Source organism: Nuphar pumila, chromosome 4 (assembly GCF_984573655.1).
Source record: "Nuphar pumila chromosome 4, dmNupPumi1.hap1.1, whole genome shotgun sequence".
Taxonomy (NCBI): Eukaryota; Viridiplantae; Streptophyta; class Magnoliopsida; order Nymphaeales; family Nymphaeaceae; genus Nuphar; species Nuphar pumila.
In genome coordinates, this window is record NC_143252.1 from 21,249,719 (window position 1) to 21,321,807 (window position 72,089).

Below are 72,089 nucleotides of genomic sequence, written 5' to 3' on the forward strand. Positions count from 1 at the left end.
TGTATACCTTGTGAATATCACCATTTACTTGGTTTTTCTCGATGATGCAAGACCTTATCCATGAGAATGCAACGATCAAACTAAGCACTAGAGAGCCCATTTAAGTGTAAGTGTGAGTGTATATTAGCACACTAGGACATAATTCGCAAAGAGAACAAGCCATAACAAGAGTTTGACATTAAAAATGAGTGCAACGAAGATATACACCCTAAGTATATGCGCACAAACAAACATTCTAATATGCATGTTATAAATGCATACATATCGATTCACACCACACACATTCAATGTGTATGCCTAGTAATTAAATGTTGGTTTTTATCTTTTATTGTTCAAGGTATAGCCTACAAAACAATGCACTTCTAACGTCAATTCTACAATTCTACAACCCGTCCACTAAACCCAACTCCAGTTAGTTCAATAAAATATTCAAAAAATTATACGAAGTCAAAAATGACCTTTTTTGGGTTTTAAAAGCATCGACATATATCGATTTGTGCACCTATTATATAATTAGGAACCCGGTAAGTGTAAGGGAATCATACCTCGATCCCTGACAAAGATTTGAGAATTATATCTCTATTGATGTATCCTTTGTTAGGAGATTTTTCAAACTTCCTAAATATGAACCGAACTCCGATGGTGAATCGATAATGCGAGGGGTCATGCAATAGTGAGGGCAACTATAGCATTGGCCCAATAAGGTGGTGTTGGTGCGGTTCTTGAGGCAGTGTGCATGGATTTTGAGGTAGCGTGCATGGGTCACGAGGCAACTGCACAACTGTGTCGGTGGTGGTGATAGTACAATTGCGGCAATGGGTCTGTTGTCTGGCGTTAGTGGGGCCCATGCAACCTGTTGGTGGCGGCGAAGGTGGCACACCCAAAAGCAAAAAGAGAGAGAGGGTATGCCTCATGGCTCCCCTGTTCCTCTTTCTTCTTCTTCTCTTTCTTCTTTTTTTTTTCTTTTCTTTTTTTCTTCTTCTCCCTCTTTCTTCCTCTCTTTTTTCTCCTTTTTTTCATTTTCTTCCTTATTCCTTTCTTTCCTCTTTCACCTTCACAATAGAAACATAGGAGAGGGGGGAAGAAAACAAGAGAGAGAGAGTTGTAAGTGAGTGAGAGAAGACCGAAGGGAGGGGGCTGAAGGTGGAGGTTCAACAGCATTGGGTGCTCTCTAGCAATGGTCAGTCAACATCGTGGGCCACGATGGCAGTCCCGATAGTAGTTCAGTTAGAACGAGAGGAAGAGAGCAAGATTGAGAGAGAGAGAGAGAGGAGATGGTAGCTTGTGACTACAAGCTCCTCGACAATAGCCGGAGGTGGTGATGGCATCGGGTGGGGTGGCCGACGGTGGGGTGAGACTCGGGTGAACAAGAGAGAGAGGGAGGGAGATTCCGGCAGAAATAAGAGAGACAAGGGAGAGACGTTTGGTAAGAGAAGGGAGTGATTTGTGGAAAAGGGGAGGGGAAGCAATATATATATATATATATATATATATATATATATATATATATATATATATATATATATATATATATATAGAGAGAGAGAGAGAGAGAGAGAGAGAGAGCTGCCACATGGCAGCTCCTCATTGGTTTTGCCCTTCCTCTTTTTTGCAAATTCTCTCCTAAAAACTTTTTTTTATGAAATGTCCCTTCTCCTTCACTTTCTTTCCTAAATACTTTTTTTGGGCTCAGATCATTTGGATCAAGGTCCAAACCATGCATACGTACCCAACCCACTTTCATTTAAACGGGTTTTCTTGATTCGTAGTTGAGTCGAATCCCATAGAGATCGATCCTTTGGAGACTGTGTCGCTCCATCTTCCGTTCAGACCGGATATCTCGAGTCTGGTTCGTTCCAACCCATGTCTAACTTGAGCTTGACGATTTTGAGGTATTACAAGGCAACCGACGGAGTATGTTCCCTCCTTTTTTTTCTTTTCTTCTTGTTGTCGTCATACTTTCGGCTATTTTGTCAGGCTCAGTCGCTCCTCTGTGATTGTCCCTCTCCGGCAATCGGTCATCGGAGGGCTCCTCACAACAGCAGTTCCTGGATTTTTTGACAGGCTACTGCTGGCAGTGGGTATTCTGTGCCGGGTTCAGGTTGTCATCGATCACCCGATGATGGTAGTAGTCGGCAAGGGAAGCAGTGTGGAGCCGATGGTGGAGGGCTTGGGTCGATCCGAGGGTCCTTTGCTCATAGCAACCGACAAGGAAAGCAGTGGGGGTCGGTGATGGAGGGCTTGGGCCGATCGGGGGGTCCTCTGCTTGTAGCAGTCGAAAAGGAATGTAGTGGGGATGGCGATGGAGGGCTTAGGTCAATCGGGGAGTCCTCTGCTCGTAGCAGTAGGTAAGGATTGCAGTGGTGGACGACGATGGAGGCTTAGGTCGATAGGGGGTCCTCTGTTCGTAGCAATTGGCAAGGAAGGCAGTTGGGTCGATGAGTGTTACAGATGGCCTAACGAAGGTTGTGGTTGATCGGCCATTGGCGATTTCAGCTTGCTAGGAGGTACAGCGGGAAAAGGCCATGGCATATGGTTCAGCACAAGACTCGTCGGCGTTCTGGCCGTGCGGTAAGCACGGTAGGCACAACAAAGTTTTCCTTCTCTTTGTTTTTTTTTTCTTGAAAAAAAAGGGCTTTTTTCTGAGTGGGGGTTTCTTGGAGAAGGGCTTTCCCCCAGTGAGAGGGTTCAATTTACCCTCCCCAAATATGTTGGATTTCAATGAGGCACCTCCATCCTCTATTTGTTCCTTCTTCTTTTTGTAGTCGACTCCCTCAAGTGTATCGTTGTCCTCTTTGTCCCTGTGCCGATTTTTTTCCCTTGTGGAGGAGTGGTTGGACAGTAGAGGATTCTTGCCAAATCTCACTGACCATAGGGCATCGATAGGGTCCTCCCTCGGGTCATTCTGCGACTGAGTTTGTGTTTTTGTCGATGATCCTTTTACCACTGGCGTGCAGGCACGAACTTTCTTTGTCTGTTTATTGCATTCAACGAGATCATTCAACTGAGCACTGTTAGATGTCGAATCTTCACATCATTCAACAAGATCCTTTTTACCGCTCTGATACCAATGTTAGAACCAGTGGTTCTGAATTTCGGTATGGATGGGATAACGAATTTGATGGGACATATGCTAGAAGAAATATTTCATCTATGTGAAAAAAACACATGCTCTATCTATTTCAGCTGGCTCTCCACAGTCCTCTAATTGAGAGGCAAGAATGCTTTACATTGTGAGTTACTATGGCCATGGTCTTCATTTGTAAGCATCCTTAAATATTGTATTCAATCCACCACTAATTAGATAATAGTGCCCCATAAAATTCAATAACCCCCTCCATAACCATTCTTTAAGTTACATGCAGCCAATAAAAAACATATAATTATATTTCATAATTTTGACTTAATGAGCCCACCGTTCTTGTAGATCTTGAGACGCTCAAAAAAAAAATGCATGCTGCATAAAACACTCTCAAAACGAATACGTTATTAATTATTACTTGATCCCAGTACGGAATGCGCTTTCTAAACTAAATGGGGCAAATTTTTTTGTTACATTTTACTCTACAAGTGCATAATCAGGTCAGAGCGTGCTAAGACGGGTAATCAGTTCATTTTTTTTTTTTGAAAGGCAGATAATCTGTTCATTTTGCTACTGTTAGAAGCCATTCATTTAAGGCATCAACGGTTCTGTAAAAAAAACGTGGAACCCATCTGGAAGACAAAGAGTCGATATGGCATTTGGGTGCCGTTCATGGTGTTGATGAATGGCACAAGAGCAAGCTCTGACCTGATCTGCTCTCTTACTGTACCATGTGCATATTAATTACCACTGATGAGACAGCCAACAGGTGCAGTCAACCACTACATGTTGGTGACTCTTGTTGCAACCAAGGTTTTTAAAGGCACATGGCACAACGAGAAGTTTTTCAAAAATATGAATTAGGTGCAAGCTTCAATATAATAAGAACAAGAAAAAAATTACAAGTACTTAATTAATTATAAAGTATAAATAAATATCAATTAGAATTTGATCAAACGCAATGAAAGATATATACAAGCACACACAACATTAGAATTTTATCTAACAAATATATAAAAACAGGCAATGAAAGATATAAGAACAGATATATACAAGCACACACAACATTAGAATTTGATCAAACAAATATATAAAAACAGAAACAACTCGAATAAATCAAACAAAGAAAATATTCCACAAAATATATAAAAATAAAAATAAAAAAGCATTGCTTTCAGTTAATTTCTTATGCAAAGTATTCTTTTTTATCTTGCTTCTTTTGGCAATATGAAGTTCGGAATTGTAGAGTTATTTTTAATTAATGGCTTAAATTTAACAAATTAATCATTTTATAATTTTCAGTTTTTAGCAAAATCAGTTGGTTGAAATTTTTAAATATCTGGGGGTTGAGATGTAAAGTTGATTTAAACAATAGCCAAAAAAACAATTGGCAACCACAAAAGTAACTTACCTTACTTACAGGGTTAAGTAGGTTTCTTGAAAAGGAGGCGTGGGCCTCTCTTAAAACTCCATGTTTTAAAAATAGTGGTCAAGGATTATACAACAACAACTACAACTAAGCTTTCATCCCAAAACAATTGGGGTGGGCGATATGAACCAACAAAGAAAATCATTCTGGGTCTTCCACATGAATCCTTCTCCTCCATTCATTTCTATCCCATGCCATGTCCTCGGTGAGGTTCAAAGCATTCATATCCTTTCTTATCACCTCCATCCATGGTCAAGGATTGTGATTGTTTTATTTAATTAATTTTTAGGAAAAATTAAGTCATATTGCAACTGACCTTCACCACATCTTGAAGAAGTGCAGAAGCTCACTTATTGAAAAGAATGACCGAGTCAAGGTACCAGTTGTTACCTGCTCTAGGGACAAGCGTTTTTGGTGGTCTCCGTCCCCACAGCTTGGGAACTTTCAAAGGGTTTCCTATGAACGTCATCCGGTCCAAATTAATTTCTTGATTACTACGAGATCAGGAAAGAATGGGAGGAGGAGGAGGAGGAGGTTCAATGGTTTCCTCACGCTCGCTGGAACAAACGCCAACGTGGGCGGTTGCTCTCATATGTTTCTCATTCATTGCTGTTTCAGTTCTCCTTGAACATTTCATCAGTAGCGTTGGCAAGGTGAGATTGAAGCAACAAAATTAAGTAGAAGCTGTTTTTTTTAGTTTGGTTCTTCTACTATATGTTGTGAGCGCTTGGATGGCTCTTTTTATTTTTATTTTTCCAAACTTTCTGAACTAAAAAGTGCTAGATGGTTAAAATTTGCAGAGGTTAAGGAAGAACAGGAAGAAACCACTAAATGAGGCATTGGAGAAGATAAAATCAGGTTCTTATTCACGCTTTCATACGTGAATTTGTTCATAATCATAGACGAAAATAAACTATAACGTAAATGGACGGTTTTCGGTATATATGAAAAACTTTCTTGGAAATATTTATGTTAAACCGCGTTTGCTTCTAGTTCAATAACAAACGCCTGCAACTGTGGGAGCAGTTGGAAGTTATTATAGTCTCACTTGACTTCCCGTTCTCCGTTTCCTTTTCCTGTATCTGATTTCACCTTTGAATTTGCAGAGCTAATGCTGATGGGCTTTCTCTCCCTTCTTCTTACCGTAGCTCCAAGGGCCACGTCTTATATCTGTGTTCCGGCCAGCGTTGCTGATAAAATGCTTCCATGCTCTGACCATGCAATGAAAAAAACATCCCAAAATGCTAACTACAGGAAATTGTTATTGAGAAGCAGCCATTCTTCTGGAAATGATACAGGGGAATCCAATTTTGCTTTCCATGAACAAAAATCGCCGAACAGCACGAATGTGCTTGATCGCTGTAGTGCAAGAGTAAGGCAGATCTTCCCATCTGAGAATCTGAGAACCATGAATTGTATGCAGCTTTTAAGTGGAATCAGAGACTTTAAACTTTTTTGTTTTATCAGGGAATGGTGCCTTTGATCACTCAAGATGCAATTCACCAGCTCCATATTTTCATATTCATGTTGGCAGTAACTCATGTCGTCTACACCATTCTAACAATGGGACTAGGAAGAGAAAAGGCATGATAAATGGTGTCTCTTGAAAAAATGAAATTCATATTTTTTTACTGTCAACAGATCTTTTCTAAAACGTGTGGTTTGCATTTGGTGTACAGATGCGAAGATGGAAAGCTTGGGAGAACGAAACTCAGACTATTGATTACCAAGTTTCAAATGGTAATCAAAACCCGCAAGTAGTGATTAGAATAGCCACTATCCTCCACTGGTCCAAGTTTGCTCTTGAAAGATAAAACAAGGGTGTTGTTTGAATTTGCAAACTGCTTACTAAAGCAAATGTATTTGCTAGATCCTCGGCGGATTCGATTTTTAAGAGAAACCACATTTGGGAGAAGGCACATGAGTTCTTGTGCAAGAACAACACTACTTCTCTGGATTGTGAGTTCCCTTTTCATCTTTTTTATTTTTCTGATATCTGAAACAATTCCTGTAAATTGGACTTCAACCCTTTACCATGTTCTGAATGTGCAGAAATGTTTCTTTAGACAATTCTACAGCTCTGTGCAAAAAGTTGATTATCTTACACTAAGGCATGGATTTATATCGGTAAGACTGCATGATTAACCCGCAGCCACATTTTTTTCTAATCAAATGGAGGCTTGTTTTAGTGGTTGAATTACACATGTATCTAATTTTACAGACCCACTTGCCGACCAATTCTTTCTTCAATTTTCACGAATACATCAAGCGGTCGTTGGACAACGATTTCAAGGTTGTCGTTGGAATCAGGTTATAAATCTATCTTTCAATACATCTAACTAGTTTGAGAAGTAAACTTGAAGAAACGTAGGAAATGACAAACGACGACAAATGGTTACTAAAAAATGAGCAACTGTAATGCAACAGTCATCATATAAAAAAAACACAGTTTCACAAGAAAAAGTAGTTAGTCGCTTTGGGAAGAATTTTAATTAAATGATGACATGTTTCCGCATTATGAACAATTCGATGGATGCTCTGATGGAAGCTTAGGTGGTAAACTGTGCTCGGTCAAGCTCGTGTCATCAAAGATGCAGAGCAGCAAGCTTTAACCAAAGGTGACCGACCATCTAATGTCATGCATGCAAGTCTAAAGATAGAAAGAAAGGTTGGAACCAAGTGGCTGGATGCTTGCCAATTTCTGCACAAGGCAAGGACCACATCTTGGGTTTGCATAACCAAGCCAAGAAATAGGATTAGTAGATTTACTTGTTTTTAGGATTAGATTTGCCTCTTACCGACCCAAAAAATCCGTTGCTTCTCCCTGGCTTCAAGAAGAAAGAGCACGCACTCATTATACATTGTAAATTAATTTGTAGCGGCCAGCCAGCCTAACAGCTAATTTGTTTTGCCTTGTTTACAGCCCGGCCCTCTGGTTTCTTCTTGTACTGTTCCTTCTTCTCAATATACACGGTGTGTACATTGGTCATCTCGTTACTGGGAATTGCATCCCTTTAAATTTGGAGTTGTATGTAGAAATCCAAACTCTCTAGTATTTTACAAAATGGGTTTTGTTCTAATTGCAGGGTTTCACCTATATGACTGGCTTCCGTTTGTTCCCCTCGTTGTAAGCATGAGAATTCTCATTTCCTTTGTCTCTCAAATTTGATTTGCTTGTTTAATATATTTGAGCTTTTTGGATGAGATTGCAGAGTGTGTTGGCAGTAGGAGCAAAGCTACAGATCATAATGACACGAATGGCTCTTCGACTAAAAAAAGAAAGCTCCGTAGTAATAGGGACACCATTGGTTCAGCCCACCAATGAGCTCTTCTGGTTTGGGCGCCCAGAACTGGTTCTCGTTCTCATTCATTTAATTCTTTTCCAGGTTAGCGACTCTCTCTCTCTCTCTCTCTCTCTCTCTCTCTCTCTCTCTCTCTCTCTCTCTCTCTCTTCTGTGTGTGTGTGTGTGTGACCATATCTACTATGGCTCTTTTGGGCTTTGTTTGAGGTTGGGATTCTTGGGCCAAGTCTTCATGGGTTGCCCCATGAAAGGTTGGGTCCCAACTGCAACCAAGACTGAGACTTGGTCCCAGCAATCACTGTACAAATGAGGTCCCCATTGGGGACTGAGCAAGGCTTATCTACTGTCCGTGCCAAGTCAACCTGCATTTAAAGGGGTGGATGAGACTTAACTCTTCTTGGATGATGAGGTGATGGGATTTTGGTAAGTTGGTCATTCGCCCAAGTCATCAATTGTGAGTGGTTCACGTTGCCCATAGTCCCAAGTCCCAACTGCTAAGTCAACCTCACTCTTGATTTCACACGTACACTACATTCTTATCTAATGGCCAAGATGGGAAACTTGTAATAATAAGATGACGACTATGATGATAGCACGTAAAGGTTAATTGATACACTTTCTATCTCATTGACTCATTCTTTTTTTCTTCTATTTTTCAACAGAATGCTTTTGAATTGACGTTTTTCATTTGGGTAACAGTAAGTATTACTTACCATGCATATATGTGATTCATTAATTGCTTCGGGGTGTTGCTCTTGTGCAGTGAGCCGCTGTGGCCGGCTAACCGTTGCCTATCTTTGGCATGTTCACCTTTTGTAGCTAATGATGCAAACGGTTTGGATCGAGAAGAGGGAAATACATTAGGAAGTCGGATCCTGTCGAATCCGAGACAAGGAAAATTTGCAAAACCTCCATCCTGAATCCGACCCATTTGCATCCCTACTTGTAGCTCTGCAATAATGTCAAATGAAGGTGGCCGTTGGGTTGTCGCTTTACAACAGGGTCACAACTCACAACATGGAAGCATTATTTTCACTTTGTAAGCAGCTTTTTCTTTCTTTTAGTTTAGCTTTAACTTGATTTCATTTGATTTTTTCACAGATTGAATTTGGTTTACAGTCTTGCTACCACGAGAACTTTGAGATTATCATTGCAAGAGTGGTGCTGGCGTAAGTTTGTCTCCCTTCTAATGGAAACCCCTTTTTTTATCTTTTTCCATTTTTAGTTTGATGGTCCATTGTGAAGGATGCTGCTGCACATGAGATGTCAATTTTTTCTATTTTATTGTTTATTTGGTTTATTTCTTTTTATATAAACTAGGGTGGTCGTGCAGTTCGTCTGCAGCTACGTCACTCTTCCTCTATATGCTCTGGTCACCCAGGTACGAGACAAAAAAAAAAGTAAAAAATAACTCCATGAAATTATATGGCATTCGTGCCAGTAAGCAAGTCGTCATGCATACCCCACATTTCACCTAATCAAAGAATCCAAAAAATTACAAAAAGCAAACTGGAGTTTATTATTTTGCTTGGCGGTATTCGGCACTTGAATTGGGCTAACTTTTGATCTCTCTACCAATTTGTTTAATCCTTTAGATGGGTTCTCACTTCAAAGAGTCCATATTCACAGAGCAGACGGTGAGTGCACTAAGAAGGTGGCACATGGACGTGAGGGAGAAGAGGAAGGAGCAGCCTCCTTCAGTATGAGCCAACTCTCCACTCACCCAACAGAAGAACTAGAAATGCAAAGATTACCATCGTAGAAGGTGCAGCTACACAAAGGGAATCCACCAACAACCACGGTGGAGATTGGCACTTTCCCAGGAAGCGAAAAATTAAATATTTTATAATAGGCGCCACTTCTGTAAACAAGAAAATATCTGCAAATGCTAGGGAAGCTCATTGTGTGAGGTTTTTTTTTTCTTTTACAATAAGGTTAAACTTTAATGACTGCAAAATGTTACAACAATCTCATGATCATGACTGCCAAGCAAACAGACAGAGGGAAGTTAAAATGATTTTTTTACTACGTGATCCCCGTATATCCTAGGCCGAAACACAGTAACAACAGCCAAAGCTCAATGCACAACATCAGTGCAGAAATAGAGGACCTCTTGCAGAAAAAGAAAACCGACCGGTTGCTAAGAGAAACACCGGAACGGTAGGTGAGGAAAAGAAACATGAAAACAGTCAAACAAATAGACACGGGCATGCTCTCAAGCGTTTAGCAGGTTAAATAAATTAAATCATTGACTGCTTAAACAATCTTTTTATAAAATTGATTTACATCAATGATAACTGCTAAATGGTGATGCATTATGCAATGGCATTGGAAAACACGGCCAACGTCATTCTTTCAGCAACAACATTGAATTAGAAGGGGAAATGGAAAGGATATATAGAGACAAAACTCGATTTTTTTTCTTTTTTTTCCTGTCTCATGGTCATGACCAACTCCAAACAAAATATGCTTTCCCCAGAAAGAAACTAAAACCGGGGAAAAATGGACCAGCATTCATTGATTAAATTCTTTCTCGACTTCCCTTTATTGGCAATTTGCACCAATTATCAGAAGTGGAAAGAAATATAGCTGCTATTGTAGACCAACCGATGAAATTGCTCAGGTTATTTCTATTTCATCAATCAAAAATACAACAAATACACAAGATACAGGCCCTAAAAAGGACGACAGTCATCCTCCAATCTTTCATCTTTTTTTTCATTTCGTTTCAGGTTACACAAGTATTATACAAGGTGGCAAAGACACCACCACAGCCAGAACCTGCACTAGGTAGCCTACACCGCTCCCTATCTGTTTATGTCCCCTCTCCACGAGTCATCTTCTCTAACTCCGCTCTGCATGCAGAAGTTTTCTGCATACTGCATTTTCAAGGCCACCACCGGATCTGAAACGCAATTTACCATGTTTATCCCATCCACACCCCGGGCTTGATGCTGCAACCCCAACAAAGGTTGCTGCATCTTCTCTAACATGATACTCCGCTTCTGTAGATCAGATACCACACTGAGAGGCTTACTCACCTCTACCGCGAAAGGTTGAACTGTCCCACTGCTGTAGATGTGGTAATTGGTAAGACCGCTTGGACCAATGGTTTCTCTGGATCCATAGAACACTCGGTCATCACCCTTACTGGCCAATATTCTATGCTGCTCAACGCTGTGACAGGAGGCTGCTCTACAATCATTTACTATGGAATCGCTAGAGATCAATAAACTAGAATCTGGAAAAGCAGATAAGCCTGTCTGTATTCTGGTCCCATCCCAGAACCCATAAGTACTCCTTGGGATGTCATCAGAGACTTCATGTTCTGTCAAGCTTAGTCCTGCTGTGTTACCATTTCTTTCTTGCAAAGGATACAGTTTTTGAATAGCAGGCACCCTTGTATCAGTTTGACTAGCAACCGGCTTGCTGTTTGTTGATGGATGAACAACAAGTTTCTGCCCAAACAATTTCACTTCACCTGGCTTCGGAGATTCGCCTTCACTTTCAGGCAACAGACTACGTTTCTTGGGAACTTGCTGCTTCAAACCACATGATGTTTCAAACAGATTGGCAGCCTCTGAAGACGCCTGTTCAGTGGCACCATCGGGGCCATCCAGCTTCTTAGGCATAAACAATGAATAATCCAGGTGATTATTGTGCAGTCCAACGCCATTCTCCTGTATGAAAAAATGATTCTGCAGTGTCAAGTTGTTTCTGAGTGGATCTTGCAACCTTTTCACACTTGCCAAGCTATGAAGCAATACTTGTTTCTCACCAACAGAACTAGCACTTGCACTACCCATATTGTCTTCCTTATTGAAAGCCTGATGTGAGTAACCTCTGAAATTCACGGGTAGATCAACCTTGTTGGAAGATTGGCAACCTGCACTACACTGTTGATAAAAATCTGAGATTGCAAAGCTACGCATCACCATCTCTGGGTCCTGAACCCGCCTGTTGTGCCTGACCTCTTGAGAATTACGAGATACCTGTGCAACTTGAAGAATGTTACCATCATAATGGCTGGTGGGAGACGTATCTGTCAAATTTCCCCTCCCCATGGCTTGGCTACTATTCAAAACAGTAGCCGGACAATTTTGCTTCTGTTGCCATGAAATGATCTGAGGTTTTTTACCACAAGCAAGCACCTCGGGTGATGTTAACAGAGGCCCATCAGACATATGAGAGTTATAACTGGATACTGAACAGATACCTGTTGGTGAACTTTCCTCACCCTGCGAATGGACGGAGTTTTTACTTACATCCAACATGCAGTTGACAGTGCCGTTGCTTTGGTGGTCAATATCAATCCTCCCAAAAAGAGCAACACCATGATCGCTATCTTTTGCACTTGGAACAACCATATCAGCAGCAGAATCACGTTGATCAGAGGAAATGCCTCCAGGTAGCTGCTTGGACAAACAACCCCACGTGACTGATTCTGATTTGGACTGCTCATTGGAAATATCCGAAAGACCAGCAAGATGCGCATCAGAAACTACTCCATTTTGTTTTGGCTCTGCAGCGAAATCATTCTTATGACTATTGTCACCTTCAGAATTTCCACAGCTACCACCTAGTTGACTAACCAGGATCTGTGTATCAAGACCTGCTTCTTCAACCTCAATACCAGGACCTGTACCATCATGGTTCTGACCTGCAACATCAACAGTCAAACCCCCGACGTCCTGTTCAACCTTGGGATCAATTCCCTCCAACTTTTCTCTACACAATACATCACAATGATCAACTGCAGATTCTTGAACAAGTGAACACGCTGGATGATCATCTTCATCATGTTTTATTTCAGTCTCCAGGCTCGACTTTGCAATTCTTTCCTCAGTGTAAACCACGATGCTCTCCTTCACCTGCAAGGAGTTGCTTCCAGAGTATCCATAACCCTCATTGCTACTACTGAACATAGAACTCCCAAAACCTACAGGGGACCCATCCATTTCCAACTTGGGAGAGCCACGAGTGGTGCAAAATGCTGAATCCATCTCCCCAGCGCAAGCATCCTCACTGTCACTGCGACCTCCATGGGCATCACTAAGGGGGGTTCCTTCATTGCCCAATCCAATATGGATGGCATCCAGACCAAGGCATTTGCGAGCCTTACTGAAAAAGATTTTACATTGGTCCCTCGACCTTGAGCCAATACAGCGGGAGATGGTTGCAAAATCTTTCCCATAGCTTCTCAAAGCGGTGATGAAGATGGCCTTCTCAGCATCTGTCCAATCTGAAAAAGCTACCTCCCCATAGCTCTCATCAGAACAAGTGTCTTCATCTATATTCTGCATCACCTCAGGTGTCAAAGGTGTGTCCATCCCACTGTCCATCTTCTGGTATTTCCAATCATTAGAACCATCACCTGGATCGATGGAGCTGGTAACACAAGAGCTCACAGCCTCAGAAGATAGGGCCCCACAAATCCCAGCCATCAGATCTGCTGCACCGGATCTAGCATCCCTCTCGCTTCCCATCATTTCTAGATCCACTGTCCTTTCTGAAACTCCATCATCCATTTCAGACATTTTGCAATCATAGTAGACATCAAAGGGCAGTCCCTCCATGTACTTCAACCCAGCATGTTGGTTTTCACATGAATTAGCAGCAGCAACGGAGGCTGCCCCCAATATATCAAGAGAAACAGCATTAGCCTCATGGTTCCACTTCTTCCCAGTTGTTACAAGGTATGTATTTGTTGAAGCAGACTTTGCTTCCTTGGTCTTCCCCCTCAGTTTCTTTACTTTGTCAAAAGCATCTGATTTATGGTTCTTGTAGTAAAACTCAACACAATCGGCTGTTGTCTTATGCTTCAAAAATGATGCAATTTTTGAGAAAACTTTCCCAAATGCAGCCAGCATTTCTATGAAAATTTCCCTCTCTTCTTCAGTCCACGGGTTGATCATGGCCCTTTCCTTCTCAACAGCACAAGGGTCTTCAACCAAGCCATTACATGAAATAAATCTTAAATAATGTCTTCTCTCCTTTTCGTCTAAAATCAAGGCAGGCATCTTCAAATTATTTCTACAAACCTTTGTTTGGGAATCTGATAGCAACTTGCCAGTAAATGTGACCACTTCTGTAGTCGGAACCAAGGTTAAACTACCTGCTGGAATAAGAAAAATAAATAACACAAATAAGATTAACATCAACAGTGGCAAGATAAACACCAAGGCCTCCATCACAGGAAAGCCCGAGCACACACTTCAAATTATATAAGGCAAGCCTGAGCAACTAATTTTCCACGTGAAAGCACATTTAATATCATTATCAAGACATTTAAGCCATGATGAGTAACAAATCAATGCAACCATCATCGTTGCAATAACAATCTTAGGTGTACAACCAACAGCGAATTAGAGCATGTTTCAAATACTGAATTCCGGCATGGCCCTCCACATGAATGTAAGCAATGGACAAAGAGATGATACAGAAAGGACCAACAATCACAGTTTACATCTCTGCATTCAGGCATTTGGGCAGCAAGGCAAATAGGGTAGACCCCAATTCCATCTTTCAATCCCTTGAAATTTAAATAGAACAGTTAAAAGATGATGGAATTGAATACATCTGGCAAGGCCATCAAATCATCTTCCTTGCTGTTTCCATCGAATGGTTCACTAGCAACTTTTGTGAAAAATCAACACATGCACTTGTGCACGGCTGCACACACACGTGGAAAATTATCAGTGGGAGAAGTCAGTACCAGAGTTATGATTGTTAACTGATAGATGTGATAGATGTACAGCAGTTGAACCCCAAATCCAAGACAAACTCAATTAAGTGCCTATGTTGGAGATATCCATCCAACTGTCACAGACACTTGACTTAGTATGTGCATCTTGTTTCAGCAAGATAGGACACTCAGACACTCCACGACGCTTCATGGACATAGTCAAACCAGTTTCATTCACAGTTAACATTGTGTCATTAACTTAATATATTTTCTTTTATGATCTTATTTACTTATTTTGTACTCACTTGAGAGTTCTTTTTCTTTTTAAAAATTGTCATTAATTACATTACATTTCAATTTCAACTTAGTTTCTTTATTTGATGTTCCTAATTACAGTGACTTAAAATTGTTATTTTATACACACACACATACATACATATATGTGTACAGCCATGTCCTTGTGTCTTAATTTCTGAAAATCATCATATCATACCAAACACATCTGCATTGTGTCCCATTTCCACATATGTATCCATGTGACATAGCCATCCAAAAGACCATACCATCTTGAGCTGGATATTTAGAGGGAAAATGTTCCCCCAGGTCGGAATTAATCCCAATGGCTTGCAGTTCACAGTAGCTCGAAATACAGAAATACAAAGCATATTGACCGTCCTATGCATACTCAAGCAGACTGGCATCATACAATGTGTTTCATATATTGTGATAAAAAGAACTCGAAGCTTTTATATAACACAGAGGGGAAAAAATAAATAACTAAAAGCCTACAAAAGAATAAAGCTTTCAGCAGCTGCAGTCACAAATGTGGTTATAGTCTACGACCCAAAACCAAGAATTCCTGCGCTTCTCACCTATTCCCTTAACTAATAACAGGACTCATTGATTTCACTATGGCAGCCCTAGGTTGGAAACATTTTATGGGAAAACCTTATATCTTTTCCTTCACAAGTTAAAATTATTTACAGCCATGAGTGTATATGCGAATAATACCAACTTAAGTGTATAGGACTTTGGATACACCCAATTCATTCCAAGCCACAGCAAGGCCAGAAATCAAATGGGCCCATTCAGCAAGGATACACCCCCTCTCCAAATTACACCCAAGCAGTGGCCAAAATAACAAGAACATTCTAAGAGGTGAAACAGAAATTGGGAAGACCATATGGGTTCAGCTGAGATGACAACAATTGCCTCTTGATCACATAACTCCAACACCAACTCAGCAGGAAACTAGTATTACTACAACTACAAATATATTTTCATCCCTATAAATATTTACAAAATCAAGCACATCTTTCATTTAAGGAAAATTTTATACCATTTCCATCTTTTTGTGAAAATGATGAAATTAAAGGTTACCAAAGGCAATGTCCATATGTACAACGACCCACCTGCCTAGGTTATCATCAATTTTTTATAACATCTAACTGTTAGACCACTGGCAGCATTAACATTTAAGAACACCACCCTTATGACAAGCAGTCATACCATATGGGACATTATTTCTCTTTGGATCGTTCCCTAATTATTTACAACTGTCCTTATATATGCAACAATATGATCAAATTCTAGACCAGAAAGTCCCAAAGAGATCAAATACTGAAATGATTGTCTGACATTCATTTCCTATTCATCAAAATGAGGGATACTCCAATCACCATGCCTTATAGAGCAAAAAACCATGCATATAATACTGTAAGGCATTAGATAAACCACAGATATCATGGATTAAAATCATAGACACTGCAAACATACAAGTAGAGCAGACTAAAATTGAATACAAATATTTTAAACTGAATTAACTACAAAGAGAAGGAAGTAAAACATGTCCACGTTTTCTCGTTTATGAAAACTCACAAGCATGATATCACGAGCAATATTTCCATCTCAAATTTGAAGCTTATAAAACCACAAGTATGAAAAGTGTTGAGGCGTGTGAGGCACTCCACCAAAAACTGAAGAGAGGCATAGGCCTCAAGCCGTAAGCCTCAAGGAGGAAAGAAGACACAGCAACTGAGGAAGGAAAGAAGCAAAAAAAGAGGAAAGAAGAAGTGACAACAGAGGAAGGAAAGAAGAAGCAGCAGTAGAGGAAGGGAAGAGAGAGAGAGAGAGAGAGAGAGAGAGTATGTTCCTGCCACAGGTGGTAGCAGCTGGTGGTGGTGGCTGCCACCGGTGGTGAAGAGGGTGGGGGTTGGGGAGCAAAAGGGAGGAGACAAAAGGAGGGGGCTGCCCTAACATCGAGCCTCCCTCGCCCCCCCCCCCCTCTCCCCACTTTTTTGTTTCGATTTTTTTATTTAATGTCAAATGAGGCATGCGCCTCACCACAAGGCGTATGAGGCACATGCCTCAGGCATAGTTTCACCTTGAGGTGCATTTTTAACAATATTGCATAGGAGATTACGAGAATGTAGTGGCTTGACAGATAAGAGCATGATGTAAGTCTTTATGCAACGTCCTCTTCAACATGTGGTTCTGAAGACTGGCAACTCGCAAGGCCCTCCAAAGAAGTTTGTGATTAAAAATATATGCACTTAACATAAACCAAAGTTAGTAAAAATGAAAAAAACAATAGTCTAGACAATGGAACAGAGTAAAATTGTTCACTATCTTCTTCACAAGTGATTTGAATGTGCAACATGATCAACTAGGTTCACAACCATGAAAAGAAATAAATGGAAGAACCACTTTAGCACTCACTCAGTAGAACTTTCGGGAGGGGTAAGGTGTTCAGTAACATGTCAGGATCCAAACTCTCAAAGTCTAATGCTCAAGACTGGAAAACCCAATTTCAAAACTTATCCAACAAATATAGGAACTTCGATCTTGGTTAATGAGTCAACCAACTTTATTCTGGAGATAATTATCAACTGCAGAGATAGACAAGCTGTCTTATGTCAAGTAAACCATAGAGTAGAGTCAGGCAGCTTGGCTCTAGGAAGTTCAGAGGTGAAATAAGGGTAAAACACTGAAAACCACAACAATGCAATCCAATTTCAAACACGCCAGATCTGCAGCTCTTAGCCAACGAAGCAGAAATCAATCTAGAAAAGGCAACACACATCAATGGAAAACAAACAAATTTAGCAGAATATTTGAGCCAAAAGGCTATATTATCCAAAAAGACCTTTACACTCATCCATTAATAACCTTCAGCCCCTCCTATGAGAGCATAAATTTCCACCAAAGTTCATCAGATGATAGATGAGATGCATTAGGTTCATTATAAAAATCTGAGAAGCATGGTGATAGCAAATAAAGGCCATCACCTGGCTGGCTCTTGAGATTGGACTTTACAAGTGTTAAGATTCTCCAAAAGCCCCAATGAAAATGACCCCAATTTCCTTTGAACCAAAAGCAAGCCCAAATGGCTGACTGTTAGTGTGTCACAGAAACCTCCCCATCTACCTACAATGTGGGTAGCAGTTTACTTCTCAACTTTTTTGAAGGTTATGGGTTAAATTTGTTGCTCATGATGCCAATGTGATGGTCCGAGTTCCCCTTGTGAGTTTGTGTTCTGTTTACTTTACTTAGGTTAATGGATAACTGCCCACCTGTTGAAGCCACCAGTGTTTCGGTTTCAAATTTGTGCACTTAATGTTTATCCAAATAAAGACCTTTCAGCTCAAAAATCCTCTCAAACACAGTAAATCAGAACTCTTGTAAGAATACAATCATTCAAACATTAGATACCAAACACAGAAAGTTTAATTTACCTAAGCAAACATCAGCTCAAGACAATTACACCATCATCTACAATACATGGATACCTAACAAATAATCACAAGTGCTACTTCCTAAAACTTCATGCGACGTGAGAACAGTCCTTTGATGGAAATCAGGCCATGCCCTTTTAAATATCACTTGAAACCACTACACAGGAACATGGCAAGGAATGGAATGAGCACGTCATTACAATCACGATGAGGGTGACAAGCCAGGGTGGTATTGCAACAAGATATTTCATTTTTAAATGGAACAATACTGGCAAACAGAATGAAGTAACATCTTGACGAAAATATATGGGAAAGGCAGAAAAAGTCGTCTCTAACTAGACAGCAATCTCATCACTGGATCAAACAAGGACAAGCCCTCAAAAAATATTTAATGGAAGGAGCACAAACAATAATGAAACATCAAATCATTGGAAGAGTTAAATACAAGTTTTCAATTTATCTAATGGTTTCTTTTTCATGAATCAAGCAGCTTCTTTACCTGACTTTCTAATGTTATAACTGGTAGGAAATGATGTGCCTTCACTCCTCTATCCAGCCATGAACACCAGGTTTAATTCTTACCTGCTTGGATCACCAAAAAGATGCATAACATCTGCTAAAAGACCTTGGGAAAAAACGTACAAGAAGCCAGGTTTGTTTTTTCCTAATATAAAGGAGAAGTTCCCTTTGACTCTAGAGAAAACAAAACTCGAAAAAAAAATAAAAAAGCCAAATGAATAATCTTGAAAGCATGTGTTTGAATTTCCTTATGTTTGACACACATGGAGCAACAAATTATACCCGAATCAACCATAGATAAATCAACTAGCTGCTAACAGCTAATCCCATCAGATTAATACGCAACTCAGTCATCCCATTTTTTATTTGACACACCAAGCTAGACAAACTGGAATCTGCATTGGAGAATCTCAAGTCATCAAACCTAGAAAGTATGCCAAAGTTACCGCACCATGATGCATCGCATTACCAACAGTTGAAGATCTAGTAACTTTTGTCCACAAAACAAATAGGCACTTATAACTGTGAAAGAGATTTTCTACCATTGACACATGATCGAGAAGCCCAAAAAAACTTCAGATTAGAACTTCAAATATACAAAGCACAAAGCATTCCATTACATGCACTAGAGAAAGGTTGACCATCTATCTTGGTCAAGCATTACTTCGTCAAATAGAAAAAGCACAAGCCATTCAGTTACATGCACTACATAAAACTAAATTGTAATAAAAATTATCCCAAAATTTACAAGAAAAAAACAAGTTTAAAACATAAGATAGTAAGCAGAAGACTAGTCCTCAATGCCGAAAAAAAGACCATTCACATAGGAGAAACCATAAATGAAATAAGTTATTTTTTATCATAAAGAAAATAATGAAGTTTATATTTCAAATAAAAGCAACCATAAGTTGGATGTAAAGGAAAAATCAGGACCATGTCACATCCCTCAGGACACTGTTACTTACATTGACAGGAAAGTCCATTATATGAGATATATTCACTACAGAAAATTTGGAAGAAAAATTTGTAGCATGATATTTGACTAAAATAGGGCTAAGCATATGAACTCTCACCAGGAGAAGTAAAACGTGATCTGATAGAAGAGCGATGATTCTGAAATCCATTCTGGAAGGTACGGGAACTTGGTTCGAGACGCTTTTGTTGTTTTGATCGATACTTCCTGATAGACAATAGCCGCAGATCTTCCTTCCATAAATGATAGAATGCTCTGAACTTAAGAGTAAGAGCCCGCTCTTTGAATCTGAGATAACATTTCCGCCTTGCAAGATTTGCTTCAACGTTGACACCAAAGTTCCCACATGTCACATTATCTGCAGCTCCCCCAAGATTTTCTGGCAATGTAGATTTGCATTGAAGGATCCCAACTGGGAGAAATTTGGCAAGTTCCTCTGATGCTTCTCTTGCCAACTCCTTATTTAGCATCAAAACTGAGGTGGTTAATGTTCTTTTTGTTTCACCAAATAACATGATGTTGGAACAATCATAAGCATCAACATTGCTCACATCCTGAATTAAGCAATTACTGTTTTGGGGGGCAGCCAGACTATCTGAGTTTTTTATGGTGACGGATGGCTCAACAGAGACCTTTTCATCAGATGTGTATTCTACAGGATCAATGTCCACAATGGAAGACTCACCCACGAGCTGTGGCTTACAAGTTTGACATGCATCAATTAATTCATCAGTTTGTGGGAACTGAACATCAGAAGGAATATCAGCAGACATTTGGGGACATGTGGAAACCAATCCTGAAGGATAAGATTGAGGAGAATCACCCAAGGGGTTCAATCCTGCAGATGCTTCCTCAGATGCATTCAATTCTTCTCTACACACTTCAGTAACACAATCACATGGATTAGTGGATGCATGACAAATATCCATCCTATCAATTTTGGAGCCAAGTGACCTCAGCTCATTTTCTGACAGGTCGATTTCACATTCTTTTTTCTCTAACAACTTCATTACGCCATTTTTTAATGAAGCCAACTTGTTCAGAGAAGCAGATCCCATAAAGCTACAATGGTCAGAGAAAAAGTCCTCAGAGCGAATCAAGTCAGAAATTAAACCATCTACTGCGTTGATGCCTAAATTGTCCAAATTCCAAGCGAACTCTTCAGAAACACCATCAGTTCCATGGTCAGTGTAAGCACCAGAACGAACATCACCAACATAACTAGCAACCTTCAAGGAATCTTTGTACTCCACACCTGTGTAGAACAAATTTGCAATGAATACACAAATCATCTTACAGTGTGCATGTCAAACAGGCACTAAGTATTTTACATTGTGCACTATCAAAAAGAGTTATGCATTTCAAATTGCTTAGTGATCCTTTTGCTCGAAAAGAAGTCATCAAAGGATGAAGAGTGGAGGAAGAGGAGTGGGCAAGAAGAGATAAAACAGGACCACATAATATTGGCATCAGATAAATAGTGGCACAGGTAAATCACTGTGTTAGGTTTACATAAAATGTCTATAATATTTTGGATATGGAAGCATGAAAGCATGCCACCAAAATAGCTTCTTATGAAGATACAACGTAAGAAATACATTAGAAGAAAGCACCATGAGATAACTCTCAAACAAAAATGAAACAATGGGGCACGATCTTTGGATCAGGAATTGAAATTTTCTCAAAAATTCTATTTTTTTAACAGAAGCAGCAGCAACAATAAAGAAAATGAAATAATTAGGAGACCAACCTGGTGACAAACAGGAAGACACTAAAGATGTTGTCCTTGGAGAAGCACATGCCATCGTGGCCATCGCTCTAGGGCTCCCATCTGGCAATCCCGGCAAAGGAGAGTCCGATCTCTTCAGATCAGTGCCTTGAAGACCAAGGTCGCTATTCCCACAAATATCCTCCTGGCCTTCTACTTTTTCCTTCTCATATTTTGCAAGACCCTGGCCCCAACCGAGCCTCTGTTTCTTCCTAGGGTGCGAACTGTCACCAGAGACTGCTGATGCAGCACCAGTAACAGCATCCTCTGAAGGGGAACGCGAAGGAGTTGTCTTTGTGGCCATCTCAGGTCCATCCCCAGCCTCTACCCTACCGGATTTTGATCCAGCAGACTGAGAAATTACAGAAAACGATGCACTGCTGGGCCTTGCCCATTTCAGAGATTTCCACCTAATAGAACCAAGCGAACTATCATGTGAGTAAGCACCTTGGCTCCCAGTGAGCCGGTCAATCCGGACATCCATGCTCCTCTCCCAGTATCTCCCATGGAACCCATCGATACCCATTTTGTCGCTCTGTTTCTCGAAATAGTGGCGATCCCACGGGCTCTCAGCACCCGAGTGAGGATGATGGTGGTGACTCGTATGCCTCACAAATTCCTCGTGCCGGCCTGTGGAAGAGGGAAAGTAACCGTCTCCGCTGTCAGACTGGTATCCCTTCCATTCTCTCTGGCCGCTCTTGGATGATGTGGCCTCAACACCCTTGACATCCCTGCTGCTCCTGCCGGTTTTCCCATCCAAGCGATGAGAGGAAGAAGGGCGGCAGTTCTCATCCTCGATCATCCGATCATGGGAACGAGGATCTGTTGCTGGCCGTGAATCACTCCCATAACCGGATTCCTCTGGAAACAACCGGTAGTTCCCCTGTTTACCAAACCCTAATCGCCGGGCAGAACACGCCCCCCACCCAACCACCCCCAACGAACATGTTAAAAAAGAAAAGCAAAAATCAAAACAAAAAAAAAAAAAACAAAATATATGGTTTTTGCTTTAGAGAAATCGCATATCTTCAAGGAAACACTAGAAATTGCTCAACCAAGCAAAAGAAACAAGAAAACGGCAACAGGAGAAAAACACAAATTTTCAAGATGCGAACCCAAGGAGGAAGAAACCCTAGATTCGGCAAAAGCGAAGGGTGGATAGGTACCTGGAAGACGAGGGCCGTCGTCAGAGCGACTCATGCGGAGGGGCGCACCGTCGCCGGACTTCTGGCAGGATCCCTTCCATTTCCCAGCAGCGGCGGCCCCCTCATATTTCCGCTCCCTGAGGAAATCCTTGCGGTCCCACGGCGAGGGTTCTGGAGGCATGAAAGCCCGGCAAAACGCATCTGCCGCAACCGAGCCGGCGGTAGAAAACCGAGTAAGCTCTCTCTCTCTCTCTCTCTCTCTCTCTCTCTCTCTCTCTCTCTCTCTCTCTCTCTCTCTCTCTCTCTCTCTCTCTCTCTTGGCGCTAAGCTAGGATTTCCGGTGGCTTTGGGTCGTGGCGACGACGCTTCCTCAGCAGAGTGGACGTCCTCTTCCAAAGGCGGCGGCGACGACAACGACGTAGGGATAGAAACGGAGAATTGCAGAGATAAGTGGTGGGGGAGGGGGCACCCTAGACCTCACAATAAAGAAGAAGACGAAGATGGAGAAAAAACCTCGGCCGTCGATCGGGGGACCTCGATCCGTTTTTCCGTCGCTGCGGAAAGAGAGCAAAGCGAAAAACTTTGGTCTAACGCAGAAGAGAACTCGATAAGAGACAACAGCCTGGATTTCAAAGGGCGGGCGTTTAACCATATTCCAATCCTCTCTCGATTCCGCTTCATGATTTTCCCTCCGCACCCTTTTCTCTCTCTCTCTCTCTTCCTTCTTTTGTTTTCATGTTTACCCTTTTGTTTTTTTCCTTTTCGATTTCGCCCCTTTCCTTTTTTTTATTCCTCTTTCTGCGGGCAATCCCTAAAATAAAATCAGTATTTCCTTTGGAAATATCTCGAGGAGCCTCTTTTCGCCTCGCTCGTCAGAACGAAAAATTAACTGACCAACTCTTGAAACTTAGAAACTAAGGGCTCTTCGCTGCCTATAGTAATCGGTAATTTATTAAACCTTTTTAGAGTAATTAACTAGCGCAAATGTCAAAAAAAAAAAGTCTTCATACAATAAAATAAGCAAAATGATTCTTACAGCCATCTTTTACTCCATCTCACTCGTCTTCTCTTTGGAGGCAAAGCCCCCCCCATCATAGATTCGGGTTTGACCCATACTGAGCCTAAGCCCGTCCCATAAAATTCACGTTTTAAACCATTGAACAGGTCGATTAGCCATAAGGAGCTTATTATTATATGGATTTGGGTTTGTTCATAGAGCTCCAAACTAGAATCTCGTTAGACCCAAGTTCTAATTAGATCTACAATTTTTAATATAAAAATTACAAAAAAAAAAAAAAGAAACTAACATGTTATGAGCTCTCCTACGTGACATTTGTATAAGGCTTGAATCTAGCTCTACTCATGTGAAGTTTGATGGTCACATCACGGGTGTGAGTAATTAAATGTCAAACCTTAGTCTAGTGTAGGTTTGATTGTTGACAAGCACTTAGGTATGTTTGTTTTAGTAAATGTTTTGTGAGAAAATGAGTTATTTCCTAAGAAACATAGCTGTCTTCATGCGATGGAACATACACTTCATCAACACACACGCACACTTCTCACATGAAAACCAGGTTTTCTATTGAAATTTGATCGCACCCCTCTCCAAGGGTCTATTTGTTTCATGTAAATTTCATGAAAATTTAATGAGCTGGCATTATTGGTGTGTAGAATCATTTTTTAAGGAATTTTATTCAATTGTTTGTTTTTTGAAACACCATTGTCTTTTATCTTAAATTATAGAATCTTATTCAAATGCATTTTTTATCTTAAAAATAATATTTTCAAGTTTTATCCAATATATGAGTTAATTAAAAGAGAACATCATAAGCTTTAGAACACAAAAAAAAATCACCTTAAATCAACATCAAAATAAAAAAATTATGGCAAAAACAAAGTTTTAAGCCTGTTTGAATCTAGTTTTGAATCCACATTCATTCTACATTGTCACCTGTACATTATCATCCATGCTCATAAAAGAAGGAAAAATATTATTTTTGTTTAATCTCTATAGTGAATTAACCCAGGTTGTCATTTGAGTCAAGTTGTCACTAGAGAGCTAAGTTGTCGTTAGAGCAGAGTTGTTGTTTGCATTGAGTTGTCATTTGAACCAACTATGAATTCATAATTGAGCCAAATCAACTATATCATTTTGTTGGCATTATTATGCCAACTCTTCTATGTTTTGCTGCAAACTAAACATTAGGTAATTACTTACCCAATCTTATATTAGAATCATCCTATAGATAGACGAATACTAAGTTCATAGGTTGTCCTATAAACTCGGAGTCCTAAAAGACAAGCACAATCAATCTAAAACATCCTCTCCAAGTGAACTAAAGTCTTCTTAAGAAAAAGTCAGCACTTGGTCAATTGTAAGAGACAAATGTCTTTTTAAGTAAAGTCTATTACTCATTATTATTATTTTTTCATGATAACTATTAGAGAATTTCATTTCATTGTTTTTAGCCAATCGATTCGTCTTGTAAACTTGACATTGTTCGGCAAGACCTCTAGACATTGGGCACAGAGCTTAATAGATCGTCGTGTGGGGCAAGATGCTAGCTTTGACTTGTAAATCAAATCCTATTTGGAGAGACCCTTTGACATTAGGCACAAAGTTTAGGAGACCCTTGTGTAAAGCCATGCATATAACAAAGGTACAAAACACATATCATTTTATGTCATTCATAAAAAAGCCTTTTGAAAATATCTTATGGTTGTTAAGCATTTCAAACATCTTCTTATGTCATCCAAAATTAGTGTGTTTAATTCTTTGTTATAGAGTGACCTTTGCACGCTTAACAACAATTTAGGGCATCTATTGGCACCCCAATTTTGAGCAATCATATCGTTCAAATATTTATTTTCTCAAAACATAGATGTATTCTATTAATAGCTATTAATTTTTTTTAATATATTTTTTTGCCTAAAAAATATGTTTGTAAGATTTTCATCCAAAATAGAGTTAAAGAGGACATCATAATCTTTCCAGCGCGTCAAAAATCACCTCAAGCTGACATCGAAATCAAAAGTTATGGTCAAAACAAGGTTTTGTGCTTGTTTGGATCTGGTTCTTGATCTAAACCTATTTCAAGTTGTTGCCCAAACTTGACTTGTCGTTAAGGCCCAGTTGTTGCCCATATTAGTTGGATTTGAATCTTAGTTGTCGTTTACATTATGGTTATAGACCCAAGTCATCATTTAAGCTGATTGGATCTTGACCATTTCTAGTTTAGGTGGCGCCTTTGTAGTTTAGATCTATATCATATCTAAGTCAGGTTGACGTCCAAGGAATATGGATATGGATTAGGCCCAATTGACTTTGCATGTGCGCAAGCCAAGTTGTCGCCCATGGATTGGATCCAAACCCATTTCATTCAGGCGATAACCTAGGTTATAGCCAATGCATAGGCGACGACCTAGGTGGCTCCCATGCCAATGTTGCTTATATTAGGCCTTACTCACACTTAGAAAGTGTTTTTGACACTAAAACTTACCAAAAAACTAAAAACTCACCCCGCTCCCCCCAAAACCAAATCATTATCCTCATCGACCTACCAAATATGGATTCTAAGCCCTTAAGTTAAGATCTTGGCCAAATAAAATTGTGTCACCTCAAATCTCTAGCTACTCATATTCAAGCACTTGCGTGGCATCTGCATTCAGTTTTTGTGGTCCAATATCTACTATATTTAGGTTCATGATTTGTGATCTATATCTAAGTGTCTCTCCATCTATGCTCTATGATCCTAAAGCATGAAAACACCTCTACTATTAGTTCAAGCACCATACACCCACACTTTGTCCAACTGAACTGAACTTAATACACATCTACTCATACGTTGTTGGAACATAGATTCAAAACCTTAAATCTAAATCATTGTCTTACCAATATCAGAACCTCTACCTAGTTGATGCTTTGTCTATTTGTTATCGTGCTCATCGTCGTAGAAAGGGACACCAAAGCCTGATGTGAGAATCATATCCATGTATTTTCTTTATTTATTTTATTTAATAAAGGACACATTTGTCTAACAAATACCACATTGTATGTGTTTGATTCTTTTTTAAGCCTTGGTGGTGTCTCGACACCATCAAGCTCACATTTTTTTAGGTTTCTCGTACAATGTGTGTGATGCTGCACACTAAAACTCGAATCAAAGGGGAGCCAAAGTTTATGGCAAGGTTGGTTCCTTCTTAGCATAAAAAGAAAGACACTCAACTTATAGGTGGGGATCCCACATCACTTTCAACTAAAAAACAAACTTCATTTAAAAAACTGTTTTGCCTAAATCCATTGGATCCATAGTTCAACAGTTCACACGAGTCGGTTTCAAGCCGAGCTTCTGGCTTCGTGCCGTTGCTTGAACCAACTTGATTTATTCAAAACAATAATTAGAATTACCGTATAGATGGCAAGATTTGAACCTTAAACCTCATGTACAAGACCAACACTCTACCCATTTTAGCAAACACTCTTTTTGTGTATATTATTCAACAAAATATATACATATCCTTATATATAACCATTATATTACCCAATTACCCTAGCTTAATTTGGCTAATTGACCTTATATGCCATATCAAGCTCTACTCCTTTACTTACTTTGATGAGTCCAAGCTAGGTTTAAGTGAGTCAAGCCCGATCTAAGCTCAAGTTACTCTGGATCGTTGTTCTGCACTAGCTGGCATCCCTTTCCCTTCATTTCCCAAAATGAGTGAAACAAACATTAAATCATTGTGGTAATAAAGTGCCATGCTACACAAGTGAGCCTCACCCTTTCTCATTATCTGCCACTTTTAGTGTGCAAATCCTTTCCCCTATTCCCATGAAAGCACTCTCTTGGGAAGGTTGCACTGACATGAGTTTTTTTAATTTCTATGCCCATTCCCATGAAAGACCCTTCCATTTTCACGGGAATGAAACAAACAAGGCCCTAGAGAAGGCATTATTGCATGATTGTGTTTTTTTTTATAAGATGATTTTGTATTGTTTGCATGGCCTTTCTTGAAACAAACATGCCTTATGCACACCAAAAATCATAAGGCATGTTTGTTTAATGATTTAAAAGTCGTTCTCTACCAAAGAGACCATGTAGGTCAGATTTACTTAAAAAACATGAGCAAAAAAATATTGTTCATTTCAACCTATTAATACCGTATGCACACCAAAAATCACAGTTGTAGGTTGCATATTTTCAATCATACCTTATAGATATAAAAATCATGTTTTGGAGCATGTCTTTTGAACATCAAATGAGGGTATTTTAAGTCATGACATTTTGGTACATTTTTGAGCCGTAGATTTTGTAATAACTTAAAAAAACTACATGTGTGCTATAATCACATTATTCAAAACTTGTTTTTGACTAAATAATGATTGTAGATCATATCTATAGGGTTTGATCAACTAAAAAAATACTCGAATTTTGAAATTTTGAAGCTTCTATTGAGTGAGAGTAGGTGTTTTGAGGGGAAGGTAACCATCCAATCAATGAAAGGTCTAAAATCTACAACTGATGATAAATTTTGGCATTTTTTTTTTATAATGATAAGTTTTTTATCGATTAGACTTATATATTCATTTTTTATCATTCATTTAGTGAGTGACATGTTTGTATTATGAATTTTAGATGTTTAGATGCATTTTTTAAAGCCCTAAAAGTCAATGACATATAATACTTTGTATTGTAAAGTTTTAAAGGCATTGTGACTAATAAATTGTTCACATTTATAAAAACATGCTTATATGCAATATAGTGTCAGTGTAAAATATATTTCTTACTAAATAAATTATAAAGAACAAATATACGTGGTAAGCATTGTAGATTTTGAACCTTTCTTTTGTTGAACAGTCTCTATAATATAGATATATATAGTCATTAGAATATGAAAACTGAAAGTATGAGAAACAATGTGTGAACTGCGTTTTTCATGGACTTTTTTAGTCTTTTATCTTGAATATAATAATAAGGATGTGATCTACATGCTTGATTTTCTAAGAACCCACTATTGAATCATCCTATTTTGATGCATAAACCAGATTTTTTTAAAGCTTTAAAATCAGCAGCTAACAATCTTTATAAATATTCAAGCATTCAAAAATCACATTTTTTCATACAAAACACACTATCCGATGGTTGATTCCTACTACATCCATATGGTTGGATTTTGCTAAAAAAGTGTTGGAAATGCTCACATCTAGTGACATATATATATATATATATATATATATATATATATATATATATATATATATATATATATATATATATATATATATATATGAAACCTCCCATTTAAATTTTCTGACTTAGCCTCAGCATAAGATCACAGATGCTCGGTGATCTTAGAACTTGAGATTTAAAATCCTATAATCATGTGATTAAATTTAAAGTCTAATTTTTAGTGAAGTTGGATGAACGAGAAAAAGAGAGGAATGAAGAAAAATATGTATCTAATATTCATCAATCTTTGCCCCGATCCTCCTCTTTGACGCTCGAGATTCATGAATTTATGGTTAATGAGATGCCATGTTTGCAAAAATATGAATCTAACATGATAAGAGGCGTTCCAATGCACCCGTGTTTGAAGGTTTCTGCTCCAAAATTTGTCTCTACCTTGGGAGTTGGGACTACGGACGCCGCAATGATACGAAATAGAGGGGGCAATGTGAAAATTATTTTATACGATGGGTGCTGCACTGTATTATCCGAAAGATGTCAGCACTAATTTGAGTGCGGTTGGGATATGGACGAACCACCTTTTCTGGAATTTCCCACGACCTCCCTTAAATTTTCGAAAATTTGGAGGAGTGCATTGATATTTTCCGTTCCATCACCTCACCCCGGCCCCTCCACATGAGACATGACGTGCTCCGCGTCCCTATTCCCCCCCAATGCTAAAAATGAGTCAGTGAGCCACACGCGCACACGCACGTACCCCGATGCTCTCTAAACGTGTGGTGACTGGCACGTGTTTAGGGCTGACGTGGCAAAGTCATTTAGTTTTTTTTTTGGAGAAGGCGGGAAGCCTGTGCGTGCGGCTATATCTGTGATCTGCCAATTGGGAAAAAAATTATTTTATTAAAAGTATTTATTGTTTTCATACTGAAAAAAAGAAAAGAAAACTGAGACACCATAGAGACTTTATTGTAGCTGTCGCCTGATTCCTCGACTTAAATGACGAAAGTACCCCTACAGTTTGACAAACGACAAAACGCGTGATTTCCCCCCCTCCTTCCCATTGGCGGTCTTCCAGGCAGAGTCAAACAAGTCGCACGTTATTACCGCAATCGTTGGCAGTGGGGCAGGATGACCATGGAGGCCCTTTTTGACCTCCGCAAGGACGGAAATGTACCTGAGAAAAGTTGCGAAGTTGAGTCCAAGGGCATTTTTGTCAATTTGTCGGTCGAATAAACTTTTGACTTTTTTTTTTTATTTTTCGATGGGAGGATTCTTTTTTGTGCGTTCGATAGGAAAGTGCACAGGAACAAACTTAAATGTCCAATACTGTCCCCGCCAAAGCGGTATATTAACATCGGTGCAACGGCAGTTTCACGATGCCTCTTCGTGTTGGGGGAATGTTATGGTGCGGGATCCCTTAACTTGTCGGATGTCAAAAAAGTTCACCTGCAAAGCTCCAGCTACGGCTTCCGAGGTAGTCGTGCAGGGCTGCCAAAAAGGGTCAGGCCTGGAACCAGGTTCAGACCTGGATGTGCGTTACTAGCTCTGGATTTGGGTCTGATTTATCCTGGTCCGGGATCCGGTAAGAAAAAACCAGACAACATCACAAGCATCACCTCGATGTTAGTGCATTTTTTTTCCTAAAAGCGCGTTGTATTAATATTAAAGAAGGTGCGATCTTTTGAAAATATCCCTTATTTTGAAAGAATCACATTTTTATTATGATATTAAATTTGTTTTATTAACTTTCTAATATTACTAGAAGAATATAAAAGAGATTTACCCTTTCCCAAATTTTCAAGTAAAACTCCACGTAGAGACGATCCTGACCGTTGAGAAGCAGTCTAGGAGTCCAGGATGGATCCACGTGTGAGGCTCCATTCCCGACCAACTACAGCTAAGAACGTTAATGCCACTAGCTGGAATTCAAAAAATAAAAAATAAAAAACAACAAAAAAGAAGAAGGGAAGCCGACTTTTTTTGGGAAGCACGAAAGCCTTTTCGTGTTTCCCTCTCCACCTTGCTGCTACGCCATTACCACTCTCTCTCTCTCTCTCTCTCTCTCTCTCTCTCTCTCCACCCTGCTGCTACGCAGTTACAGGCCATCTGCATACCATCGAAGGAGTCCACTGATCCATTTGTAGATAGGTGCTCTTTCTTTCTCTCTCTCTCTAGCCCCAAATTTCTACAACTCGGCAAAGGCCGATAAAGACAGGGGAGCAGGACGGTGGGAGATAGGGTTCCCACAACCCTGATTCTCTGCAACCAGCCTGCATCTCCCTTTCGCTCTCCCCATGCCCTGAATCCGTTTTTTTTATTGTTGTTTTTTTAATCTTTACAGGAGGAACAACCCTAGAATTTTAATGGCGAAGGTGCGTTACGGAAGCACCCTTCTCGTGCTTTCAATAATGTAGGTGTAATTGATTTTTCTGTTGATCTTTATCATGATATATACATTTTTGTTTGTGATATTTTATTGTTCAAATGAAGTTGTATTGGTATTTTAATTTTAATGAATATATATCATTTTCTTTTATTTTTGTCTGTGGTTTGCAGGCCTTAAGGCATTAATCTCTACATGTCAACGAAAACATTCCAAGAGCAGTAGGTGACTGTTATAAGCAGCTATTTCTTCCCTTGTGTGCCTTTGTTTTTTTACATGCATTTTATTTAAGGATTGTTAGAGATATGTCTTAGTTCATTGGTCATTGAACTTTAGCTCGTGAATCTACTGTTATATGGTAAAAATACAGTATGTTCAATTCTGTAAGACACATTGTATCATTTCCTTGCCAAAACATCAAGTAGAATAGTTATTCTTGAGTGCTTAAGTTGTGGGTCAATTATTCCTCACCCCATAAAATCCGATCTTAAAACTAGAATTCATCAGGGCAACTCTTCCTTCTTTTTCACATACAGTCTTAAAGATTTTCTGGTGGTTTCGTTAAGTAGGCATCTGTCTACCAGATGCATTCCCTCACTAAAAAAAATATAACTTCTGTTTGAATCAAAATTATTGTCATAGTACAACGAGATCAAAATTATTGTCATAGTACAGCAGAGATGTTGAAGGTACTTTCTCATATATAGGGCTTGATAAAGTTTTTCATTTCACCTATCATATTTGAAAATAGGTTTGTTTTTTTCTTCTTATCTTATTGACATTGGAACTAATTTCATATTTTACTCCATCCATTTCCTCACAGAGGAAACCTGATAAGGTTTTTTATCATTATGTCCATTATAAAACTTCTACAAACTGGCATCGAGGTGTTGAGATAATATGGTGTTCTATTTGAGAAGTTTTTATCTTGATTAATAATGGGCCATCCTTTCTGATGATCCCTTTTATGGTAATTATCAGATCTGAACTTGAAAAATAAAAGCATCACTCTGTTTTCTATCTATGTTTTATTTTGTTTTCTTTTATTTACTTGTTTGTACATATACATTGGTATATTATATTATGCTTTTCAATTCTATATATACTAACGATGTCCACCCTATTTTCAACAATTATGTCAGAACATTTCATAGCACTGTATCCAATACAACTGTATATTCGATACAGAAAGTTCCAATCAACGGTTGTGCAGTATGATGCTCTTCTATGATTACTTGCACCGTCTTTTTGTCTCCATTTACTAGTCCACAAAAATGGTTAATGTTTTCTTCAATTTGTCTAATGTCAACAAGCTTTAAAGATGTAGTCCATGACATATTCTTTTCAAGAAGTTTGATTAATGTCTTCCCTTATCATCCATCATCTATTAAAAAATCTTCATGCTAGACTTTCTGGACACCTTCAATTCTTAAGTATGCTGCATCTATATCCACGGTCTATTCTGATCAAAGCTAGGTGGCTTGAATCGTCAACCTATAGTTTTGCAATAACTTGTAAAATAGGACTGAACAGACCATTACATAGTTTGGAAAACAATGTTTTCATTGAAACAACTCCAAATGCCATGTGAGACCATATGAACGTGTTTCATTTTAACCCCCTCAACAGGCCACCATATGACTGAACATGATCTAACACTATTGAACCTTGAAAATAGTGGACAGATAGTACACAATCTTGCATTAGTTTATTTAGAAACTGCATGCTATTAGTTAGGTGATTCTTTTATGCTAAGTAATTAAATGTACAAATAAGTAGTGCGTTTTTTTTTCTTTTCAAAAAATGGCTTCTCTTAATGCAGAAAAAAGTAACATTGCATTGAAGTTGAGATTGCTACATCAAGAAATGTGCATGTGTCAACAAAATATACACGTGGGAAGTAGTTGCATTCCAGAGATTGGTATGAAGTTGATGATGATGCATATGATTTTTATAATTTATATGCAAAAATTCAAAGTTTCAGTGTTTGAAGATAGTGCTTCTACAAGAACAAGAATGGTGTAGTGGCATGTAAGGAATTCACATATAGTAAGGAAGGCTTTATTTCTAAGTATAAAGATGGTAACAAAAGCAAGATGCGAGTAGACACAAGATGTGGTTGTACTACAATGTTGGATGCTAAAAAAGCGAAGAATGAAAAGTTTTGTGTCTATTTTTCAGCTTACCTATAACCATGCGCTAGCTACTCCAAGGAAAACCCCTAATCTAATGTCTCATCAGACAATGGGAAAACCTTATAAGTTTTTTTGCAGATATGGCTGATAATACTGGCATAGCACCTTTTGCAGTAATGAGGTGTTTAAGAAAAAGATTTGGAGGAAGCACCAACCTAACTTTTTTGCCGATGGATTTCAAAAACTATTTAAGGACAAAATGATCAATAAATCCCAAACAAAGCAACATTAAGTGACCCATTAATTTTTAATTCAACTCAGTTGAACTGTGATGATATGATCATAGACTTTTTTTGGGCATATGCAAAGTCAAGATTGGACTTTGATTGTTTCGTAGACTTCGTTGTTTGTTTTAGACATCACATTTAATGTAAAAATAGACATAGGCCATTTGCACTTTTTGTTGGTATAAATCATTATAAGTAAACTGTTGTGTTTTGAGATGCAGTAAAGTGTGATCAAACCTTTAGGTCTTTTGAATGGGTATTTGAAACATTTTAAAGGGCTATTAGAAGGCGATACCTAAAATAATGATGCAATCCCAAGTGTACTAAGAAAATTGTAGTCAGATACACATCATAGGTTATGTGTATGACATGTATTATAATTCTGATATACACTTGTTTCACATATACAATGGTGAACCTGATCTTAAAGAAGATTTTGGGAAGTGCTTATTTGCATGTGATGATGATGTGAGTTTTTTTTGCATTTATGGCAAATAATGTTAAATTATGATCTTCTAGATAATGATTGGTTGAGGTCTTTCAGAAATAGAGAAAAATGGACTTTAGCATATGGGCATAATCATTTTTGTGTTGATACGATTTCAACACTGAGGAACAAAAGCTTTGAGTGCTACATTGAAAAGTTTCTCGACTTCAAAGGTTGATTTCTAGCACCGTGGAAGAGGTTTGCTAAATTATAAGATGTCAAACCACACCAATCTTGCTCCAGAAAGCTGCAATGGCCTACACACCTACTGTTATTGAGTGAATCCAGAAGGAGGAAAGTTTTAGTATCAATTGTAATTTAAGTTTCATTTGCATAGAAGAAACAATTCATAAATATAGAATAATTGGCCATAAAGTGTGAGAATATCTTATTTTACTTGATTCATCCACAAATTCAATTACTTGCAGTTGTAAGTAATTTGAATTTTGTGGTATTTTATGTTTCCATGCAATAAGAATAATAGATATCATGACTGTTAAAACAATCTAATTTTGAAAAGGTGGACAAAGGATGCCAAAAGTGGAGTAGCTCAAGCTCATTATAGAAGGTTAGGTGGTGTTGATGAAGACCAATAATTGTTGCTCGATGTAATCTTATGAGTCATGCTTTTATCAAAATTTCAGCAACAACTTAAGAGAATGAGGAAACATATCTATACGTTGAAAAACAATAATTGATCATGATAAATACAATGGAGAAAATGTTGAAGACTAAAGTTAGAAACAACTCAAAGCAATTTAAGTGCATCAAAGCACTGAAGTTAAAACCCCAAGCTAAGTCATGAACAATGGACAATCATGTACATTTAACGATGTTATATATGACAATTCTCAAGTAAATGTGGTTGAATAGAAAAAGGCAAACTCAATCAAGTTTAGTGGTGTAAACTTGAGGAAGACTTTTGATGAAAGCACCCGTAAGCACAAAAGTGCACTTGAAAAAGGAATAAAAAAAGACTATACAGGAATGTGACATTTGACAACAAACAATAACAAATTTGAGTCAATTCACAAAGTAACTTTATTTTCATGTGATATCGGAAATGTATGAATAAATTCTAATTTTTTAATTGCAGTGTGTTGAATCCTTTTTTTTTTTTGGCTATGTAGGAAACGATGGTGCCATGGGTTGATCCACTTATGCGCTATTTGAGCAATATTCATGGTGGACACACTCTCGCTCCCTCTTATAATTCTCTTCAATTTGGTCCAGTACACAGACTTCTACTCAATTGTATAGTGGTATATAACATTATCTTTATCTTTTAATAAAAGAGGTTTTCCTTATTCTTTTGAATATTGACTTCCTACATTATCTGTAGCAGCAAATTCAAGAACAAAAAAGGCCATGATGAAGGTATTCTTGTGATGCAGATCAATCTGGACCCGAAACCAATGATGCGGATAAACTCGGACCCAGATCTAGTGATGTGATTACTGGATCTTGTGGGGCCTACTTAGAGAGTATAAGTCGTCTCTTAATGAATTGGTGTTTCTAAGGGGTCACATTGGCTTATCTCTTTTTAGCTTAATAGCCTCTCTTGTCTATATATAGCAAAAGGAACCTTTGAGTATACGACTCCTCGTTCGGCATGGTTCTCCTCATTGTAGGAGTCATCCATCTATTCACACATAGTTAACATGATTTAGTTTCTTTAATTGTATATAAGGAAACAAAAGTTTACTTTGTATATATATATTGCAAGGCAAACACACATATTACAAAGGTCACATACCACTGGTGAACATAGGTGGTAAAAACCATACACATGAGTCTACTCCTCAAAACACAACCAATTTTAAGATTTTTCTTTTTGGAACTAAACAACCTTAGATAAGAATGTTTATTCTCATATCGCCTTAGCTTGGACACAAAAGGATGTGTAAGAGATGATATATTTGGAGTGTGCTCCAACGGGGTATTCACATATGCTCGGGTGAAGCTGGGGTGTAGACTGACGATGTTTGTTTATAATAAGGCTTGGTGAAATAATAACTTGAAAAATTTGAGATATCAATCGATGAGTAGAATGAGTTGTATGCCTCATTTGGGCCCTATAGGCTATGGGAAGGCATTGTCGGGTGGTAAATTGGTGAATCACAAGTTGCAGTAGGAAAAACCCATTCGTCTCCTCCCAAATTTGGTATTCTCACCGAAGTCGATGAGGTACTACTCCCTTTACTCGAGTTCTAGGGTCTGTTAAAGCACAAGGTTATGTCTTTAAGACTACACACTGCTCGTTGACCCATGTCATAGGTGCGTTTCCTTTGACATTCATTGACAAAATGCCCCTCCTCTCCATAAAATTGACAATCCTCGAATTTGACTGAACATAATCACTCTGAATGCATAATGCAACATTGATAACAATAGCCTTTCGAGTCGTGAGTTGCCATTTATATTTGACAAAACATTTTTTTTAAGGTTAGAATCTTGGAATTAATACTTACAGTGCAATATCATGAGCATCATAGATCTTGAACTCAGTTTTTCAAAATTAGGCTTTAATACCAATTCTGTAGTGCTCCAGATTTTCAAAATAACACTTTATCCAAATTTCATGAATTGTATATATTTTTATTTGCAACAGAATTTAGAAAGGACTTTAATAACAAAAATAGATAATAGTTGGTCATCGATTTTTAGAAGATGTCGGGTGACTCACAGGTATGTGACCAATCACTCATTATCCACCAAAATATTTCATTTAATCAAACCAAAACAAGTTATTTATTATAAATAATACTGCTTAGTTAAATAGCCCTTGATAATCTAGTATTGTAAACGAAATGTCTAACAAAGCCTAGAAAAACCTTGGATCTTGATGCCGCCTTGCTCTGCATCGCGTACTGCAAGTTCAGTACCTGTATTTTTCATAAAACAGGGTCAAAACCATTCTTGGTTTGGTAGAAAAATATTCTAATTATAGCAAGTATAATATATTGAAGACATAAAAGGCTACTCCATGGTTGCAGTTAAAAACATCGTAGCTCAAGTCTCCACGCCTCAAGCCTAGCTTAGTCATGCAAATATAATTTGGGTCCTTCACCTGATCAGTCCAACATTGTACTAAGATCAATACCTTATGTAAGGTGATGCATGAGTAGTACTAACATATATACATTTATTCGTTAGTATACCTATGACTATGCATTATTTTGATAATTACAAGTTCACCCTTTAGTATGCAGAAGAACCTAACTTCAGCATCAAAAGAGGCCATCTTAGTATTTTTTATGCTATGTATTTTTGTGCCCAAAGGTCTTAATGACCTTGTCCATAGCGGGGTGACAAATTTTTGTCATAATAACCCCTACTAGGCTGATATGAATGCATCCGACTACTACAGTAGTGGGATCAACCCCTAAGTCTTAGGAAAAACCCGACCACCTAATCTCTGAGTGACTGGGAGATTGCTTGAACTCTTTGGTTCATAAGATAAAGTATGATACTCGAGGTGGTACCATCATCATCTGCCTCGATGAGTGTAAGTCCTGAAGTGGTTCGATGACATAATTTTTTTTTTTAGAATATTGAGTGCCATATAGGCAACCAATGCATTTTGCATAAAAAGAAATATAAGCCTAACTCCAATTAGTTTTCTGAAGCATGAGCCAGTTCCTGTGTAGATAGGGACTATCGTTATGTTTATTTATATGCATGCAGAAATTGCTCTTGGCACCTATGGTCTTTATGAGTTGTTCACCTCATTGCGGGTGGGTAACCAACTCTGACACGACACTTATGAGTACTATTCTTATGACCATAGTTTACAGAGGCATGCATAATCAAGAATTACTTTTGATTGACTGCTCGAGCGTATTTAGCCACAATGAGCACCAACCTAACATGGCACAATAACTACTCTAGCATAGCGGTTCTTACGAGTACGATGCCTTTTAAGGCAAAAATGGAACGAGCCATCCTGAGAGGGTTCTAACAATGAGGGCATTATCGTGTCATCCATACTAGCTTAGGTGAGTATTTTGCAAGAATTTTTGGCAACATCTCTCTTATTTAACAAAAAAAATATTATGTTCCTTTTTAGCTAGTAGAGCACCTTGTCAGAAAATTTGGCAGCATCTCCCTTGTTTAACAAGAAAAATGCTACATTCATTTTTAGATAGATGTGCATCGTTGTACATACGTTGCATCTTTCATGATTTATTGGAAACCTAGGTCTTAGTTAGGACTTACGCTGATGACTTTGATGTTTACATAAATGTGGTTTTGCATAAATCAAAAACCTTTCCAATAGGGGTTTCTTCGCCAAACAATGTTTTGAATGTGACAAGACTTTTGAATTGCTTTGAGCGATAGGTATCAATCACTATTTGTATGCTTATTACAGTGAAATTATATTTATTAAAAGTTGAAGTCTGTGCACATAACAATGTAATGACAAAGTAAGCAGCGTAAAGCAAGCGCCTGTACACATAATAGTGCGATGGCAAAGTAAAGTGCGTAAATCAGGACCTGATAAATAAAACCATGCATCATGATAAGTAACTTGCGTAAAAGAACACACACACACACACACACACACATATATATATATATATATATATATATATATATATATATATATATATAAAGTGGTCACAAGGATACACACGTAAATACCTAAGCAAGTTTGTGGTAGCCTAGAGGGCGTGAACCAAGGACTAGGACCCTATGGCATGTAATTCTGTATAAATATCGAGAATTAGTCGTCAGGATACATGCGTGAACACCGAAGCAAGCTTATAGTGACCTTGTGGGTGTGAATCAAAGACTAGACCTGATATCATTTTGGAAAGGTGTACGGTAAGGAAAATCTCACCATTACACAACATTTATAAATATAAATTGAAATGGAGAATGGCATGCAAACCTACCAAAAATCTGGTAGAGGTGGCCTAGCGCAATCATAAATGAGCTCCTAGGTCATGGCCGACACGTTCTTACATTTGGTACGGTCACAACTAAGAGCGTCACATGTAGAACTCGTTGACACGAAGAAACACAAAAAAATCTAGAAAGAAAGAGCTCTTTTCTAGAGAAAAAGAGCTCTTCTAAAGAGAACCCTTTTCTAGAGAGACAATAAAAATTTAGAGATAGGGCTCTTTTCTAGAGAGAGAGTCCTTTACTAGAGAGGAATGAGGTGAGAGAAAGCTAGAGAAAGAGAGGGGGTGGCAATTTTCTAAAAGGAAGAGGGGGTCCTATTTATAGAGATTGGGTGCGGACCCCACCCTAAGGGATAAGTATGCCTTTCTTTCTGATTTTTTTCTACTCTTTTCAAATAAGAAAAAATACATCTTCTTTGGGGCCCACTTAGATATTTTCATGAGATATTTATGTGGAGCCCACAATATATTTTTGTTAGATATTTATGTAGGGCTTGCACATTTTCTAGATTTTGCTAATATTTTTTGCGAAAAAAGTGAGTACGCTATTTTCTTTGTCTCGATGCGTTGAAGCATATTTTCTCTGCAAAATTCTTTCATTTTGCCAAATGAGTGCGATATGGCTCTCTAAATATTTTGAGTATATATTGTTGAAGATATATGCGTCCTAAGTATAATTGGCTCTACGAAATTCCTTTGTTTCATATTCTAAGTCAATACAATAAAATTATGTAAAAATTATAGATCTTATAAAGAGCCTCACCAACCGTGCCAAGGCCTTATCAACATAGGAGAAGGAGATACTCGCCATCTTAATGGCACTCAAAAAATGGACACCCTACCTACTCGAAAGTCACTTCATGGAGCAATGCATCTTGACTCCATTATAGTAAAAGTCGGTCACCAAAATGATGGGGTACGACTTCGAAATCCAGTACAAGAAAGGCCAGAGAACTGTGTCACTGATGCCCTATCTAGGAGAATAGAAAAAACAAGAATCAATGTCATTAATGTCAAAACTTGAAATGACCATGAAGTGCTAGTGAACTAGAAAATTTTCAAAGGAGAGGAGATGATACAAATCCAAATTTTCACTACAAGAATTTTGTGGATTAGCGACAGATGCTATTTGACGCTAATCCATCATAAATCCATCGCTGAACTGTTTAGCGATGGATTGATGATGACTTAGCGATGGATAGCGTCTGTCGTAATTTCTTGGTTGCTAATTAGTGATGGATAGCCAAAGGAGAGAGAAAATAGGAAGAGGTCGAACCCCTCCCTTGTCAAACGAGAAGAGGGAGAAAGCTAGGGGGGTAAGCAACAACACCCTCCCCTTTGCCGCAAATGATCGAAGAAGGAGAAGAGGGACAAGAAGAAGAAAGAAGATGAATAAGAAGACAATGGAGAGGAGGGAAGAGTTCACCTGAGAGGGCCAGACGCGGAGTGGGGGTCGCTTGCGTTGGGTGGCCAGAATATGGTGAGCAGGAGAGAGGGCTCACCCGAGAGAAAGGGGCGACAAAGGGGGAATGAGTGAGGGAGGAGAATGGGAGGTGGTCGGTGAGGTCTCCGGAGGGAGTTGTCGCATGGTGGGTCATCGAAGAGCGGGGGCGAAGAAGGTGAGCAACGCGGGGGAGTTCAACGAAAGAGGGGAGAGAGAAAGAGCAGGGGGAGAAGAGAATTTTGCACCCTAGATGAGCCATTTTACATCGAAAATTAGCGACGAAAACATTCTGTCATAAATGCTGATGCAAATTAGAGATGGAGTAGCGAAAAATTTTTTTATCGCTCATCTATCGCAAAGTTGCAACAGAGTTTGAGACGGAATGTTTCCGTCGCTAATTAACGACGGATGTTGAGATCGATTTTTTCGTCGCTAATTCTGCAACTAATTCCAATGTTAGGGACGTCTAATTTTCTCTAGCTAATCCATTGCAAATTTGAGATGGATTATTTCTGTCGTTAATTAACGTTTTTCTTGTAGTGTTTAAAGACTTGCATCCAAATTTAATTCTTTAAGTGCTAGAACTTGTTGGGCACCATTCATGAGATGCCCCCTCTTGAATAGAGCTTAAAGGCATTGTAGAAGCCACCTAATTGGTGCCCCACCTAGAAATGAACTCCATGAAAGTCATCTAGGGTGATTTAAGAGCCCTCTAAATAAGGAATTGTGAAAGTCCAAGGAGTGGACAGATTTTAGAGAAGAAGACCCTACTTTTAGCTTTGTCTAAGTAGGGCTTAACCAAGAATAGCCAAAGTATTTCAAGGTTTATCTAGAAACAGGGATTCTATTTAATTCTCATTTTCTAGCTTGTGAAGGCTTTATGAACCCCTCTTTGGCCTATATATAGGCACTTGTTTTAATTTGAAGGGGAATGAAAAACTTGGAACTTGAATTTCTCTCTCTCTAGCTCATGTCCCTCTTGCTAAGGATGTCACTCTCTCTTTTCATGAGTCCCTCTCTTTCTTGACTCGTTTCTCTCTTCTCTCTTCAATGGTGAGTCCCTCTCTCATTTAGGTGTGTTGATCCTTAGTGGATTTGTCTCACTAAAGTGGACCAAGCCTGCAACCAAGGCCCACCTCAATTCGATGCGGTCAATCCCAACTTATCAACGGTCTCAACTTCTCCAAGCTAAACCGGGAAGCCTCTTAGATATTTCTGCCGACCCAACCATCATAGCAAACCTCAACTAAGTCAACCTAAGCCTAGCAAGTCATATAAGCCCTTTCATTGAACCAATCCCAAGTTAGAGTCTATCCAAAGTTTCTTTGGCCCAAACATGAATTTTGACAAATCTAGAATTTTGTCAAACTTTATGATCTCACACAACCCAAACCATAAGGTGTTCAAGTATGAAATTTGGACCCAATACAATAGGGTGTCTAGTTTCGACCCCCCAAATTTTAGAATTTATAGAGTACCCAATCCTGAGAATTCTACTTTTAATTTGAGTCTACTAGATCCAAAACCCAGTCTTTGTACTAAAACCCTAAAAATCTTGGCCACTTTCCTAAATCATATCTCCTTGAATATTAGTCTTCTAACAATCAAATTTGTTTAGAAGCTAGTCCAAGCTATCTAGATTAATCCATCAAAAATTTAGATTTTTCTGTGACACTATTTGGTAGTTCTGATTTTTCTCTCAAAGTCTATCAGACCCGAATAGACTTTGACCTAGACCTTGACCTAATCGAGCCTATCCCTTACCCAAAAATTTAAACCTAGGCCTAGGAACATGCCAAAAGGTGCATGATCTTGAAGAACAACCTCCACACCCTTTTTTATTTTTAAATTATTTTTTAAAGAAATCAAAAGCAGGGATACAAAGTGCTAAACGGTGCCTTGGGGGTCAAATAAATGTGCTTGGATGAAGCTGAGAATGTGGAATATCTGGGGGTTGTTCTATTAAGAGAAACAAGTCTTCTTATCGAATTTCATTAGAAATAGTAAATTTGTTGTTTTTTGCATATTTGAAATGAAACTTGAGCTCATCGATCAAGCCATTGATGATAGTTTTTGGTGCGGAGCAAAATTTGCCTTCCTCCCATATTATGGGAGTGCGAGTGGGATGATGGACATTTGAAGGACCGATTTATTGGGCAAAAGTATCAAGCTGAGCTAGCTCTCTATCACAATCTCGTTCTCAGGACAGAACGTCACCATCCCCTCCACTTAATAATTATGTATGAACCTATTACAAGTGCATGAACAAGTCTTTTTTGGCATGACCTAGATCAATTGGAAGAGGATGGGATGCTACCGTGTTATATTTGTGGTGATTTTAACACACTTATGCTTTAGGATGCAAATAATGTCTACCGTTTAAATTATGCAATGCATTGTTTTGCAACATTCTTGGACACGTGACACATAATTGTGTGGAAGGTGATGCCTATCTCCATGAGGTAACTTCCTACTTTCACCATAAATTTTCTGCATCGATGATAGTATTCCTACCCAGTTAGCTTAGGCATTTGGATCAGGATATCCCTCTTAGTTAAATGGGTTTATTGATCCATGTGCGTGTATGTGAGATTTTGAGTTTGGAAAAGGGATAGTCCGATCAACTCCAAATAAAAGGTCAGTTAAAGCAGTTCAGAGAAGAGGCATGGGAAGAAAAGACCATCTCCCAGACATTATCAGGTTTCCCAAGGTGCGAATCGAAACTTCTCCAAGGATGGTGCTAATGCAAGGGCAAAATGAGAAGAAATGCAAAAGAAATCCCCCAAGGATGGGGTGCTCAACTTGATTCCCTCCTTTTGTGCTCATCTCTCTTCCTTTTTGCTTTATTTCTCTCTTCCTTTTTGCTTTATTTCATATTTCTATGTTTTTTTTCTCTATTTAAAGTCATGGAATTAGTTTTCTATTTTTTTATGCAATTAGAAAAATTCTTTTGGCTTACCTTGATAAGATTTTGCTTTCTCCTTGAAGGAAGAATGACTTCTTGGGATTCATGCCCAAGGGGATCCCTCTCTCTCTCTCTCTCCCCCTCACATGCCTCTCTCTTCTCCTTCCTTCTCACACAATCCCCTTTTCCTTCCCCACTCTCTTGCAACCCTCTGGACAAGTGTGCAACCCTTCCTATGGGTTTATAACATTTGATATCAGATCGGGCCCTCTTTTGGACCCCTAAGACATTGTCCAACCTTTGCAACAAGGTCTCAAGCCCTTTACGTCTTCATTTGTTTCTTTCAGCAGCCATCAAAGGTGCCCTTCACCAATCGTAGCTACCAACATTTGGATCACCCCTCTCTCTGATCTTAGGAGATTGGATTTGCATTTGCACTTTTGAAATTAGGTTCTTTGGATTTCGTACCTCTAAATCAAATATTTAGTTATTAGAATCCGATATCAGTTCATCTTGATCCGACGTCCGGAAGGCATTTTTCACCTAGTCTGTTTTCAAGAAGATTTGACACAAGCTTGCAACCTAGTTTGATTTTCAAAATTTAGGTTTATATAGTTAGACAACCCTAAAAAAAAAAAAAATTACCTTAGCTATCCCTACTGGTCCTTGATTGTACCTAATTTATAGATCATGAAAATAAAATTTTGATCTATAGATGTCCTACTTTTACCAGACTCTGTCAGAATTCATGTTGGATCCTGATCGGTTCTCGATCGTCTATTTCAAAAATTCTCCAGGCCAGACTGCACATGCAAAAAATCTAAAAATTTAAATATAGAAGCATATACTTGTCAACTTTCATACCCAAGTTACTCATCCCAAAAATTTGTCTAGACCGTTAAGATCCGGTGAAATCTTTGGATCCTATCAGACCCCAAATCCCAGACAAAACTTGTAACATCCTGACCGGTCCCAAAAATTAATTATTTTGAACCTCCTAAAACTTCTGCAAAATCTCACCAAAACCCCATAGGTAGAGAAGGTATCCATCACTTTCATTCACCTAGAAGAAGAAGCGATGCACTGGTACCATTGGTTCAAAAAGAACTTTGGCATACCCGCTTGGGAGGCCTTTGCACGTGTGATCACACTTCGATTCAGGCCATTAACATACACGAATCATAATGTAGCATTGTCCAGGTTAAATAAGACCAGGAGTGTCATGGAATACCAAGCTGAGTTCAAAAGGCTCAACAACTTGGTGGTTGACTGGTCCCAAGAGGCTCTTATCGAGACATTCATCGAGGGTCTTCGACACGAGCTACAGATCGAAGTACAACACAACTTCTCCACCAACGTCCTCGAGTGCTTTCAGCAGATCCGCTTAGCAGAGGAGAAGTTGCAGCACCAAAGGTCCAAAAACCTTAGAATCAGATTTAGATTCAGATCCCAATAGGACTCCACTCATCATTATTCCCAAAGTGGATCAGACAGATCGAGTGCAACAACTGACACTAGTGTGTCCAAGCTCACTTCAAAGCCTCATTTTAATTTTGCACATGTAAAAATGAATATTAAAAAGTTGACTTATGATGCCATGGTTGAAAGGCGAAAAAAGGGGTTGTGCTACCATTGTGATGAGGTTTGGCACTCAAGCCATAGATATAAAACTATGCATATGTATTTTGTAATTAGTGATAGCAAAAATAGTGACAACGAGGAAGGAGAGGAAGAGACTTTTGAGGACCAGGATCCACCTGGAGATGAGACAAAAGGCTCACTCCACACCCTCACAAGGGTGAACATACCCCCATCTATGAGAGTATTTGGTACCCTCAAGGACACCCAGATATCCGTCCTCATAGACAAACGAAGCACTCATAACTTTCCGCGTACTCAAATTGTCAAAAGGGTTAAGTGTCCAACCACTTCCTACAAACCATTCAAGATAGTAGTAGGAAACAAAAACAAATTGCAATGCCAAGCAATATGCCCCAATTTGAAAATGAGGGTCCAAGGAACCACCCTCAACTTGGATGCTTTCGTGCTTCCTGTCAAGGGAGCTGATCTCGTATTAGAGATGCAATGGTTGCAAACTCTTAGGCAGGTCATATGGGATTTCAAATCCATGAGCGTGAAGTTTCACCAAAATGGTCAATGGGTTGAGATCATTGCTCCCCAACCCAACCAAGAGAGTGAGATCCAAATCCATGATCAAAATGATGCACTATAAATGACAAGTCTTCCTGCTCCACACCTTAAAAGGGGGTTCCTAAGAACCTGTCTCATGCAACTTAAAGCAGATCGTTAACCACTTTGAGGGCATTCTTGCTGAACCAATTGAGCTTCCACTTGAAAAAATCTTGGAACTCGAGGCAACACGTCCAAGAAAGGAACATAACCCATACAAACAAGCTCATTACTTGTCCCCTCAATTTTAAAGAGGACAAATTATGCAAGGAAAGAAGTTGTTCCTACAATCAAAGGGAAAGGTCAACAATGATATGTGATCTAGTAGGACAAGAAAGATTACAGAGTGGGGAGACCCCAATTATTGGCCTTGAGGATAAGGTTGTTTTAAAGAGGACGGGCTTGATAGCATCCGAAATTCATTGATTGCTTCCTATTACAAAGTTAGCGTAGGCTTTTGGATTAGGATATACCAATCAACTTCAAATAAAAAGACATTTGAAGGAATTCAGAAAAGAGGCAAAGGCAGAAAAGACAATCTCCTGAACATTATCGAGTTTCTCAAGGGGCAAATCAGTACGTTTCAACGATGGTGCCAATGTAGGGGCAAAATGAAAAGAAATACAGAAGAAGAAATCCCCCAAGGATAGGGGCGCCCCTCTTGATTCCCTCCTTTTGTGCTCATCTCCCTTCCTCTTTTGATTTATTTCCTATTTTTATGCTCTTTTAGCTCATGAAGCCCTCCATACAATTCACCAAACCAAATCAACTTACTTTTATGCTCAAAGTTGACATAGAAAAGGCCTTTGACTTTGTTTGCTGGAAATACATCTTGTTATGCCTTCATAAAATGGGATTTGGTGAAAGGAGGATCTCTTGTATTGGGTGTTTATTGACTTTCTCATTCGCATCCATAAGTGTCAATGGACAGAGTTGATTATTTCAGACCAGGTCGGGGACTCAGGCAAGGTGATCCCATTTCACCTCTTCTATTCGACATTGCTATGCAAGATCTCGCTTCCTTACTGAAGATGCCTCTCTTAATGGTCTTTTCAAGAGGGTTTCTCTCCTAAATTTTCCTAATTTCATTCATTTACTTTATGCTGATGATCTCTTGATCTTTGGGGAGGCCACTCTGCAGAATATGTGGTCCCTTTGGGCCATCTTTGCAATGTTTTTCAGCTATTTTAGATTTGAAGACCAATGAAAGCAAGAGCAATATAATCTTCTTCAACACCTGTGAGCTCATCTCACAAGTAGCCCCTATCATTTTTTTGTTGTAATTGGGGCTCATTGCCTCTTCATTACCTCGGTATGCCGCTCCATGTGTGTGTGTGTACCAAGGGATTTTCACAATGCTAAGGTTGAAAATCAGGTTAGCAAGAAGATTGATGGATGGTCTGGCCGCACTTTGGCAGATGCTGGATGTGTGATTTTTGGCGCATCAATGTTTTGTTGGTGATACCAGTCCATCTCATGCATATCTTTCATATGCCAAGGGGGGCTGAGAAACGTCTTACAAAGTTGGTTAAAAGATTTATTCGGGGTGGAAGCAACCACGGCAAGTCCCCACATCTTGCCTCTTGGGATGTCATGTCCAAATCTCTAGATTGTGGTGGTCTTAGTTATTCCTATTGTCTAAGAAGGTGGACAAATATTGGGACAAAGTTATTAAGCAAAAGTATGACATTCAAGGCTGGCCTTCACAATGGCTGCCCAACTGTGGGCATTAGGTTCAGGTATTTGGAAAGCATGATGCAAGCTGATAGATCAACTCGTTTCGGCCATCATAATCAAGATTGGCAATGGAGCATTCACACGGTTCTGGAAGGATGCATGGTTGGATGATCATCCTCTTTCACAAGTCTTCCCTTTGCTTTATCAAATGGCCAAAAACAAATGTTGTCTTGTTTCTAACTGCTTGTCATTATCTTCTGGTTGGGAGGTAATTTTAATAAGGAACCCTACCCAGCCTGTTCTATTTGAGTGGTTCAAGCTGATGGAGAAGTCCTCTCAATGCCTCTATGGTAGACCCAATCAGATTCGATGGAACTCTACGTTGAATGAGGCCCCATTCATTGCCGATTTCTATAACTACGTGTATGTGTCTTCGGTACAATGGCTGCCAAAGAATGCTCTTTTGGGGCAAAGGTCTACCAGGTAGAGCCTCATTTACAGGTTGGTTGATAGTGTTAGTGTAGAAATTTACTCGTTGCTAATACTGTCAACAAGCTTGGACTAAAATGAAAATTTGTATGGAGGTGCTGGATTTTGTGTATGTGACACTGTTTATGGCTAGAAAGGAATGACTGTATTCAAAGGGTCTTCGATAGCATTTCAAGCCTTGCACTCCAGAATCGTAAGGGATCTACGAAAACGCCTAATGCTGAAATAGCCTAGCAAGGATCTGAGTTGAATCGCTTCCCAACGATTTAGCGTCACTACTGCAAGCCTATAACGTTGACTAGCCGTTGGCCTATTGGAGGTCTGTTGCTTTTCACGCAACGGAGGTGGGAGGTGCCAGTCTTAAGTAGCCTACTACGCAGCTGAATTGAAATGAATGGACGGTCACTCTGTCTGATCTCAGCTAGTTGGGATGTCATAGATTGCATTGAACAGAATTGACTGTGGCTATTTCTCTGGTTGTCTACAGTTGAATCTGGTTTTTCTGAAGCAGTTGAATTGAAATGAATGGACCGTGTCTGTTTCTCTGTAGCAGCAAGTGATACCTCATCACTTCATGCAACACTTTAATGCTTAATTCTTCCAACATTTTAATGAAATTTTTTTCTTTCAAAAATAAAAAATAAAAAGAGAAGCCACCCACTCATTATTTACTTTCCCCATTCCTTTTAAAAACACCCAAACATTGATTGACCTACCAAATTATTGAGCTATTTCCTACATAATACCCTAATCTTTTTGTCTCCACAAATCTAGAGGCCAATCCAAACAAGCACACAATAACGACGGCGACAAGTGGCAACTGCTGAAGTTTTTTTAAGAGTTTTGATGGCAATGTTGTAATTTGATGTTCATGGTTTAATATATTTTTGGCGGAGATGATGTGTGGGGGTCCATGAATTATGGCCGCACCCTCTACATCCACATCCTCTGCAGCATCTCATCCACATCCTCTGCAGCATCTCCACTCTGTCATAATTTCATTTCCATGATTTACTTTTGCGTTTGGTTGCATTAACTGCTGTGTCAGATTCTTTCCTCCCAAAGGAAGGCTCCTCATACACACATTACCCACCCATGGTTGATTATTACTCCCAAACTGTTTTCCATGCAATGGATCTCTTCTGGTTTCACCACAACATCCTAAGCCCAAAACCCCCCTCAACCCTTCCACTCAAAACCATGGAACTGGTGAACTCGGGTACCGAATTACCAGCAGTAGATCTACCACTGGTCTCGGAAGAGCATTGTTTGTCATTACCGGAGGTGGTCCTTTGCCAACAACCTGAGGTATCTCAACCAAAAAGACTTTGATCTTATCTATTGTTATGGGTGTTTTATAACACAATTCCCCTTTGCTCAATGAATACATTCTTTTGAAAGAAAATGAATCGTTCTGTATAATTTGTGTGGTTTTGAATATTGAGATCTAAGATTCATGTGTACAATGAATGCATGAAGAGAAGAGCATTGAGTTTGGAGCTGGTTCGGGAAAACGAAGCCGCGTCGCCAGGCAGCAGTTGCAGAAAGATCCACTATTCACCCTTGTCATCTCCGGACAGCAAGCATCCCAGGGTGGGTGGCCGCAGAAGGGGGAGAATCAGGAGCTGCAAGAGCTTGTCCGAGCTGGAACGCAACGAGCTGAAGGGATTCATGGATCTGGGATTCACATTCAAGAAGGAGGAACTGAATCCACGCATGATAAGCATGATCCCTGGCTTGCAGAGGCTGGAGGAAGGGAAAGAGCAGAGGAGTGTGGCAGACCGAGTCAGGGACAGAATTAACCGGCCTTATCTTTCAGAGGCATGGCTCATTAATAGGCCAGACTCCCCATTGCTCAACCTCAGGATTCCAAGAGTTGCCACAGCAGGGACAGACATGAAAAAGCATCTGAGATCCTGGGCTCGAACCATCGCGTCGGTCATTCAACAGGAATCTTAGTTGTTTTCACTCTGCAATTTTAAACTCTGAATGCAGGTTAAGCTCAATTAAGTTACATGCTTATTATACCTCAAGAGGAGTAATAAAGGAAAGGAGCAGAGTAGCCACTTGGGCTTGTGTTATTATGTACAGACTGGAGCCAGTTAGAATGTTGCAGAAACAAGTAAAATTTTGTTAGGAGAATTGAGGAGATAAGTTATCACATGCCAATGGTGACACTGATACGCCTCACAATCTTCTTGTTTTTGCTTTGGCATGATAAGATCTCGTGGCTGGCACAGGTTTTGTTTGGTTATTGCCTATCATGAGCATAACTACGAAGCTTTAGAGTGAAAAGAAGCACCCTATGCCTGCAGATACTCGTGAGCATACTTGCGATAATGGATACAAAGAGCTGGCATTAACACTTCTCAAGGAAAAGGCAAATGTAAATTTTCACTTAAACCTTTTCCGTTATTCCTGTTTCTGCCCATTATACTGAAGACCAATCAAAGTGTGGTTCAACAAAATTCATAAATCTCAATATTAATGCAGCTGCAAAATGCAGGACACACACACACACACACACTCTCTCTCTCTCTCTCTCTCATTGGCAGCAGGCAGAGAAGGATGTGATTCGGTAGGCATCAATAAACAAAATCATGTGAGGCCTTGCAGAGTTGAATGGTAGCTAGGATCGAGGGCGGTACTACTAGATTGAATGGTCGTCTGACCCCCTTGGGATTCTTGCAGCCCACGCTTGCCAACTCTTTTTCACATCGCACGGGCAATCCGTGATGGGAGCAAAGATTCCCCTCTGAGCAGGGCAAACAAAAACCATACTATGGAAAACATCTGCACCCACGTGAAATTTGATGGAGCAAGAATAACAAAAAATTCAACTTTTGTGGCGTGACTTTTTTGACAAGAGGAAAGTTGTATGTTTTGGAAGTTGATCCAAGGGTTCTAGGTGTGTCATGATTTGCTTGATATTAGAAAGTTTTAAGGGTTTAATTTACACTCAGTTGCTCGGCAATACACATTTTCCAAAAAAAAAATTCTAACTTTGTGAGTCGAACTTGCGTCACACGTCCTCGTATCCACGTGCCTTTGTGACATAGGTATAATGCCACTCGATCAAAAGAAATAATGGAATGAATCATGGATCAGATCTGCACTCTCATATGCTAAAAGAAAGAGATCGTGCAAACTTGGAAACAAGATGAGTCGCATTGCCATCACTGAAGCACATTATACTTGGAAGTTTTAGTGTGCAATTATGTCCTTAACAAATATGCAATTCAACATGTAGAATTTTTTTTCTTATTTGATAGGGGCCATTTGTGAATGTTACCAGGTTGACAAGGCGTCATAAGCTCAAAACCAATGGGCAGTATCCCTTGCCGCAAGGTCGAAGTTAGGTGTGCTCTTCGGTGGGCAGAGGGGACCACAAAGGTTTTTACCAACGATAGGCTAGCCAATGTGCGGCCGGTGATGGGTTGGTTTACCCTTGGACTATCCAAAAAAAAACTTTTTGTAGATTTAGTGGTTATATATAGTATAACCATTTCCAACTTTTCATTAATCTGGTTTTGGAAGTGTTAGATTATCAAAAGGTTTGGCAGATCCAAACAGGTTGGCGCAAAAGACTCTAAGAGTTCAAATAGGTTACTTCCATCAAAATTTGATACAAATCCAATAAGGATTTACAGGAAACTAGGCTATGATCTATGGCTACACTATCAACTATATATAAAAACAGTAGTAGGCACTATAAGAATATGGGTCAATAGGGGTGACTCATTAACGATGACATAAAAAGTAGCCGCTATTGCCGGAGTTGAATTGCCACAATAACAACTATTTTATATATCGCCATTATAGATATGTTTATAACAATAACTTTATATATCACTGTTAAAGATGTCTAACAACAATTAATAAATGTCATTGTTATAGATTGTCATTAACGGTTACATATATGGCCGTTAAAATACTTTTGACGACAATATTTAATGGCCATTAAATGTCATCATTATTGATCAATAATGACAACATTATGACATTGTCACTATAGGGTTTTACTTTATAATGATGACCTTGTATGTCGCCGTTATGGATGTGTTATTAACAGTGACATGTGTGGCCATTAAATATATATACAAGGATTAGGGTCAATAGCAGTGACGTAGATTACTTTATAACAATGACATAATTGTCGTTGTTATTGAGTCTATAATTAGGGCATGACAGGCGCATGTGATTTCTTTTTTTTTGCTCCCTCTCTCTGGCCTCCCTCCTCTGTGCTCTGCTAACGCCGTCGGACCCCGGCATCCCTCCTCTCTACTCGATTGACGCCGCCGAACAACCTCTCGAAGGTCTCTCTATCTTCTTCCTCCTCCATTTCTCTTTCTTTTTCTTCTTCTTCTTTAGGGCCCATCACACTACGCCAAAACCCTTTGAGGTGCCTGAAAAATGGCTTGTTTTCTATGAGTCTGGGTCTTAATGCAAGCTCATGACCCAAACCATCGACTCATTAGATCAACTGGGTCTTAATGCAAGTTGATCAACTTTCAGAGTTCAAGGTTGAACTTGTATGCATCATATTTTAAGTTTTTGTTGGTTATCAGAGAGATTTTCTAGGTTACTATTTGTAGACCGTTTGGTAGTTCTGATATTCAAAATATGTCTATATTCTTCCATTTTCTATTGCTATATTGATGCCCCACTGTATCATATTATATTTTCGTCCAGGTTACTAGAGAGATCTTCATTTTCTATTGTTATATGGATCATATTATATTTGTTAGAGGCTAGATTATGCATTATATGAATATAGATGATTATCAACCTCTTTCCTATAATTTTTTTTTTACCCAAAAATTTGTTAATTAACTATTTTTTTGCTTGAGCATGAAATTAGTTTACTTGACCATCCATCTCGAATGATGCCAAATAGTTCAGTCTTTAGATAGACAAGATGTCATTTTTTACTTGATATGCCTATATTGATTGAATTGAAAAATGTGAACACACCACTTAGTTATGAATATCTAGGATTGTTGCATGCTTGCCTATGAGTTTAGATGTGATTTGCTATGCAGGTTAAGCAAATACGACACTTAATGCTAAGTATCCAAATAATGAGGCAGAAAGAAGTGTATATATATATATAGGGCCAAGCGAAGCCTAGGGGAGGTAGGAGTGCAGATAAGAAGTGTGTGTGTTGATGGTACCCTTAAGCACAAATCACTGAGTCTCATGCTCTATTGTGTGAACATCATAATGTGAATATTGTGTGTTATGATTATCATGTTAGGAATACATGAGTTTGTTTATGATGTGAAGAATGCATGAGTTTGTTCAACAACTCTATTTGAGACTACCTAACATCATGCATTCCTTACATCATAAACAAACTCATGCATTACTCAATGTGTGGAATACATGAGTTTTATGATTTTTTTTAACTTTTTTCTTTCAATTAGAATTTAGATATTTTTGTATTTTTTCATGTCAATAAACCTTAAACTTGATTCCTTTTGCGTGTAGTAAAATATTATTTTCAATTTTGCATCGGTATGTACTGAACAACTGCATTGAATATAAGTTGTATCTAATGAAACACAAATAGATAATCCACAGCTTGTGCGATAATGTTCAACAAGCTACAATACAATATGAAAGTGATTTCACAGTTGGTTTCTAAAGAATCATGAAAATGAATCTCTAGAATTACGAAGTCTCATAAGAGGACCTGAGCATGAATTATAGTCCTATCAAACTTGTGATGTAAAGGGTTTTAGGTTTTATACACAATCTCGAGGTGAAGACCATAACTCTCAGAATAGTGGGATGATGGTCTCGTGTGAAGATGATGTAGAGCAGCCTGATGTATACTATTATGGTGTTCTAAAAGATATTATCAAAATAATATATAGCAGATGAAATTGAGTGTATATGTTTGGATGTGATTAGTTTGATAATAGGTACATGTGTAAGGATGAATACTTTATGTGCGTCAACAAGTCTCATACAATATACGTGGATGATTCATTTATTTTAGCTTTTCATGCTAAGCAAATATTTTATATTAGAGATCCCATAATTAGAGAAATGCATATAGCACAACAGATAATACCAAAAAATGTATACAAGATTCAACTATCTTCAATTGAATAGAACGAAGAACAAGACATTGATGCGTATTAGGAGGACGATTAGAGAGAGATTCATTCATTACTCCCCCACACCATTGACAAAAATCCCATGTTGTTACATCGAGTTGATTTAAAGGATGATTGAAAAATATTTATTTACGCATATGATTCATCACAACTTCTCTCAAGGTATGTTCAACTTTGACTACAAGGTAAGCCTCTATCAAGTGCTTTATTGGTATCTTAAATTCTTATTAATGTATAGCAAGTAGATCATGTTTGAATTATTATTGTTTGAGCAATTTCATTTGCATTATTATTGTTAGAGTGATTCCATTTGCATTGTTATTGTTTGAATTTTGTTGAATGTAATATTTGAACTGATATTATTAGAGTGATTTCATTTGCATTGTTATTATTTGAATTTTGTTGAATGTAATTGATAATGCATAATTTTTGCATTTTATTCATACTATTTTATGCACGATCTAGTAAAAATTTGCATTAAAAACTCATCCTTATCGATGTTTTTGAGAAACTGCATTAAAATTAAAAATAAAGGTAAAATAATATATTTCAAGCTCTTCCCTACGTTTTTAGTGTTTAGATAACTAATTAATTTAAATCAATTTAGAAGTAGTCTCTTTTTTTTGGAAAATACATTTTTAGAGGAAGACCCTTTTGGAATTTTTAAAAATTATCCAGACTTCCATATAAATCGTGTAACCTACAATTTTTAGCATAAATATTATTTTCTTAGTTGCAGCCTACGTTTTTGCCTTAAGAGAAAACGCATGCCTTTGTCTCCCTCCCCCTCTTCTCTTCTTTCTCCGTTTTACTCTTGTCCGGTTTCTCCCTCGGTTCTTCCTTTTCCTCTTGTTTCGTCTTGCTTCTAATCCTTGCTATCGCCGATTTCTCCTTATCCCCATCGTCGAAGGTACGTGTAGCTCGAAGGTAAGACCACTTTTTTTTCTCAACCCCTCTATCAAAAATGGATCAGAAGGTATGTTTCTTCTCCCCGTTTCTCCATAGTTTCATAGTTTAGTTTCTGCATAGCATACATCATATCATTGCATGTAGTTTTGTTTATTCATGGCATATTCATCACATCTAGTTTAGATTAATTATATTTTTCATCATTTAAAAATATAAAAATAAAAAAATAAAATAATTTAGTTTCATTTTAGTCAATTTTTTTTAACTTTTGTGCCTAATATTTTTCAATCGAGTCGATGCGTGTAGTTAAAGACTGTCTATTAATCATGTTATTTTCAGTACAATATTACTTTATTTATTGTTTAGTTAGTATTCTTGATGTTTGTTAGTTATTTAAATTAGTCTTATTCAAGTAGTAGGGTAAAATAGAGTAATCGGTGAAATCAATAGTAGTTAATTTGAATTTTTTCCCAACCGAGTTGTGTAGTTTATTTGTTTATTATCAACAGTTAATGTCAAGCTAATGTCAGAATTTTTAATTGCATGGTTTAGTAGGTATTTAAGCAAGTATTCATTAACTATCATTTTTCACAAATTATTGTCGAATTAGGGTATCGTGAGTAGTCAGTAGATTTATTGTTATTGCCTTATGGCAATTTCTGTCGTTACAATAATCATATTACTAGTGCGTCAATTAGTTTAATATAATTAGAATCATGTTAGCTTAGTTAATAGTTTAGTTCAAACCTATAGATTAGATTAGAAAATATATATACATATATACAGCTTGGCCGAATTTCTTTATTTTCCTTAATTATCATTTTCCTTGCAATAGTTAGTTAAGATTATTATTTTTGTTTTTTTTTGGCAATCATGAATAGTTACAGACGAAGATTAGTTTTGAAGTCAGTCAGTTAGATTTGGTTCATATCAGTTTAGACTAATTTGGGTTTTAATCTAGTAATTAAAGTTAATGATTTGTTAATTAGAATAGCGTAGATTATTGATCCGTTTAATTTATCGATTAAGTGATCAGAATAGATAGCTTACATAATTTGATTTATTTCTTCATTATTTCTAGGATTAGGGTGTTTATTTTCAATTTATGTTAAGTCGTCAATAGCTTGCATGCGATTCTCAATCTGGTAATTGAAATAGTGTTAGTAGCTCAAAACTATAAACAACTGATTCTTGCTTGTGGTATTTATTCCTTGTTATTGATTAGGGTAAATAGTTATAGCTAGTTTTATTTTGTTCCCAGATTTTTTATAAGTTAGTTTACCATCCATAGAATAGCAACATTGGTTATTGGTTAATCATTTTCTTTAGTTTGTTATGCATTTTTGTTTTTAGCTAGTTATCTTTTAGCCAATTAGTTAGACTTTTTAGTTAAGTTGTTATTAGTTTGTTACATAAATTAGTTCTTGATTGTTAGTTAGTTGTTTTGCTATTTTGTCATTTAGTGCTTTAGTTTATTACATGTTAGTTCATAATTGTTACATGTAGTTAGTTTGTTCTTAGTAGTTAGATTCTCGTTTTTGTAATTTTTCTTTGAATTAACATTGATTTTCTGTTTAGTTTTTCGTTGTTTTGTCTTGTTTTGTGATTTTTTTTGCAGGGAAGCGGCTGGACGTGCAGTAGCTTCTTAAAAGTACCCCAGAAGAGCCCTCTTAGGTCCCTAAAAGGTCTCCTAAAAAGGCCCTTTGAGCTCTCAAAAGAGCCCCTCAGAGAGCCCTCAAGAACAAAAAGGCCAAAACATTTATCTTAGAATAAAATATTAATGGTCTTGAAGCAAGGGAAGTATTGAAGATAAAAAGAGACTAGAAGCTCAAGCACTGAAGACCCTTTTTCTCTTTTCTTTTAGCTTGGATTTATTTATTTTATTAATTTAAATATGTAAAAGGCTTGTAACTATTTATTATTTGTTTAAGCCCTCCGCAGAGGACCATACTCTCAGTTTATTAATCATTTTTATTTTCAAGGCAATAAAGAGTAGATTAGTTTTCTGTGGAATACAAAGTATTTCACCCGTTCCGTGAGATCGACCCAGACTCCAACACTCGTGCAAGCCGATTTTTATTATTTGGTGTCTGACTTGCACAAAACCATTTTTATCAAAATATCTTTTTAAAAAAAATCTATTTCATAAAGCTTACACTAGTAATGTTTGAATTGTTATTGTTTGAGTGATTCCATTTACATTGTTATTGTTTGAATTTTGTTTAATGTAAAGTTTGAATTGTTATTGTTAGAGTGATTCCATTTGCATTCTTATTGTTTGAATTTTGTTGAATATAATGTTTGAATTGTTATTGTTAGAGTGATTCCATTTGCATAGTTATTATTTGAATTTTGTTTAATGTAATATTTGAATTGTGTGAATACCCCAAATTTTCAAAAATTTCAATAATTCTCTTTTTTGCCCCTGACACTCACCTTCTGAGCAATTAGGTCAATTTCTATTCATTTCCGAGATCCACTTCTTTGTTGAAGATCTGAAATCCAATTTCATTTTCTGTGCTTGATTCAACCGTGGATCCAAATCAAATATTCAAATCTAATTCTGAGCCTGATTCTTCTATTTTCAATCTAAATCTAAATCTAAATCTAAATCTAAATCTAAAAATCCAAAATCAATTTTCTGAATGGATCAAATATTCCATTCAGATCCAATATCCATTTGGATCCACTCTTCTCTTTTCTTCAATTTGAAATCCAAACTTGAATTTTTACTCAAAAGCTCAGATCCAGATCCGCTTTTAAAATCCAAATTTAAAATTAATTCTTTTATTTCAAAAACTCTCTTTTGTAAAATTCTCAAATTTTAAAAACAAATATTTTATAAAATCTTTCAAAAACCTCGTCTGGATCTCATCTTTTAAAATCCTCATATTTTTTCTTGTATTTTTTTTTTAGATTTTTCTTTCAAAAATATGAAAAGGAATAAATTTCAGGAAGTAGCTTCATCCCTTTTTTTGAAAAACCTTATAATCAAGACCCCCTTTTGACAATTTTTAAAACTATGAGGGACCCATTTTGAAAAATTTGTAACGGTCTCATCTTATATAAACAACCATTGGGGGAAGGCTGGAGACCATCCCTCGTATCCCCCAACCCCCAAGTATCCATCTCGCCTCATCCTCCTCTCGCACACCCCTCTTCTTCTCCTCCTCTCCTTCTTCCTTTTCCCCTTTTCTCTCCCTCTTCCCTCTAGTTTTCTCTCTTTTGATCGACTAAAGGAGGTCAATTCAGCATAAACGCAAGAAAAGATGCCCCATCTCTCATTTCCTCAAACCCATAGTGAGTGATTCTTCCATTTCCCTTTTCTCCACTTCTCCTATTATTCTCTTTCTCTTCTTTTTTCTGTTTTTCATGAATTCTCTGGTTTGTTCTTCATTGTTTAATGGCAAGCATCCTTGTAGTATCGATCTGCATACAGAAATATCGATCTACATGTTGCAATATCATCAGAATGTTCTTATTCCAACAATTTTTTTGTAATTTATTTATGAAACTTTGGCATACGTATCTGTTTATACCACTGGAATCAATACTCCCCTGTAGCATCATCCAATGTTTCATTTGTATCACAACAGTCAGATTTGTTGTGTTTTACTCCATGGATCATATTAATTTCTGTAATCAATCATGTTTTGGTTTTGATTTGCATCCTTTGCACTTCATTTGATCATCATTTTTATTTTTTTGGTATTGCATGCACCTACTGCATGTTTTTCATCTCTCTGCATCTTCATCATTTCATTAGTTGCATCTCTATATTAGCATCACAACATCCAACATCCATCTGCATCCTCTATCTATGAATCTTTTATAGAGACAATGGATGGACCTCCGATTATAAGAACATTCTTGACAGAAGAAGAGTTCCTGATCCAGTTCATTAAGTGGACCAGAAAATTAGTTATTCAGAGGTATTCCTAGGCTGAAGAAATCTATGATAACCCTACTCATGCCTTGTGAGCTTTCTATGATTTTGGAAAATCAGATAAGGTACACTTAATAAACGAAAGTGCTTTGATCCCCAAAGTGAGAATGGGCAAATAAGGAGGAAAATCAATAGGGCATTGCAACTGGATCATCATCATTTTACATGATAAAGGTCCTTTTGCTTGCTGGAAAATTCGACTCACCTAATGTATTTTGAAAATTCTGTAGTGCAACTGTCATGCTCTTACTTCCTGTAGATCAACAGTTATTTCTAAATCCCAACTCTGTTTTGATGATGGTGGGGCCATCCCCTTCCCGTTACCACAATAGTATAGCAAGATACTTAGCCAACTCTTTAGTCTAAATCTCCTAGAGGTCAGGAACTTAAAATCACTGACCCAAACTTTGCAGGTTACACAGTGAAGAGCAAATTTCTGTCATGTCTCACTTACCACTATATCTAGCATAAGCAAGCTTATCTTGCTTTCTGTATTTGATGTACTGAAATCTGGAGTCGTTATCATATTGCTTTGATCAGGGAATACTTCTTGTTTTAATCATACATATATTCAATATCATGTGATTTCTAGCATTCTTGTATCTTGGTATTTCTAGATCATTAAAGACGCAATTGTTTTATATGCTTAAGAGAATCTTGTAGAAGGCCATTGCTAAATGGAAAAACTGATGAAGGTCAATTGTTGTTGAGGAAGAAGTGCAAAGTGATATCTTTGGTACTTTTGATCTCTTTTTTGGCATTGGTAACAAATAAGCTTACTTTGGGTATTACTATATTGGCTTTCTTCCTGCTCTTGGTTGAATATATTGAGAATCATTTCTTCCATTCACCAAAATCATGCACATGCTCGAGAGGAACCTTGAAATCAAAGAATGAAGGGAGTTCTCACAAGAGCATCACTGATTTTGAAGAGATCCATGCTCATAATTGCAATACGAGGTTTTCTTAAAATAAAGAAGATGAACCAGTGGTCATGGTTCAGAATGTAGAGATTTTGGTGGATGACCTTGTAGGTGAGTTTTGGAGTGCGAACTAGAATACTCATTCTTCAGGAAGTGTAAGAAATGAACCGGTGGCATTACAACAAGTTAGCATGATCCAACCGGAGGATCATGTAGGAGTTAAGTTACAGAAGGTGAATCTGAAGAAGAGGATCAAGGCAAAATGGTTGAGAAAGTTATCTTCAAAGTCTTGTTGTAGCTCAAAATATGGGAATGTTGGTCAAATAGGATCACTGTTAGATAGAGTACCTGGTTCAGAATGTATGCAAGGAGATAAAGTAAAAGAAGAAAAAGAACAATTCATCTCAACCAAAAGTTATCTTCCATCTATTACAGAAAGAAATGACATCAAAGGAACTGTGGGTATCATTAGCACTTTAAATTTGAAAAATGTGATCTTCATTGGTGTTGTCTTATTTGGTCTTGTTGGAGGCTGTCTCATTTCAATTATGGTCACCATGACCTAGTATCTGTTGGTAAACTGTAGATGGACAACACTGGATAACCAGAAATGAAAATCAAGATGGTTGCTTTAAAGAGTTGACTGATTGGAACTTCAAGGTCCTTTTTTATGGGCAATTAGAAATTAGGCAGAGAACCACATTTATTAATCTGCCAAGGGGCCCGTCTTCATGAGAGGGGACTATCAGTTAATTTTCTGAAAAGGCTTGGTTCTTCTTCGAACTATCAAACCTCAAAATGAAGACTTGGAACTGTTCCCAAGTCATACAATGTTGTAGAGCTTTCTTCATTTTCGTAACTGTTGGATCTAGCTTTTGTTTCAGCTGCAATAGTTTGTTTTTGATTTACTCATGGAGATGAGGTCACTCAAGAGGTCCAAAAGTGGCTACTATGTAGAAGACAAAATTATGACTAGTTTTAACACTCATAGTTGTGCATTAGTTGAGAAAGTATGTATTATATGCTGGAAAAAGTTTGATTCTGTCTGTTTCATACGTGGAACTTTATAAAGGATGTTGAGGTTCTAGATTTAGGAAACTTAGACACTGAGCTACACGATTTCAAGGCACTAGTGGAATTGGATGAACATGGACAATCACTAGTTTCCTGTAACTGTAGAGCTACAAGGTTTTGAGTCACTAGTGGAATTGGACAAACTGACATTAAATGACCACCATGAACACAATGGCCATGATTACTGAAAATATGTTCAATCTTTGGTCATCAAGAGAAAATCAAGAAGCAATTAGGTATAATCTTCTGATTATGTGGCTTCATGCTTTTCACAGCAGTTCATTGAACTGCTGTGACTTCTTTCTTTCCACAATAGTTCAATGAATTGTTGTGGCTTCATGTTTTTCACGACAGTTCAATGAACTGTTGTGGCTTCATGTTTTTCACAGCAGTTCTATGAACTGTTGTACGCTTCATCTCATGCATTTCTTCATTAGCGCAAACATCGTCCTTATGCATTTTTCTATACATTTTTCTCATTAGCACAATGCATTGTATATGCATTCTTATATACATTTTTCTCATTAGCATAATGCATTGCATATGCATTCTTATATACATTTTTCTCATTAGCATAATGCATTGCATACGCATTCTCATAGATATTTTCTCATTAGCATAAGGCATTGTATATACATTTCTCATTTAGCATAAGCATTGCACTTAGTAAAATGCATATGCATTTTATTCATGCATTAGGCATTGCACCTTCATTAACATGTGTATTTCCATTATAGCTTAGGCATAATCATATGCATATTAGCTTTAACATGATATTTTTGATTTCTTTCCTATATTTGGCATTTCTTTTGCCTTGTGTCATTTTATATTTGCAGGGAAGCCTGGGAGATGCTGATTTCTTTTCCTAGATTGGGGATTTTAATATTTCAATTTCAATTTAAGACTGTAATAATTCTAGATAAATGTGAATTTCTATTTTTTTGTTTCGAATAGAATGCATGAGCATATAGTTGTATTTTAAATTCTCATAATTGCTTATGGCATTTCATTTTATCTTATTCTTCAAAAAATACTATAGGATAACACGAATGACATGTGCACCATTCTAATAAAAGGTAATTAATCCCAAGTAAATGATTCACATTTATGGCCATAGTCAGAAGTGAACAATACTTAAGATTCTTATCTTTTATAGGATAAAATTTGACCTACATTTCAGGTCTTTTCTGAAAATCATCATATTTTTTAAAAATATATTTTCTTCTTTTATCAGAATTCAAAGTAAAGATTAAATCAAGATATATTTGTGGCCATAGTCATGGATATATTGAAATTTAATCTTGTCTTAAATTCTATAAAAGCACAAAATTTAATTTTATTCTTTCTTAGAATTTAAATAAAGATTAAATTAAAATATATTTGTGACCATAGTCATGAGTATATTAAAATTTAAAACTCATTTCCATTCTATTAAAGAATGAAATTTGCTTTTTAAATTCTAATTTTAAACAAATTCTTTCAATGCATTCATCATTTTGCATCATTATTTGCCACATTATCTTAAATGATTTTCAAAATTCCAAGGGATTTTGAAATGAATTTTCAAAAACACAGTTTTCATTTTATTCAAAAATCTTCTTTCAAATTCCATTCACAAATGCAAATTTATCTTTCTATTCCAAAATTTCACTCAGCTTTAGATCTTATTTAAAATTCCAATTTTCAATCCTTATTTATGAACTTCACATTCCTGAATTCCATATTTTGACTTTGAATTTTGTTTCAATTTTAAATATTCAAATCTTTACTTCTTTTTCAAAAATTCAAAATTCAAATTTCTATCTTTCATCTCTAATTCAATTTTGAATTTTTATTTCAATATCTAATTTAATTCATTTTTAAAATCTAATTCAATTTCTAAATTCAATTCTGATTTCAAACATCAAATCAATCAAGTTTTAGTTTTGATTTCAAAGTTCTCAAAATTCAGAATCCAATTTCTAAATCCTTGATTGTAAACTTTCAAAGTAGAGTTGATTTCAGTTTCAACTTTCAAAATTTCAAGCTTCTAATCTCAAAGTTCATTTCAAATCCAAGTTTTTGATTCAAAATGTCAATCCTTTCAAAACAAATTCAATTTCTAAAACCATTTTCTAAAGGATATTTTCTAACCTGTTTCAAAATCACTTGGAAAAATCCAAATTTCTGAAATATTTCCAAGAAAAGCATACACATCCCTCAAATTCAAATATGATAACACAAGCATGATTCTCTGTGCATTTAGGATTTCAGAATAATCACTTAGACAGATTTAGGCAGAGCAAAAGGCATTAATTTGATCCTTGGTTCAATTACCCCTGGTAAAGGCGTCAGAAATGGCTGAACCTCGTACCGATGAGCGAATCCCGTCTCTTCATTTTCTTATAAAATTTCAAAACAGAGGCGAGTAAATTTCAAAACATTTTTTTTTTCAAAAGAGTCAAGTGAGACCTTGCAAAAGAGTTTTTCATTCTCTTCTGTTTTTCCCCTTAAAAGGGAAAAAGAAGAAAGGCCAAAGGAGAAAAATTTTGCAACGATCACAAATTGTTATTATTAGAGTGATTCCATTTGCATTGTTATTGTTTGAATTTTATTGAATGTAATATTTAAATTGTTATTATTAGAGTGATTTCATTTGCATTGTTATTGTTTGAATTTTATTGAATGTAATGTTTGAATTGTTATTGTTCGAGTGATTTCATTTGCATTGTTATTGTTTGAATTTTGTTTAATGTAATGTTTGAATTGTTATTGTTAGAGTGATTCCATTTGCATTGTTATTGTTTGAATTTTGTTGAATGTAATGTTTGAGTTGTTATTGTTTGAGTGATTTCATTTGCATTGCTATTGTTTATATTGTTTGAATTTTATTGAATGTAATGTTTGAATTGTTATTGTTAGAGTCATTTCATTGGAATATTATTGTTTGAATTTTGTTGAATGTAATGTTTGAATCGTTATTGTTAGATCGGATTCATTTGCATTGTTATTGTTGATTTTTTTTTGAATATAAAGTTTGAATTATTATTGTTAGAGTGATTTCATTTGCAATGTTATTGTTGAATTTTATTGTATTGTTATTGTTTCATATGCAATTTTTGCATGAAAAAAAATTGTAGTTTACTAATATAAAAAATTATTTTTGCAGGTTTAAGGCCTACAACGATGACATTAATGTATCGCCGTTATAGGTCTTAAACCATTATAGCCTATAATGACGACTATGATCAGGTCGCCATTATAAGATATAATTGTGACATTGATGTGTCGCCATTATAGGTCTTAAACCCGTCATAGTATATATCGACGATTACGAGGTCATCGTTATAGGCTATAACTAAATTTAATTCTCATCATCTCCTATAATAACGACTTTGATGTCACTATTAAAGTCTACTCACGGTTATAGGCTACATCGCCACTATTGGAATATATCCTTTAACGATGACTTATAATTATTGCCGTTATTAATCAACAGAGGTCAAAACTAGGCAACCACTTTTTGTCACCGTTATAGGTCTATAACGGCGACAAAGAGAGTAATAGCGGTGACTTTCGTGGCCGCTATTGATCCTCATTCTTGTAGTGAGGGTTTAGATTAAGAAGAAAAAAGGAAAATCAAGTTTTGAGTAATTAATCAACCAACCTAATTACAAATCCCACAACAATGTATTTATACTCAGAGAGAAGACTCTAATCTTACGATGGTTTTCAAGATAAATTCCTAATCCAAACAAATCCAAATAAAATTTAAGACTAAATGGACTTATCTGGATTCAAATCGAATCTCGAATCTAATACTCCATCTTCTTCTTATCTTGTTTCTTCTTTGTGGATCCACCCAGATTCAACTTCGTCCTTGCATCATTCTCCTCAGGTTGGAGAAGACTCACCGTCGAGTCTGGTACTAATCGCACTTCTTTTGATTTCTTGCAACATGTATAAATCGTTGAACCAAAACGACGTCATGTGCATGAAAGTCAGATAATGGTAGGATCCAATATGTAGAAGCTCCAAGCACCAAGAGTATATGGATCCTATAATTTCTTGGGTGATACGAAAAGTTTTCTATTGGATCCAAACCATTAAAGTGGTCAGAAATATGGTTTAGAATATGGGTTTGGGTGTAGGGCTGAAATTTAGGTCTTTACTGGATCTGGGTAAGCTTAAAAGGGTACTTGGTAATAATGAGTCGGTTTACATAGGTTTTTTATCAGAATTGGGCCCAAAAGAAGGTTAAAAAATGTTTTTTGGTACAAATGGGTTGAATGGGGTACATTCGGCCAGGTTTGCAGCTGAAATTGATCCTGACTCGATGGGAAATGGGTCTGGACCCATGAACCGAGTCCTGACTGAACAGGTATAGAAGGGAACCAGTTCAACCAAGAATTGGTTCCACCCACCGACTGGTGTGGCGGTGCAACATGTCGCCCTTCTGCAACCGGGGGAATGTATGGCCTGCCGAATTCGACCGGTGGGATGTTTCTAGTCGGAGTTCAGCCAGCGCTGGCCCTTGTCCGACATGGTGTGGCTCCGATGTGACCAAGAACCTGGTGGAACCAAGGATGGTTCCGCCAACTATGGGAGCTTGCCCGGCATACGACTGGCTAGAGCTGACCGGAGTGGACCTGTAGTGATGACTGCCACCTTCTAGAGCTTCCCTGTGGTAGACGGGTGGCTATAGTTATCCTTTAAGAGGTTAAATCATCACAGGCGTCTCCTTGGCTGGCTCACCACCAACTCTGGCATGGTCTTCGATGAACTTTCAACCAACACTTGTTTCCAGTCATCTTTTGGGTGACGAGGCTAGTAGGTCCACTGATCGTCGACACCATGGGGTTCAGCAGATTCGGATTAAAGGTCTCATGTCAGCTGCCCTTGATGTTGCCCAAACTGCGGCATAAACATCACCATCATCCTCTCGTTTGATGCTATCATTGAGTCATGTCTTGTGTCAAAGCCTCGAGCTTCTAGTCACACATGTTTCTGTTCATCTCACATATCTTTCTCCAACTGACCCACACGTGCTTCCATAGGCATGACTGAAGATTGCCACATTGTAGATCCTCAAGCTATAAACAAGGCTTTAATACCACTTGATGTCAAGCTATAAACAAGGCTTTAATACCACTTGATGTAAATTAAATACTAGAAACTGAGCTATGATCTACGACTACACTATCGACTATATAGAAAATGAACAAAGAATAGGCTTTAGAAAGAGTAGGGAAGGAAAATCAAGTTTTGAGGAATTAATCAACCAACCTAATTATAAATCCAATAACAATGTATTTATAATTGAAAGAGAAAACCCTAACCTTATGACAAGTTTTGGATAAATCAAAAATCTAAACAAATCCAAATAAAATGAAAGCGACCTATTTGGATTCAAATTGGATCCTGAATCTAGTACTCCATCTTCTTGTTGTCTTTCTTCTTCTTTATGGATTGACACATTCAACTCCGCCCCTGATCAAAATCAAATCCGACCATTCATGTGTGGTGTAGGCTCATCCATGCCCACAAGTATTCACAAGTATAATTATATTTAAAACTTCTTTGAAAATTCAATTAAGTATGTCTAACTAATCCTATGCCAACTATCTGGGCACAACACAACTCTAATGGAGCCAATCAAATTCACCAGCTTGCTGAAAATGCAATACTAGGCATTTATGAGAAGTTGTTATTGACCAAATTTTAAAAGATGGCATGGATCTGAGCTCTAGGATCCACACGCCCTTTCTTGTAGGCATTGAGGGTATTTCAGGCCTAGGTGGGATCTAGATTGATTACAATACCTATGATTTTTCATGATTTTTTTGTGAATATTCTTATAAATAATAAATGGATAATGATAATAAGGGGTATGAAATAAATAGAGTAGATTTTAGAAAAAAAACTAAAACAACTAAGTGTCCTGCCGACCCTAGTGAAAATCACACTCGAAATTAATTTTAGTGAAAACAATATTTTTGAGAAGATAATTATGATAAATTAATATTTAAAAGAATTTTATATGAATTTAAAATAATTTGGATTACATGTAATGTCATTCCATCTAAAATTTAAATGTAGTTTTGAAAATTTTGAAATCTAAAATACCAAATAAAGTTAATTAATAAAATAAAATAATTATAGAATAAAATAATTGGATTTAACCAAATCCTATAAAGAAGTAGAGGTCCATAGATGGGGCATTCCCTATAGGACCCATCCTATGTGGCACCTCAAGGTTAAATTGAAAGAAAAAAAACTTTAAAAACAAAGCTTTTAAAAACTTTCCAAAAATAAAAAAGAAGAGGTTAAGTCAAAAGTTTCCAAAAGATGCAAACCTTCCTAAGAGGAAGAAAGTCCCATCCTTGAAGGTTCTAAGATGGGATGGATAGCAAAGAAAAAAAAGATATGGAAGGAATGGAGGATGAAAAAAAAAAAAAAAGAGAAGACCAAGACAACTTTCTTGCCAAGCAAGCAAGTTTGACTATTTTAAATTTTGGAAAGAAAACCACACAAAGGGGAGATGTCCAGCCTTGTGGACCCTCTCGTATGACATTAAACCATATGATGTGCATAATTGTACATCACATGGGTACCTACACCTAGGTTAACTAAGTAGAAAAAAATAATACAATACATTGTATAGAAAAAAAGAAATATAGGGTTAACAAAATTATGAAAAAGAAAAAAAGGAAGTAGAAAATCTTAATCAAGGGCTGAAGTTAAATCTCAGTACCTTGAAGAAGGTTAGGGTCTATAAAAGAGAAGGAGGGGCTCATGCCCCTCTATTTGGCCATTTTTTAATCTTTTCCTCTCTTTTCTTTTTATTCCCCTCTTCTTCTTTCTTCTTTCTTCTTTCTTCTTCCTCCTCTTTTTTTCTTGGATTTTCCTTTTTCACACTACAAAGATGATTGTACCATACGTTAGAGGGGGGTGAGCGTCGGGCTGCAACCACCACACTAAGGGCAGGTGGCGAACGAGTAACAAAAATTGGTTTTTCGATGAACATAGTCATTTTTCTCACAAAAAAAGTAGGGGGTTCTATTCTTTACACGTAAATCAGAACTCATATGCATGAGTTTATTCTGAATCTAAATAGATAGATCCTATACCAACCTTTTCATGTATAGATTCAGTGTCGGGTTGATAATATTTAGAGTAGAGGCGGTTTTCGGATTGAAAACCCTCTCAAAAATCGATTTCTACTAAATTGGTTTTAAGGAGCTTTAAAATGAATTTAAGATTTATACACATATGCTTCTATACACACTGAATCAGATGTGTACACATGTATATACGTGTGAGAAAAAACTCTAGTCTCGAGTCTTAACAAAAAAAAATGGACATGTCAATTAATTTTAGCCGAATATGGGCAAATCGGGCATAGTCGACTAGCCTGGATTTGAGGCACGGGGGGTTTTCGAATGAAAACCCTTTGTGGATCCAAAAATATGTTAACAAAGTAGGGACTGATCAAATTTTCCAGTGAGGGTCATTTCAGCCCCTAGAAAAAAAATTCTAATAGAAATGCCTAAAATTTTATGTCAACCATGTATGATGGGTTTCTCAGAAATAAATTTGGTCTTCTAATGCGATAAAAAGATATGTAATCGATTTTTTTTGAAAAACTCAGTTAGTGTGCATGATTTAATTATCTTAGCTATGGTAAATGCTATTAATATAGAAAAATTAAAAATATGCAATATTGCTGTAAAAAAAATCTATAGATATATGCATGAAATAAGAACAAAACACCGAAAACTTTTCTAAGGAAATAATTTTTTGGAAGACAGGTTAATTTTTTAGTTTAATGGCTATGGAAATGGATTTGTCTATAGAAAAATATGTATTATTATGATTTGAGATTTTTGAAATAGTGCATGAAGTACTGCTATTAAAGATTTATGAGAAATTCAATTCGAGTGGCATATTTTTGCTCACTCAAATATGTATTTCTTGTTATTATGTAATTCTGGTCTGACATTCGTCCAATAAATCCTTCGTATCTCTCTCATTTGGAGAATTTTTTATGAACGGTTTGATGAGTTGAAAGGCTAACAAAATTTTACACATTTTATAAACTTTTGGGCTATGTTTCCAAAATGTGCACAAAACAGTGACAGTCAAAATAGAAAAGTACAGTCAAACACTACATTGATCGTATCTTCCTCATATGGAGGAATTTTTACAAACAGTTTGTGGTAGCAGAAAGCTGACAAAATTTCTCATAATTTTAAATCCAGTTTGGTCTGCATATTGTATATGGTTTTGTGATAGTCACAACAGTAAGATAGTTTGGGGGTTTGATGAATCCTGAACTAGCTAAGGACCGGGTTAGCAATGAATGTGACTCCTTGCCGGTATTCAAACCTATTTTATGTGAAATGAATGGTACTGCATATGTAATTCTATATTGATTATATGCATGCATTGGGTGTCCAACTAGAGACACGATATGATTATGGTGCTTGTTGCATGAATGTCTTACATTGCAAATTGATATAAAAGTGAAAGAAATATGAATGTTTTTGGATGCATCTATTTGCTTATGTTCATTACCTACTGATAAATGAGTGCTTAAGCCAAAAATATAAAAAATGTGTAATGATACAAGATTGATTACGTTTGCATTTTTAAGAATGTGCATCCATGGGCCGAAAGAGGCTAAATCCTTAAATTAGATTCATAATGTGTGTTGCATGGAACTAATGAATTAAAAAGGTTAACCATGTGACACTAAAATATGATGCTTATAAGAAGAAAGTAAGCGGTACATCTGGCTTCATAGATAATGTTTTTGAGCACTAAAAGTTGCTCCTCCCCAACCACGAAGATAAAGGAAGCTCCACAATAGACTGCAGCGTGAAAGATAAGATACTCATGAGTAAAAAACTGATGCATCGGGATGACGATGTTATGAGTACTCTTTTGATATGCTCATCCCTCACCCGTAAGATTGATAAAAGGTGCCCGGCTAGGCCAAAGCCACAATTATATAAAAACACTTTTGCACCATGTCCCTGATTCAGGTTTTAGCCTGTGTTCGTACTAATGGGGCTAAGAAATAAAACCTAAATTGATTGTGCATTTAGATAGTCATGGCCTGCATCATTTAAAAAGAAAATATAATTAAATATAATAAAGTCACACATGCATAAATGATTGATCATTCTGCAATGGTAAGTGCATGCATTATTAACTACTCATGCATGTTTAAATGTTCATGAATATATAGTTGCTTCTGATTGAAAGAAATATTCAAGTATGAATGATTAAAAATCATGTAAAATATTACATCATATGTATCCTTAAAGTGTTGATTGATACCTGCATGTGTGAGTGTAGGAATATGCTTTTGCATGCTTATTTTAACTTACATGTATTGAATAACGCTTTTCTACTGAGGACTTGTTAAGTCTGACACTATTCTGAAAACCTTTTTTTAGGTAACAAATAAATGACCAATGTGATGGCAGGAGGTTGCAGTAGGACTTGAGCCAAATCTTTTCCACTTTTGCTAGTGTTTTGGATTATAGACATTCACATATATTTTATGGACTTTGAATAAGACTTTGATATTATTAATTTAAAATTTTGTAATGGACTTTTATTAAATATAGATGTTAAAATTGTAAGTTGATATGTGAATAATGTGATGAATCTATAACCTGCCCAAAGCTTTTATCCAGTTTGAATTTTTGCTATGATTTCTAAAACCATTTTAAAAAAAGTTTTGTGATTTTTTGGATAAAGTTTTGGGGCGTTACAACTTGGTATTATAGCAGATGAAAAAATGTGGCTAAAAACTCGTCCAACTGACCGACATTGCTTGGTGAGTGTGTTCCTTTTTATTTCTATGTACTGTCATGAAATTGTTCTTAAAAAGTTTAATGTTTGTGATTTGTGCAAATTCTAAACTTAGATGCCAAATAGGAACATTAGTAAAAACAATTGGTTATGCAAACTTAGAAATTCATGTAGAATTTAAAATTTCTTATTGATGGCTGCATGACAGTTGGCCGGTTGGACTGCAAAGAGGGATTTTCTCCTGGAAGCTCTCACGACTTTGATTGTTACTTGCCAAAATCCCATGAATAATGGGGTTAATGGCAATGGAAATGACCATCGTGATGGCAATGGGGTGCCGAACGCAATGAACCATAGGGTGCCTTATAAGTGCTTCATGGAATTGAGTCCCTCAGCCTTTACCGGGAAAAAGGAATATGACACAACAAAGGAGTGGATTTGTGCCATAGGCGAGATCTTCGATATCCTCAAGGTTCCCTCAGAGAGGCAAGTTGTCTTTGCTACCTACCGACTGTAGGGTGATGCCAAGAGTTGGTATGAAACAGTACGAGAGGTGCACTATACACCAGTGCAATGACAGACACTTACTTTGGACATAGTTTTTTGAGGTGTTCCTAGGCACCTACTTTTCGCAGTTCTTGAGAAATCGCAGGATGCAAGAGTTCTTAGACCTCCAGTAGGGCAACATAAAGGTGCCTGAGTACACTACTCAGTTCAGGCATTTTGAAAAGTACTGTCTGAACACTTACACCACTGACGAGGCTCTGTGAAGAAGTATGTGCATGAACTACGTGATAGATTGAGGACTTGAGTTCTGATGAGTCAACCCCATAACCTCAACCAAGCCATCGAGATAGCTATGATACTTTAAGTGAAACAAATAAAATAACTCTTTTTATAACTTTAAGATAACCCCAACAAATGATAATGACTATTTACATATAGCAGTTAGATTGGGAGTCTTCCAAGAAGACTCAGTCTAAGCATTTTGATAGGTCGAAGGGTAATAGAAATAGGACCCAAAGACCCACAATCGAGTCAATCAAGGTACCACCTACCAAGAAGCATAAGGTACAATAAGGTGAGACTAGTCACCTATAGTAGAATGATGTGGTATGTTCTTTCTGCCAGAAGTCGCATAAAGGAGTTTTCCATAGGTCAATAGGAGCATGCCTACTATGTGGGGAGATGGGACATTACATCAAGAATTGTCCAAAGAGGCTAGCACAAGAAGGAGTAAAAACCGCATCACGCAGCAATTGCAGCCCCAACAGCAGTCTCAAGCACAAGGACAGAAGAGGGTGACAAACAGGGTTTATGCGACTTCTGTAGAGGAGTTGTAAGAGGATGTCGTTGTCATCGAAGATACTATTTTCATCAACAAATTTGATGCTAGAGTATTGTTTGATACTGGCACTACACACTCTTTTGTATCTACACAGTTTGCTAAAATGATTGACATGACATCTATTATATTGGGCTATCTTTTAAAAATTATCACACCCTCGAGCGGTAGATCCATCGCTCACGCTTACCAGACATGGAGGTGATCATTTTAGGGCAGAACCTCTATGCTAAC

General features: G+C 37.5%; 2 protein-coding genes and 2 long non-coding RNA genes across 9 annotated transcripts; 3 read left to right on the forward strand and 1 right to left on the reverse strand.

Moving 5' to 3' along the window:
• The first annotated feature begins 4,836 nt into the window (after positions 1-4,836).
• Positions 4,837-9,770, forward strand: LOC149839604 (MLO-like protein 12). Its single transcript, XM_090002668.1, has 15 exons — positions 4,837-5,164; positions 5,312-5,369; positions 5,618-5,883; positions 5,979-6,095; positions 6,191-6,251; positions 6,382-6,470; positions 6,564-6,638; positions 6,733-6,821; positions 7,435-7,484; positions 7,598-7,638; positions 7,724-7,897; positions 8,476-8,511; positions 8,915-8,982; positions 9,134-9,194; positions 9,409-9,770. Exons 1-15 carry the CDS (start codon positions 5,024-5,026, stop codon positions 9,517-9,519), a joined length of 1,437 nt encoding a protein of 478 aa, XP_089858794.1. The 5' UTR covers positions 4,837-5,023; the 3' UTR covers positions 9,520-9,770.
• Positions 9,771-10,408: 638 nt separating this feature from the next.
• On the reverse strand, positions 10,409-23,236 carry LOC149839605 (uncharacterized). Of its 2 annotated transcripts, none has more exons than XM_090002667.1 (4): positions 22,659-23,236; positions 21,475-22,389; positions 19,825-20,979; positions 10,409-13,928 (listed from the first exon to the last, which is right to left on the reverse strand). In XM_090002667.1, exons 1-4 carry the CDS (start codon positions 22,816-22,818, stop codon positions 10,621-10,623), a joined length of 5,538 nt encoding a protein of 1,845 aa, XP_089858793.1. In that variant the 5' UTR covers positions 22,819-23,236; the 3' UTR covers positions 10,409-10,620. The 2 variants fall into 2 exon arrangements, with proteins under 2 accessions (XP_089858793.1, XP_089858791.1); XM_090002665.1 differs by having other exon boundaries at positions 10,409-13,931.
• A 7,568-nt stretch (positions 23,237-30,804) lies between these two features.
• LOC149839606 (uncharacterized) lies at positions 30,805-35,669 on the forward strand. 5 transcript variants are annotated; one of them, XR_016431503.1, is made up of 5 exons: positions 30,805-30,973; positions 31,167-31,235; positions 31,382-31,433; positions 35,248-35,379; positions 35,463-35,669. It is a non-coding gene; the product is annotated as an uncharacterized LOC149839606 (long non-coding RNA). The 5 variants fall into 5 exon arrangements; XR_016431502.1 differs by lacking the exon at positions 30,805-30,973 and having other exon boundaries at positions 30,992-31,235; positions 35,460-35,669; XR_016431501.1 differs by lacking the exon at positions 30,805-30,973 and having other exon boundaries at positions 30,992-31,235.
• Positions 35,670-48,784: 13,115 nt separating this feature from the next.
• Positions 48,785-50,197, forward strand: LOC149839607 (uncharacterized). The gene is made up of 2 exons (XR_016431506.1): positions 48,785-49,037; positions 49,209-50,197. It is a non-coding gene; the product is annotated as an uncharacterized LOC149839607 (long non-coding RNA).
• The last annotated feature ends 21,892 nt before the right edge of the window (positions 50,198-72,089 follow it).

What these genes read in the sequence shown, in the direction of transcription:
- LOC149839604 (XM_090002668.1), top strand. Translation starts at nt 5,024, where the DNA reads ATGGGAGGAGGAGGAGGAGGAGGTTCAATGGTTTCCTCACGCTCGCTG. An exon ending in TTGATCGCTGTAGTGCAAGA is followed by an intron (nt 5,884 to 5,978) that starts GTAAGGCAGATC and finishes TTGTTTTATCAG; the next exon opens with GGAATGGTGCCTTTGATCAC. An exon ending in TGATTACCAAGTTTCAAATG is followed by an intron (nt 6,252 to 6,381) that starts GTAATCAAAACC and finishes TGTATTTGCTAG; the next exon opens with ATCCTCGGCGGATTCGATTT.
- LOC149839605 (XM_090002665.1), bottom strand. Translation starts at nt 22,818, where the DNA reads ATGCCTCCAGAACCCTCGCCGTGGGACCGCAAGGATTTCCTCAGGGAG. An exon ending in CGACGGCCCTCGTCTTCCAG is followed by an intron (nt 22,390 to 22,658) that starts GTACCTATCCAC and finishes CCCGGCGATTAG; the next exon opens with GGTTTGGTAAACAGGGGAAC. An exon ending in ATCACGTTTTACTTCTCCTG is followed by an intron (nt 13,932 to 19,824) that starts GTGAGAGTTCAT and finishes TTCTTATTCCAG; the next exon opens with CAGGTAGTTTAACCTTGGTT.